This window comes from Vicia villosa, linkage group LG3, assembly GCF_029867415.1.
Source record: "Vicia villosa cultivar HV-30 ecotype Madison, WI linkage group LG3, Vvil1.0, whole genome shotgun sequence".
In the NCBI taxonomy this organism is placed as follows: domain Eukaryota; kingdom Viridiplantae; phylum Streptophyta; class Magnoliopsida; order Fabales; family Fabaceae; genus Vicia; species Vicia villosa.
In genome coordinates this window covers 64526948-64599036 of record NC_081182.1, presented here as the reverse complement: position 1 = coordinate 64599036, position 72089 = coordinate 64526948, and the positions used below count along the sequence as shown (strand labels likewise).

Sequence of the window (72089 nt, the reverse complement as noted above, 5' to 3'; positions counted from 1 at the left end):
ATTATCATCTTATTTTTCTTTTGATCGATGAAAGTCTTAATATCTTGAGAATTCTATGGATTCTTGATAAAGACTAGATCAATTTGTTTTCATTCTTATCTTTTTTCATCTTATTTTCTCTTGATCGATGAAAGTCTTGATATCTTGAGAATTCTATGGATTCTTGATAAAGGCTAGATCATTTCTTCTTCTCCTTCTTATTTCTTTTGATTGATGATCTTGATACATGGAGAGTTCTCCTACATTTGTCCCGACTCGATAAAAGATCAAATATGGAAGAGAATTGTATGCAGTTGATTTATGACTTATGGAAATTTATCGTGTAGTCGCTATGATTTTATCAAGCTTCTGATAAGTTTCTATTGACCTTAAATCCGAGTACATCATTCACTCACCATCGATCTTCATTACTAACTTTGATAACATACTTGACAAGTTTCAAGATGGTTATCTTTAACGTCTAACAACTAACTTTAATTTCCGCCATTTATTATACCGCTCTTTATATTTCTCGCTTTATCGCTTTATTTTATCATTTCATCATATTTACATTCCGTCATTTTCTCTTTGTCCATTTGGACGTTTATATTCCGCTATTTTCTCTTTGTCCACTTGGACATATGTTTATGCTTCCGCTATTTTTCTTTTGTCCACTTGGACCATACTTTACTTTTATGCTAAAACACTAATAAACAACCAAAATCTAAAAAACACATAAGGCTCTCTTTGGACTATTGGTTACTATCCCTAGCATTTCGGAGATTCGGACTTATGGACCTAGTGCCTCTGGACTCTTATTCTGTTATTACTCTACTATTATTCTGTCTGTCTGGCATTGGATTGTTGTCTGTTTGTATGTGCAGGTATTTCCTTGAAAGCCCTTGATGGTTAATTCCAAGGCATTGAGATAAGAATTTTACCCGAAAACAGCCGTTACTCTGCCCGATTTTTGTCAGAATTTTAATGTGCTTAATGCAAAGTGGTGCTAAGACAATAAGTTCATCTGGATCCCCCAAGTGTTAATGTGTTGGTATTGATAATTCCAAAGGATGGGAAATCTACCTTGACTCTTAATGTCAAGTGTTGGCTTCTTATTTCGGTTAGACCGTTCTTTTCCTTAGCTTTTATTTTACGCAATAGGATAGCCTCTTCATCTCCTCCCATTCTTAAATTTTCAAAATCTTCTCCCTTTTTCAAAATATTCTTATGTTTGCAAACCTTTTTCAAAACCTTTTCCTTAAAAAATATCTTTCGCCCTTAGTGGCTTTTCTTCAAAAGTTTAGACACCGTTAATTGTCGAAACGAGTGGTTATACCCCACGATGTTGAAATTGATTGATATAATGAGACCTTTTCCGCGTGAGAGAGCTAGTGGCATACTCGTCGATTTTATCCGAGTTGGAGCCCTTCTTTCATTTGCGATGCAAAGAACTCGTTTGTTCTCATGCTCAAGATCAATGGCTGAGTATTTCTCTCCGACGACGATAAAGTGTTTATTCGTTTTTAAAAATGTTTTCCCAAAAGCGGAACTACATTAGCTCTGACTTCTCCATTGCACCGAGGAGGTATGTAGGCCCAAAGCTTAACGCTTTGCCGAGCTTATTTTAAAAATAAAACAAACCCTTTTTTAGCACACACGACACAGATTTTCAAAAAGGTTCCTGTGGAGTACCACAGATATGAGGGGTGCTTAAAACCTTCCCCTTGTATAAGCAACACCCGTACCTAAGATCTCTTCTTTTTGTTTTTAAAAACAAACTTTGGTTTTTTTCGTTCTTTTCCCTTTTCCTTTGGAAACAATAAAGCGCGGTGGCGACTTTCACTGAAATATTGATTCGAGTCATCCTATGGCTTTGATATCAGATTTCCCCCGCTACAGAAAAATGGCGACTTCACTGGGGATCCAGTTTTTATGTGTGTTAAGCCTATTTTTGTTTATCTGTGTTTTTTATCTGTATATATTGTTGTGTGCTTTGTTTGTTTATTTTTTTTCTTTTTGGTGCTCGACGGTTCCTCTGTGATGAGATAAAGTCCTAACCCGGACTTTGGTGAGTAACTTGAGATAGGAGGTGGTAAGACCAATAGTCGCATGTCAGGAGCAATCCTTAGCATGAGCGTCATATGGTGGAACCCCAATCAGTGGAGGCCTCATGGAAGGTGGTAGATGTTGTTACGAACTATCGTAAGAACACTATTACTTTCAATAGTGAGTGTCCGTAGAAGCTGAATGACCTAGAACCCTTTTAACCCATCTAATCCTTTTTAGGATGTAGCGCAGAAACAAGATCAAGTATCAATTTGAGCTTGTTGTCATGCGATGCTACGCTCAGACGAGGTCTTTTTAGGCATATTATTGGCGCCCATGAGCAATTGTGCGTGCCGGTAATATCCGATAGAAGATTGAAAACTCTGGGAACCTTTGTAGAACCCGTTTGGCAGGTACAAAATTCCCTAGTACATACCTTTGTGGGTGGTTCTTAACCTTGACTCCATGCTCGTGACGTCAAACCTGTGAACTCTGTTTATGCGACCATGTGTGATCTTGATTGTGATTGATGCATAAACCATGCATCCATGCTTTCATTTGATTTCCAAGGAACTCATAGGTCTTTCTTTGTAAACATCATAAGTTTCATCAAACTCAATGGATCTTGGGTGTCGATAGGGTGAAAACCTTAATCCACCAAAATGGATGATTGATCTTGATGATAACTTGATCAAAGCTTTGATCCGATTTAGGATTTATTTCCTTTTTGTTTTGATGTTTACAGATTAATAACTTAAATTCCTAGAAAATCAAATAAAAAAACAAAAAACAAAAACAGCAATCGCATCATTTGCATACATACATCCAGGTTGTCCAGAAAACTTATCCTTGTCTGTCTCCATCTTCAGAGTTTGTCTGTCTACCGTCAAACTGATTCCTCCACACAAGTACGGAACTAGAGCCAACATCAGATTGAGAATGGAATACCAAGAGCAACACAATGCAGAGGTCAGAATGGAAATTGAAGAGTTGAAATCAGGCATGGCCAAGCTTACTGAGATGCTGCAAGTTTTGATTGCTAGAGGAGAACCACCTCAGAAGACTGTCATTGTTGAAGTCTCAAGTGCTGATGTTGACCCTCAACCTACTCAACAACCACCTTCTACATGGCCTGAGTTTGGTTTGCCACCTGGTTACACTCCTCCCTATGAGAAGACTCCTGGTATTGGTCAATCTTCACAACTTGTGATTGGTCAAGCTTCAAACCAAGTTTTTCATGCTCCTGTCTTCACTGAATCTCAGCCTATTGTGCACAATGTTGCTCAGCCTACTTATGTGAATCCTCTGTTTGAATATCAAGCTGCCCGTTCCCAGAATGGAAGTCAAGGAGATGCTGGAGACATTGAAGATGTCAAAGAGCAGTATCATACTTTAGAAAAACGCTTAAGAGCCATGGAAGGCAATGATTACTTTGGAATTGCTGCTGAGAATATGTGTTTGGTTTCCAACTTTGTCATGCCTGCAAAATTCAAGACTCCTGAGTTTGAGAAGTATAAGGGGAACACTTGCCCAAGAAGCCATTTGACCATGTACTATCGCAAAATGGCTGCTTATACCCAAAATGATAAATTGCTTATCCATTGCTTTCAGGATAGTTTGAGTGGAGCTTCACTGAAATGGTATATGGGACTTGAGAGTAATCACATTCATTGTTTCCAAGATCTGACTGATGCTTTCATGAAGCAGTATAAGTACAATCTGGACATGGCACCTGATCGCCGACAATTGCAAAACATGGCTCAGAAGGAAAAAGAATCTTTCAAGGAATACGCTCAACGCTGGAGAGAGCTAGCTTCCCAAGTTGAACCACCTCTGGCTGAGAAAGAATTGACTGGAATGTTCATGGATACTCTCTCCTCTTTCTACTGGGAGAAAATGATTGGAAGTGTGTCCTCAAACTTCACAGACTTGGTTACTATTGGCCAGAGACTCGAAGAAGGAATCAAAAATGGGAAAGTTGCTAATGTTGCTGAATCCGCTGGTGGATCAAAGAAACCTTATGGAAACTTCCACAAGAAGAAAGAGAATGAGACTAATGCTGTGTCGGATGACAGAAGGGGATCTCGTCGTAGACCTCAAAACGGTGATCAACCTTATGTAGCCGCTGTCGCTCCTGTGCAAGTTCAAGTTCCTCAATCTCAGATTGCTAATCAGAATCAGAATCGCGGTAGGACAACTTATGATCCCATTCCCATGACTTATACGGAACTGTATCCTGCTTTGGTCCAGAAAGGGTTGATTACAACAAGAGCCATGCCTCCTCCTCGAAACCCCCCTCAAGAGGATTTAGGCCTGATCTTCATTGTGAATTTCATCAGGGTGGTGCTGGCCATGATTTAGAAGGCTGCTATGCTTTGAAGGCCTTAGTGCAAGAGTTGGTTAGATCAAAGATGCTATCTTTCAGGGATATGGGTCCTAATGTTGTCACTAATCCTTTGCCAGATCAAAGTGGCTGAAGACAAGTGAAAGCCAGATGGTCTCCTAAAGCCAAGTGTTTCAGACAGGATAGCTCATCCTTGTTGCTGATTAGTCACTAGACCTTGTTTCTGTACTGTTTGTTTTTCCTTTATTGTACTGTTTACTTTTAGACTTTGTTTGTTTCTGAATGGTGATTTTAATGAAATGAGCATTGCATATTTTGAATTCATTTTCATCTACACTGTTTATGTTCATGCTTTCTTTTACAAAACTTTTTCTTCCATTTGCTTTCTCTATCAAATTTGTGTTTTATGCAAAGATTGGAGGGAGGATGATGACAACGAGATACCCAAGTTGTTGAACTGTATGCTTTCGAATAAAACTTTGCTGATGATGTACAGGCATTGTTTCAATTCCCAAACACTGGAGAAATAAGGAAGTTAATCCCTTGTCAACCCCTCTGAGCCTTCGAAGTAGGAGTTTCTTTCTGTACGAAAAAACCCGCATTTTAAACCTGGGGCAGGGCAGTTCTCAGTTAATTTGGCTGTGCATTCTATTTTAAGAGAATCATTCAGTACACCTTTCCACAAAGGTTTCAATCACAAGCGCTCCTCCGCATACATCAAAGAAATGTTGGAGATGTCAATCAAAAGCCAAAGATGGTTCATCTTAATCATTAAGCAAGGCAGTCACTATCTTTCAAAAAAAAATGTATCAAAGAAATGTATACAAAGAAAAGCCTGCTAAGTCAAAACCAAAAACGACTTAGGCAAAAATAAAGGCATCCCGCTGACTGTAAGTACAAAAATAAACAGTTCAGGCAAAAGTTAGGGATATATAAAAAGAAAAGATGAAAAAGAGAAGTCAATAAATTCCTGAACAACACAATGTTGTGACTACCAAAAGGAAGAAGTGACTGCCATCTCAAAAGTTCTCTTTGCTTGTGAACTATCATCATTACAAAGGTGTAATTCTAGAAGTCTCTTGGAACCTGAATGCATAAGTTGAATTAACTGAGTTTTAGGACTGGAGATAATCACGAAGATGGGGTGGGTACAATCAAATTTTGAGCCTTATATCCTTTGTTTCTGAAACCGTGAACCTGGCCACGTTACAACCTATGAAAGACCTAATTGAAGCAAGGTTTGCTTGAAAGCATACTACAACAAGGTTGCGTAAGCTGACTCCCATGAGATTTTCCAATCTTTTGTTTTGATACCATATCTTTGCTTTTTAATGTCTTAACCTTTATGTTTTGACCTGTGATTCCATTTGCTTTACATATATAACATCTTTCCAAAAATGATTTTGATTTCAAAAATATGCTTTGAGCATTGCATTAAAATTACCATTCTTGAATGAACATTTTATTTGCAAGTAAGCACTCATCTTTCAGGAAGTTCAAACAGTCGAGAAACTTGATCAGTGATCCAATCAGGGGACGGTTATTTCAAGATCCTATTATTCAGATGTTCAGTCAAGATTTTACTTTCAAGACTTATACTGGGGCAAGCCATCCCAGCATGCATTTCAAGAATTGAAGCCATGATCAGTTCATCCCCAGTACAGTTCAACTGAAGCCATGATCAGTTAATTTGCAACAATTAGTCAATCAGGGGCAATATTCTTCAGCAATCCCCAAGCAGTTTTATCAGCCTTTCTCAAAGGATCATCGTTTTGATACAGTTACCAGTGTAATAGAAGTGTGTTTTCTTCCCAAGCAGAGTTGGCAGAGTTCTCGTGTTGAGGAATCAGAGTTTTAATCTTGCCTCACAAAAGAGTCTCCCTCAGTTGTAACAACAATTGCATTACATTGATCATATATCATGCATAGAAAAATTCAACATCATGCAATGAAACAAAATTCATGCTCATTTACATTCTCCGAGGTCCTGTTGTTATCAACATTTTACCTTGAGATCTAAGTCCAACTTACTTGGCACATACCAAAGTAGATGTTCGTCTGCCTGTTTCTATTTTCGTCCAATGCTACTCTTGGATGTGTAAACTTTTCTCTCTGTCCAATGCTACTCTTGGACATGTCGTTTCTCACTTTTTATCCAAAGCCACTATTGGATGTCACAATCCCCATTAACATGTTTCTCACCTCCTTCAAAGCTACTATTGAATGACGTTCATGTCTTTGAGCTGGAATAACATTCTTTTTGTCCAATGCCACTATTGTATGTTTATTGAGTTTGTTTTCCATCCATTGCCACTCCTTAATGGTTGCTCAAATTTCCAAATTGGTTTCCCTTTTGTTCAAAGCTACTGTTGAACGTCTCTGATGTATTTCCGGGTTCAGGTTTCCATTTTGCATTCAAAGCCACTATTGAATCTCTTTGGTTTCCATTTTTGTCTAAAGCTACTATTGGATTGTTCCCGATGTTTTCCAGAGTTTGGATTCCTTTTGTTCAAAGCTACTGTTGAACGTCTCTGCCGTATCTTCGGGTTTGTAGGGCTCCTTTTGCATTCAAAGCCACTGTTGAATCTTGTTGGTCTCCTTCCATCCAAAACAACTATTGGATGTCTCCGATGTTTCCTCAGAGTTTGGACCTTTTTTTTCAGATTCATTCAATGCCACTCTTGAATGTCTCTGATGGTTGGTGTCGTCTAATGCCACTCTTAGACGTTTCTACCTAATATGTTTGTGTTCCAGAGTTCATTCAATGCCACTTTTGAATATCTCTGTTGATTTTCGTCGTCTAATGCCACTCTTAGACGTTCTTACTACACTTCTAACTTGGGTTTTATCTCTCCCTTTCCAAGTATTGCTGGATATTTCTTGTCACCCTGGCGGATAACCAGTAGTATCTTGTTTCCCCTGCCGCTCCTTTCATTCGAGTCTACTGCTCATTCCTTTTGTTCCTCCAGTGGCATTATATTCCCCTCTATTCCATAATCATACTTGATGCATCCACTAGCATCGCATTATACCTTAGGTTCAAAAATTGTGTGTTTTATATTTAAGTCTCTTCAATTACGTCGAGCTGAGGATTTTAACCCTCACATCTCCGGAAAGAAGAAACTTAAATAGGGGCATCTGTCATACTCCAATTTTTGACCCTAAGATCATACATCATTTGCATCTCAATCATTAATCAAGATCACAATCTTGAGATTTCATTTTTCGGTGTTATGTTTGCTTCGTCTTTGAGAGGGACCATCAAGCACCAATGATTGTTTATCTTGTATGCATATTATACTAACCCAAATACCAAAAACATTGCTTTGTTTCTTTGTAGGCTTTTGTTTTGTAGGTACCAAGCCAAGACATGCAATAAACAAGGCATTTTTCACATTTTTGACTGATGAAATCGATTTCCCTACTGGGTAAATCGATTTCCCTGCAGCAATCATCAACAAAATCAAATTCTGGACAGCATGAAATCGATTTCCCTCCTGGGTAAATCGATTTCCCTAGTGTATTTTGCGCCAAATTCTCTTCTGGAATAGAGTGAAATCGATTTCACTCCTGGGGAAATCGATTTCCTTAAGGCGAAATTCAAAAAAATATAAGGAGGGAAGCTTGACATCATTTTGACACCTTTTTATTTGATCATTTTACCAATTTTCCACCTCATCAAAATTAATCCTTTCATTAAACCCACTTAAACCTCATTTTACCATTTCTTACCATTTAAATACCACTTTAATCACCAATTAAACACAAGCTAATTACCAAATGCAAAAAGACCAAACTACCACTACTCTTGCTCTCATCCTATAAATAGAGGCCACTACTCTCTCATTTCTCAAGCTTGGAGAGCCAAAAAATTGCTTGCAAATTCATTTCTCACCCTTTCCAAAACCCTCACCCAAAGTTCATTTTCATAAGATTAGTGAGATTCACATTGAATCTTGCTAATTTTGAACTAAGCCTCCTACATTTCACATTTTCTTTGTTTGATCATCTCCAAATTTGAAGGATCTACACACCTTGTGCTTGCTCTTGAAGCTACTCCAAAATCTTTGTTCAAGAAGTGGTAATTTGCTAGATCCATGATGTAGATCTTTATTGCTTGTGTTCAATGCATCTTTGATGCTATATTGATGATATTTGCTGGTTTTGTGATGGAAATTTTGTGCTCAAGTTGATGTGTGATCATAAGGTGTTTGTATATTTGTTCAAATCAAGTTTCATGCCTTTAAATGCTGTTTTTGCTGAAATTTACACTGAGGAAATCGATTTCCTTAAGGCTGAAATCGATTTCCTGCTGAACGTAACTTGTTTTTTTTGAAAACTGCACTATGGAAATCGATTTCCCCTGCATGAAATCGATTTCCAGCAGGCAGAATGTGGTTTTTTTGCCTTTTTTGTGATTGTTTTGGCTTCTTTCTTCCTACACTTCATTAATATCATTGGATCTAGGGTGTTGATAGGTTTGAAATGGCCTAATCCACCAAAATGGATGAATGATATTAATGATAGTGTGAGTTGATTATCTTTTGTGTTTTCATCCTTATTATCATCTTATTTTTCTTTTGATCGATGAAAGTCTTAATATCTTGAGAATTCTATGGATTCTTGATAAAGACTAGATCAATTTGTTTTCATTCTTATCTTTTTTCATCTTATTTTCTCTTGATCGATGAAAGTCTTGATATCTTGAGAATTCTATGGATTCTTGATAAAGGCTAGATCATTTCTTCTTCTCCTTCTTATTTCTTTTGATTGATGATCTTGATACATGGAGAGTTCTCCTACATTTGTCCCGACTCGATAAAAGATCAAATATGGAAGAGAATTGTATGCGGTTGATTTATGACTTATGGAAATTTATCGTGTAGTCGCTATGATTTTATCAAGCTTCTGATAAGTTTCTATTGACCTTAAATCCGAGTACATCATTCACTCACCATCGATCTTCATTACTAACTTTGATAACATACTTGACAAGTTTCAAGATGGTTATCTTTAACGTCTAACAACTAACTTTAATTTCCGCCATTTATTATACCGCTCTTTATATTTCTCGCTTTATCGCTTTATTTTATCATTTCATCATATTTACATTCCGTCATTTTCTCTTTGTCCATTTGGACGTTTATATTCCGCTATTTTCTCTTTGTCCACTTGGACATATGTTTATGCTTCCGCTATTTTTCTTTTGTCCACTTGGACCATACTTTACTTTTATGCTAAAACACTAATAAACAACCAAAATCTAAAAAACACATAAGGCTCTCTTTGGACTATTGGTTACTATCCCTAGCATTTTGGAGATTCGGACTTATGGACCTAGTGCCTCTGGACTCTTATTCTGTTATTACTCTACTATTATTCTGTCTGTCTGGCATTGGATTGTTGTCTGTTTGTATGTGCAGGTATTTCCTTGAAAGCCCTTGATGGTTAATTCCAAGGCATTGAGATAAGGATTTTACCCGAAAACAGCCGTTACTCTGCCCGATTTTTGTCAGAATTTTAATGTGCTTAATGCAAAGTGGTACTAAGACAATAAGTTCATCTGGATCCCCCAAGTGTTAATGTGTTGGTATTGATAATTCCAAAGGATGGGAAATCTACCTTGACTCTTAATGTCAAGTGTTGGCTTCTTATTTCGGTTAGACCGTTCTTTTCCTTAGCTTTTATTTTACGCAATAGGATAGCCTCTTCATTTCCTCCCATTCTTAAATTTTCAAAATCTTCTCCCTTTTTCAAAATATTCTTATGTTTGTAAACCTTTTTCAAAACCTTTTCCTTAAAAAATATCTTTCGCCCTTAGTGGCTTTTCTTCAAAAGTTTAGACACCGTTAATTGTCGAAACGAGTGGTTATACCCCACGATGTTGAAATTGATTGATATAATGAGATCTTTTCCGCGTGAGAGAGCTAGTGGCATACTTGTCGATTTTATCCGAGTTGGAGCCCTTCTTTCATTTGCGATGCAAAGAACTCGTTTGTTCTCATGCTCAAGATCAATGGCTGAGTATTTCTCTCCGACGACGATAAAGTGTTTATTCGTTTTTAAAAATGTTTTCCCAAAAGCGGAACTACATTAGCTCTGACTTCTCCATTGCACCGAGGAGGTATGTAGGCCCAAAGCTTAACGCTTTGCCGAGCTTATTTTAAAAATAAAACAAACCCTTTTTTAGCACACACGACACAGATTTTCAAAAAGGTTCCTGTGGAGTACCACAAATATGAGGGGTGCTTAAAACCTTCCCCTTGTATAAGCAACACCCGTACCTAAGATCTCTTCTTTTTGTTTTTAAAAACAAACTTTGGTTTTTTCGTTCTTTTCCCTTTTCCTTTGGAAACAATAAAGCGCGGTGGCGACTTTCACTGAAATATTGATTCGAGTCATCCTATGGCTTTGATATCAGATTTCCCCCGCTACAGATACCATCAAGCGGAATAACATATGTGGTATGAGGTTTTTTTGGGAGGAGAAGATTTTCGGGAAGCAAAGGACAAATGAATCCGAGACTAATTCCGAAGACACATGAACCCGGAAATACGATCCCTCGCTAGCAAACAAAGTCTCTCCAATTGCAGGTCACGAAGGTCTAGCTTTCTCCATGCGAATGAAAGCATGTTGGGCTACTCTACTATGTCTCAGTGTTTCTTGGTTGTCATTTTTTATACACTCAAATAATAAAAATCATATCATAACTGAGTACAAAAAAAAATGAAGTTGAACCAACACAAAAACAAACAAATCCAAAAAAAGATAACAGGTAACTCCAGATTTTATTCTCTAGATTCCGATCTCCGTAAGGAATCTGAACATTGGAATCCGAAGTATTTTGAAGTTGTATGGTTCTTAGATTGAACATAGGTGTAATGTGTTGAGGCATGTCCGAAGTTCAATCTCAGTAACTTACTAGTACGAATTCTAAAGTATGATTTTTTTACCTTTAGCTTTGACGTGTTCCAGAAAGGACTTGTCATGTATTAAGTGTGTCAAGATTTTAAAATCAAAACTTAAAACTTATTATTATAATTTCACCAAAACATGTGAGTAACTCATGGGATGTTATTGAATAATCCTCTATTTTTAATACCTTATATTCCGTTCTGAAACCAAAAACAGAGTGAAATACAGAAGTTGCAATAAAGTAGAGCTTCCGATGCGGTGGAGCAGGAGTGTACTTACTAGCTTAGAACTCCAACGCTTAAGTCATTATATAAAAGAGTATAGAGTATTCAAATTATGGTTGAAACTTTTTACCTAAAATAGAGCCATTCCCTATATATAAGGAAAGAGGATAACATCTTTGCTATCTCTCTGCCATAGAATACAGGGGACCGTGATGCGTTTGAGGTGTATATCCCATGTAGTGAGGTACAAAATAGTCCAGTGGCTAGGAGAAGATTCTATAAGTGAGGCCCGATAGTAGGTTAATATATTTCAGTCTAAAGTGGCCTATCTCAGGGTGGTCAGATTGAGAGGGATATGGCCGACCCATAATAATTGCCACCCAAGCCTCATGATAGAATATTAAGGCGAGGGTTTGGAGAATTTTTTCCTTGGCTACAGATCACCCTTCTTTATGGCTATTATGTTTGGAATGTTAAAATTTTATTTAAAGGCATCATTATGATCCTTCTTGGAAATCGAAACACTTGAGTGTTACATGCAAGAGACGCAACCGTTAATAAGACACCTTTACTATTCGTGCTGCCAAAGCATACATATAGAAATAACTAGATCCATTCCTCTTTAGACCATTCTTTTATACTCTCTCTTACGCATTTACCTCTTTTCCTTTTGAAATTTTTGTCTTCCTATATTTGATAACGCCAATGCGATTAAATTTGTTTGGAAGAGTGTGAAAAGGAACCATAAGAATCCATCGTTTCCACGAGAAGGTTCCTTATATTCTTCTACTATGTCTGTTTTTACCAAAGGGGGGGGGGAACATGGATAAGGCTTTACTTGAAGAGGGGAATCGTAGCTTTGGGGTATCACTACCCCTAGTGAAGTTGACATAATATGCAGTGAGTATTGGTGCAAATATTTGAAAGAAAAACACCCACTCACAATGTTCTTTCACCTTTTTCATTGCCACCGAGGTACTCTAGTGTGACCAAGAGAACGTAAGATGATCTTCTTGGTGTCAACGATATAGATTTTCGAATACTTTCACGACTTTCCGCCCTTTGTGGACCAGTTCTTCTTGGTTACTCTCCTTCACCCATTGACTCATGCGACCATTTATGCTGATCGGTGAAGCATTTCCTCCTAGAGAAATTCACCTATATTCATTGAGAAGGAGAATATTCTGATGAGAATTCTTATTAAACAAAGATATTGCTAGATTTTGTTAACTGCATGGGTTATCGAAGGTGTAGTCCCCTCGGATGAAGCTGGTAAAAAACGTTTGAAGTGTATGATAGACGCCTTCTTGTTGAAAGGGGCTAGCTCACGTGAGGATCGTCGAGTTGCCTTTGTAAAGTTTGAAATTTCCTTTATCCTTTAGTCGTTGGTTTGCCTCCTATTTGAGTTTATATAGAGATAATAATTGTGTTTCTATGCACATGTAATGAAGGATGAAGCAAGGGTCTGGATCCTGAAACATGGAATACACCCACCCAATGTGGTTGTAGGATATTCCTTTAGAGCCTACTCAGAATGTTTCTCTTTTAACTGCCCATATAGGTTAGCAAACGGATCCTGGGACTCGTTTTGGTCCTTCTCATGACCTCCATGGTTCAATCTTTGATGATGATTGGGCATTTTTTTGTCAATCTCATCGAGCATGATCTAAAAGAGGATTTGGAAAAATCTGGCGCAGTATGCTAGGCGAGCTTTTGTTGCTTTAACTTTAGGCAGATCGCAGTTCTAGGAGACCCTTTGAACCTGAAGAGAATGAAGGAGAGGAAGACCAAGGATTTTGATTCTACTCATAAGGAGTTGGAGTTCCTTCATAGTAAAATTTCTTCTCATAACCGAAAATTGAAAGAACGTGCTTATGCAAGCCTTGAGGAGTTTAAAGATTCTTTTGAGAATAAGCTGCAACAGGTGGAGCATTTTCATATTCCACTAGTTATCTTGGAGGACCATATCCGATAGGGTTAGATACTCTGAGATGAAAGGGTTGTATCTATTCTGAATAAACAATGATTAGTTATATTGTTACCTTTCACATTCTTGTGCATTCAATTTCATATCGTGTTTCTTTTAATCGTAACTTTAACTGAACGAGAATCGAGGAGTGCTAGGGTTTGATTTTATTCATGCAATTGGTAGAGTTTGTTTGCTATGAATAATATTAAAAGAAATATTCTCTTAAAGTGTAAATAACCTTAAATCCTTTACAAAGCCATGTTTGGCTATTTTATTCACGAGCATGCAACATTGAGATGTATGCATTTTGTTAATAAGATGCCAGTCTAGATAGGTGCAACAATTTGTCTAATTCATAATTGTGAGGTATAGGACCGACTAGACGCGACCATGCCTTGAACCTGAATTTTCAATAACATGACACATGAAACCAGCTAGACTCGATCGTGTTTTGAAATATGCTCCACATCCCAGAGGATCATTCCCCGACCAATGGTAGAGGATCCCCGTCCCTTTGACAAAGGTAAATGCTTGGACCTAGGCGGAAGTGTCCAAGCTCCACCACCCACGTCCCTTGGATTGACTAGATCCAAAGGGGGGTGCGTCAACTATGCAAAAATGCGTGTATGTTCACTTGAATTTATTATAATTTTTATGGAAATGCTTGTTTCACCAACTTTTCAATAAACGTATTACATTTCAATCTGATGTTGAAAATAAAAATATGAAAATTGAGTTATATTAGAAAAACAACTTACACTAATTAATATTTTTCGAGCTTTCTACAACCCGTTATACATATCTCACTCTTTGATTGTTAAAATTTGGTTTGAAGCTTGTAGTTCTTTAATCAACACTTGCTAAATTTTTATCTGTTCATTGATTAATGTATGCTGTTTTAAACTTAATTTTTCATGTTATTAGTTCCTAATTCCATTTGAAAGGTTATATATTAAATGGGAGGTTGTTAAAACACTCAAACCACATACGATATAATAAATTAATCTTCTAGAACATGTTAGCTGAACAAAATGATAGCTGCAATGTACAATTAATAATATTATCAATATCATAAACAATAACATAAACATTAACATATCTACACAAACACATCATACAATAACACAAACAACACCATTTTTCAAATATACCTCAACAACAACATTATCAACATACCTAACAAAAACATCAACATTCTTCAACAAAAATATGCAAACTAAACCGTAAACTTATGAACGGAACAAAATCATTTATGAACAAACAACATTTATGAACAAAATCATAAACTAACCTTACATAATCAACAACTTACTTTAACAAAACAACCACATACCTCAGCAATAACTTAAACCATTTACTTATCTCAACAATGTAAACCTATAATCTCATTTTAACAACAATAAAATAATAAACTCTATGTTGGATAAAGACCAATGTTTGACGTAACTTTTGAACAATAAAAACAAGTTAAATAAGATTAATATTTTAAACAATAATATGATATCATAACTCATAAAATGATTCACATACATATATTTACATGAAAATATTCGTGGATAATAGACACAAAGATATGAACTAGCTACTTGTCACGTGACCCTTGATTCATATTAGTTTGAGAAGTTATGTTGGAGTTTAGTAAAGTTAGGATGGAGTTTTGAGAGAATGGAACAAAGTGAGAGAAGTAAGGGTTTCACTCTTACAATATAATCTGTTCTGAAGTGAATTAAGTTAGCTAATATAGATAACATATTTCATAACGGTTGTTAAAAGCAACCATTGTGATTTGTCCTGATATTTCACCACGGTTGTTAATCTAGACCATTGTGACAAGTTTTTAATTTTTATGTAAAATTAGAAATTAAAGAAACACCCCATTTTGCTGAAAAAAACACAAAAATGGAGGTGTTGGAGTTTTGTTCCGTGCCGACCAAAGTTCCAATAAGATAAAACTCACTTATCCTGCCCGCTCCTTTAAGCCCAAGGTATAAATATCTTCATAAGATATTTTTAGGTATACAATCTCTAATCTCCATTTTCACTACGATCATCTTGAACCCTAAACTGACTTGAGCGTTGGAGTGCTAACCATGATCCATCGTATCGAAGATTAGCAACGTCGGTTCAAGATCAATGTCTCTGATTCAAGTGGCATCATGATCACAACCTTCGATCCAAGGTGCCGCATCACTGAATCGCATAGGAAGCTTCGTTCTGTCGTAGTTTTCAGAATATTTTCTATTTCTGGTTCCACAACAAAACATTGACGCCGTCTGTGAACATAGACCTCAGATTCCTGTGATTTTCATGAGGTCAAGATCGCTTTGAAAGCACTGTAGAAAGAACATAGAAGTTTCAGATCCAGGTTCTAACGGTTCAAGATCCATTCCCGAAGCACCGTTTCGAAACCTTTTCAGGTTACCACATCAAGAAAGTGCGTGGTTTTTGACTTCAACGATCGCTGCAAATCGCGTTCGCTTTTTGGTTTCATCGATCACCACGCTTTCATATTTTTCGCTTTTAAATATTGGCATAAATTTAAAAGCAAATATATGACCACTACTCCTAACTAACCGCATAGGCAAGTAACTGTTTTTAGTTGACTTGTATTACAAGTAATTAACTTATAAGCCGGAAGTAAACTTCTCCTACTCATAAATTACACCCACAATGAAAATCACATTCAATGCAATTGTGGTCTTTGTAACCATTTTAGCCGCCACCAACTTGTGAGTGGAGGCTGCCACAAACACTAGATTTGTGGCTGCTTATAGCCGCCACAAATAACTTAAATTCTTGAATTGAATGCTCCATATTCTTCTTCTGTAGATAATCGAGCTGCCATGCTTTGTTTTTTGGTAATCTAAGTAACTCACATATTCCTTAACTTAAGTTATTAGACATAATGCCTCAAAAACCATAATGGACCAAGTCATAAGAATATGAAATAAAAATCTAATGAAAACTTATACATAAGAAACACACATACATATGAAGTTCATGGTGACAATAGTTACTACTTCAAAAAAGTTTATATATAACATAACATCAAAGTTTTAAAAGTCTATGCATTAAACTGCAATTGAAATCACATCAACTACATTTTCTTTTGTCATTTCCCTCACTGTAAAAGATTGCAAGGTAGATCACAAATTGGACAAGAACTTAAAACCTTGTCACTGAATAACTCCTAGGTTGACCCGTCATCGATTTTTTACTAGCAACCTTTGATTCGATTTTTCCACGCATGTAAAATGCCGGCTGTTGAGGTAGTGGTAGATCTATTGAATCACAGTTGAAATACAAAGCAATTGTTGCCATAGTTGGTCTTCGATCTGGATTTTCTTGCACACATAGTAGACCTATCTGAATGCACCTATTTACTTCTCTTTCTGAAAATGAGTAGATCAATGCAGAATCCAATAGTTCCAATTGCCTATTTTCCCACCATTTCTTCCAAGCCTGCAATAAAATCGCCAAATATATATGTTTAGTTACTCGTGTTCTTTTGCTTAACCGAAAAAACAACCAATTTTGTCTCTAACATTTTGTCACATCCGTCTAGTTAGTCTGTTAGGAACTAACGTACTAAATGTGACAAATCGTTAAAAGTAACTTGAATTGAAATCAAATAAGATACTCACATGGCTAACGAGGTCATCGATGGAATTTACTCCGTTATAATCAACATTTCTTTTTCCACTGATAATCTCAAGAATTATGACTCCAAAGCTGAATACATCTGATTTCTCAGAAAATTGGCCAAGCATTGCATATTCGGGAGACATGTAGCCACTAAAAATAAACAACAAATAGCAAAAAAGCTCATCATTAGACGAAATGTTAAACCGAAAACAAAAGTTTCATTTTATTTTAGGAAAAATTAGTATTAATATTAATACTTACTATGTCCCCGCAATTATACTAGTATTTCCTTGCATTTGATCAATTGCAACAATCCTCGCCAAGCCAAAATCCGATATCTTCGCATTCATTTTATCATCCAACAAAATATTGCTCGGTTTAAGATCACAATGTATGATTTTCAGATGAGAATCCTCATGTAGATAAAGAATACCTCGCGCAATCCCTCTTATAATCTTGTAACGCGCATGCCAAGTTAATTTCTTATGGTTTTCAGGACCTATAATATTCAAATAATCACAAGTTGCTTAACTCAAAGGAAAAAAAAAATACTTCAAGTAACTAAGGTTAGAAATACCATACTAAATAGATAGTAATCAAGGCTTTTGTTGTGCATATACTCATAAATGAGTATCTTCTCATTCCTTTGAATGCAAAATCCTAAAAGTCTCACAAGATTTCTGTGTTGAAGTTTCGCTATTAACAACACTTCATTCTTAAATTCCACAGCTCCTTGACTTGAATTTCTTATGAGCCTCTTCACTGCTATTTCAAATCCATTCGGAAACATTCCCTACATCGCAAAAACCATTACAAAATATTACATTGAACATTATAACAAAATTTCTTCACATAGTTTAAAACTATAAAATAGATTCATATATAACCTTGTAAACATCTCCAAAACCACCTTCTCCTATCTTGTTATCATCAGAGAACTTGTTTGTCGCTAGTCGAATCATATCAAAATCAAATTGCAGAGAGTGTACTTCTGATGAAATGTCTTCTCCAACTAAACCAAAAAATTCAAAAGTAAAGATAATAAGTATATACTATATTGAACTTCGTAAACATTAAAAAAAAAATTTAAATGAAAATTAGTTTTAGTTCCACATTACAATTTTCTCTGTGATACTTGAGATTCTTCCTCGCTCTTCGACATAGCACATAATATGTGAAAAAGAAAACCGTGACAGAGAAGATAGGAACAAGAACATGTAAAATTATGGAATATCGCGGTACTCGATTTACCTTTTCTTGTCCTGCAACATAAATTAGTGTTAATCTCAATTTACCTGAAATAAAAAAAATCACCACTACTCTGGTCATTATTATAAGCAACTATTTTTTTTAAGTTCATTGAATAACTGATCTATCTGGTTTATATATAGACAAGTTATAACAGTTACTCGGTATTTAGTTATAATAGTGACCAGAGAGACTGTATCTTATATGTACATCAAAATGTTGAAAAGTTCAAACCTCTAAGTAATGGAAAAAATGGATTAGGATCATATCTAACAACACAACTTGGATATAAAACACTTCCTCTAAGCTTTCCTCTAGCACATGAAGTTTGAAGATATTCAATAGCATCCTTCAAACACTTCATGCAATTATCATTCGAGAGACTCGGTATACACTGAGCAAGTCCATACAAGAATTTATCCTCGTAGTAAATCTCTTTCTTGAGAACAAGTTTGGTAAAATTTCGCTTAGAATCTCCGTTTGCTTGTGTCACAAGATCCACCATCAAAGAGCTTAGCATTTTGTTGAATCCGTCCAACGGACCTTGATAATCAATCGAGTCCTTCACACACCATGACGGAGATTCTTCCATGGTATCAAAGAAAGATCGATTGGAATAACGAACCAAACATTCGTCAGACCAAATAATACCCTCTTTAGAATCACACATTGAGGTAAGTGTTTTGGTTGAGTTTCTAACACATTCACCACAGTGATTAGTGTTTCCAATGCACATGAATGAACCATAGACAGTGTCTTCTGGTTCATCGATAGTACTAATTATACTAGTATTATAGTGACCATGGTTGAGTGTATCAGAAGCTTTAGATGAAAGTGTTGATAAGAGTGTGTTTAAGTTGATTTTGTAAGTGCTTTTGGGATTATATGTTTGAATATTTGTGCAATTGTAATGGCTGAATGTTGATGCAGTTTCTGTTGGTGAAAAGATTATGCAGAAGAGAAGAGTAATTGAGAAGAGTTTCTGTTTCACATTGTAAGCCATGATTAGATTAAAATTAAATCTCTGTCTTAATAATGTTAAGGTTGATATTTGAGTTTTTTTTTATTTTTTTTTTATTTTTATTAACTCTTGGAATTAAGCAAAGTTAAGTAGCCATTTGGTGTTATCAATGGTTAATTTATTTTTTTTACTTTATATTTTGTGCTAATTTGTTACCACTGGCCATTCAATTTTGTGTTTGATTAGAATCTTTCTTATATTTTTTTACCATGAAGAGTTACTTAATAATGATGGGTATATTTTTAATTGTTTTTAATTTTAAGGGTAATATAGTGTAGTGATTGTGATATGTACTTAAACTAAAAATCACAAATTATAGTTTTTGATATCTTTGGAATATTGATTAGTGCAACTAAGGCACAATTAATTAACCAACATGGTCTAACAAAATGGTGGTTTCTGGTTCATATAAGGTCTGTCTCGTATGCTATGAATATTTAATGTTTGAATGGTTTACTATTATGATTCATGTTTCTGTGTAAACTATTTTTACGCATAGTAATAGCGGTTGGAAATCCACAAGAATCTACGATGAATTTCTATCAATTTTGATGAACAAGATTGTTACCACCACACGATAACAATGAAAATAAGAAAGGAAATTTAAAGAAGAAAAGATATTAGGGTTTCTGCAGAGTAACTCTCTGCCCACAAATTGTGGAAAACTTTGTTATTCACTTGCAACTGCAAATTCTGTGAATACAATTCAATTGACTTAATTACAAAATAATGAGGGTTACTCCCTATTTATAGATTTAGGTTAGCTTTCTCCCTAAGCCAAAGCCCAAAACTATAATAGCCCAAAATACCTATTTTGAAACTAAATCAAATCTAATCTATTTTAAATCTAAATTAAATCTATCTAGATTTAAAATAAATCTGTGTGTAACAAACTGTTTTCACACAAACAAATCTTTTTGATACTCCATTGTCTCTGTCGAGCAACCTGCTTCGACACAAGGAATTACTTTCAACACACCACCTAATTCATTGTGTCTAAGCTATCTATATTCATCATAGCTCTTAGTCTTCTGAATATTTGACCTGCACTCCCTACATCATGATGTCTGCAATCTGATTCTCAGTTCTGCAATGTTCCAAATTCATCTTCGCTTTAGCTACCTGTTCTCGAAGATAATGGAACCTCATTTCGATGTGCTTACTTCGACCATGCACTATTGGACTCTTTGCTAGGTTGATAGCTGACATGCTGTCGATCTTCATGGTAATTGCTCCATGATCTTTACTTGTAATCTCTTCGACCAAGTTCACCATCCATGTTGCTTAACATGCACAAAGAGAAGCATATATGTACTCTGCTTTGCATGATGATAATGCCACTACTGGTTTCTTTCTCGAAATCCAAGCAATTGGTGCACCACCTAACATAAACACATAACCTGCTGTGGATCTTCGATCCTCAACATCACTACACCAACTTGAATCAGTGTACCAACTAAATTGCATTCTTTTCCTTTATAAGCTGCAGGAAATATAATGTCATAGTTGAGCGTTCCTTTTAGATACCTCAATATCCTCTTCACCGCTGCTAGGTGTGATACCTTTAGTTTCTGCATGAATCTACTTACCATACCTACACTGTATGCTAAGTCGGGCCTTGTGTGACAAAGGTATCTCAATGACCCAATAAGTCTTTTGTATTGGGTTGGATCGACATCATCTTCATCTGGGTTCTTCGAAAGTTGCAATCTTGTTTCAGCATGTGTCAAAGTCGAATTGCATTCTTCCATCTCAAATCTCTTGAGAATTTCACTTGCATATCTTTGTTGCTCCATCATCAAACCTTTACTACGCTTGTAAAATTCGATGCCAAGGAAATATGAAATGTCGCCCAGATCAGACATTTCGAACTCCTTGCTAAGATCTCCTTTGAAGTCTTCGATCTCTTTCTTGCAGCTACCTGTTATCAACTAGTCATCGACAAAGAGACATAGTATAAGCAATTCACTATTTCTTCGTCTTACATATACTCCATGTTCAGTTGTGCACTTCACAAAATCCTTCTCCCTTATGAAACCGCCGATCTTCTTATTCCAAGCTCTTGGAGCTTGCTTTAGTCCATATAGGGCTTTATGTAGCATGTATACCTTTCTCTCTTTGCCAAGTTTCGTAAACCCAACTGGTTGTGCAACATAGACTTCTTCGTCTAAGGGTCCATTTAGGAATGCACACTTTACGTCCATCTAACATATGTGCCAACTATTTATTTCTGCTAGACCAACAACCAACCTGATTATTTCGATTCTAGCAACAGGTGCAAAAACTTCATCAAAGTCAATTCCTTCTTTCTGAAGAAATCCTTTCGCCACAAGCCTTGCCTTGTGTCGACTCACTTCTCCTTTGGGATTACACTTCACTTTGTATATCCACTTCACATCAATTGCCTTCTTTCCTTGAGGCAATTCGACAAGTGACCAAGTATTGTTGTCTTCGATGGACTTCACTTCCTCATTCATAGCTTTCACCCACTTCGAATCCTTCAATGCCTCAGTTGCATTAAAGGGATCGACATCTGCGTAGAAAGCGTAATGTATCAGCTCACCTTTATTATTGACTACATCATCGGATGTAATCACACAATCTTGCAACCCTGCAGACACGTGTCTTGTCCTATGAGGTCTGCTTGTACTTTGTTGATCTCTAACCTCGTCTTGTCGAACTTCTCTTTCGACTTGAGTTTCTGGTTCTTCGAATAAGATTCCCACTGAATCTTTTTTGACATTTTCTGTTCAATCCCATTCTTTAAGTTCATCTATGATCACGTCTCTACTGATCACAACTTTCATATTCATTGGGTCGAACAACTTGTAACCTCCAGGCGAATGATATCCTATTAGGATCATCTGACTTGGCTTGTCATCAAGTTTTCTTCTCAAGTGATCTAGCACATGTCTATATGCTATAGATCCAAATACCTTTAGATGACTCAAGCTAGGCTTCACACTAGACTAACATTCTTTTGGAGTAATTCCTTCTAGCTTCTTCGTCGGACATCTATGATCACGTCTCTGCTGATCACAACTTTCATATTCACTGGGTCGAATAGCTTGTAACCTCCAGTCAAATGATATCCTATTAGGATCATCTGACTCGACTTGTCATCAAGTTTTCTTCTCAATTGGTCTGGCACATGTCTATATGCTATAGATCCAAATACCTTCAGATGACTCAAGCTAGGCTTCACACCAGACAACCATTCTTCTAGAGTAATTCCTTCTAGCTTCTTCGTCGGACATATGTTCATAATATATGTTGCGGTCGACACAACTTCACCCCAAAACTCTTTAGGTAAATTCTTGCCTTTCAACATACTTCTCATCATATTCATGATGGTTCGATTCTTTCTTTCTCTAGTTCCATTCTGCTGTGGAGTGTAGGGTGGCACCACCTCATGCACAATCCCTTCTTTCTCACATAACATGTCGAAGTCTTTCAACACATATTCTCCACCACCATCAGTTCTCAAAACTTTGAGCTTTCGACCACTTTGTCTTTCGACCATCGATTTAAACTTGATAAATACCTCGATCACTTCACTTTTCTTCTTGATCAGATAAGTCCATAGTTTTCGATTGAAATCATCTATGAATGTAACAAAGTATTTGTTACCTCCATTCAAATCAAGCTGGATAGGACAACATACATCAGAGTATATGATTTCGAGAATAGCCTTCGACTTACTTCCTGCATCCTTGCTGAAACTATTTTTGTGCTGCTTCACCTGCACACATTCCTCACATACCTCATTTGGAATGTCGATTTCTGGCAGTCCTGAAACCATATTCTTTCTTTTTCAAGTCTCTGATGTCTTTGAAGTTGAGATGACCTAGTTGATAGTGCCACATCCATTCATCTCTGCTAGCTGCAGTCGAAAGGCACTTGTGTTCCATCACATCGAGTTCGATCATGAAGGTTCTATTTTAAGACATAGGAGCCTTCAAGATTAACCTTCCACTTGCGTCGACGACTCTCATCATCTTGTATTTGATCGACACTTTGTAGTTCTTTTCGACCAACTGCCCAATGCTGAGCAAGTTACTCTTCATGCATGGTATGTACAACACATTGGAAATTACTGACCTCTTGCCATCTTTCCTTATAATTAGAACGTCTCCAATACCTTCAGCTGCTAGAGTATTGTCATTTGTGATTTCACCATGTTCTTCATTGAGGGCTTTATGTTGACAAATCAATATTTCCTTCCAGACACGTGTGATGAGCATCCTGAATCTAAGTACCATTGGTCCTTGAATTTATCTTCATCTTTTGTTGTGACCATCAGCATCATCTCTTGTTCTTCTTCTTGTTTTGCAAGCTTTGCATCACTTTCTTGATCCTTATTCTTTTCTGGACACTTTGTAGAATAATGACCATACTTCTGACAATTGAAACACTGAATGTGACTCTTGTCAGGCTTTCTACCACCACCTCTGTAGCGGTTAAAATGTGACTTGACGCGTTTTCGCGCGTTCGAAGTACAACAGAGTCGCCACCGAACTTTATATATTCCAAGAAGGAAAGGGAAAATATCGATAAAACCCACAAATAAAAAGAAATGGATAAGATGGTCATTCGTAACCAAATTTGGGTTCGGGAGTCGGTTAAGCAAGGGGAAGGTATTAGCACCCCTCACCTCCATCGTACTCGATGGGACCCGTTTAGTTAGTTTTGTGTTTGAGTGTTAGCGTAATGTTTGCGTTCTTTTACTTATTAATCGAAGAAAGATAAAAGAAAGATTTTTTAGGTTTTTTATTATTATGAGGAAAAAGAAAAGATTTTTTTATTATTATGCTCGCCAAGACGTTTGTATCTTGTGCCTACGTATTCCCTAGTGCAATGGGAAAGTCAGAGCAATCGTAGTTCGGGCGAAGAACCACGAAAGGTTTTGTTGGTTGATTTTAGCGAGAGGTACTCGATCGCTTTCAAATGGAAATACTACGCGCACATGGATATGAGATGACTACAAGAATGGATGACTAAATCAAGAGTAAGACGAGATTTTGGCCATCATCGCATTCGAGTGGAAGATATTCGATCTTCACATGTGGAAGTATGTTCGTATTGAAGATTGATTAAGTGTCACGTTTATGAAAAGCGTTTTAAAATGGTAAAGAGATTTTTGCGGACGTTTAGCAAAGGATTGAGCATAGGTGTTCATCTAGCGCGTCTTTACCCAAGGTATTCAACAGGAGCGAGCCCCATTGTCACTTGTTGTCCTTGTTAATTAATTTGTTTTGATTCAAAAGATCAAGGTATTCAAGAGGTGTTCACCCCTTGTCACTTAACCTCTTGGTTTGATTAATTTGTTTTGATTCAAAAGATCAAGGTATTCAAGAGGTGTTCACCCCTTGTCACTTAACCTCTTGGTTTGATTAAAGTGTTTTAATTCAAAAGATCAAGGTATTCAAGAGGTGTTCACCCCTTGTCACTCGATCTCTCGATTTGATTAATGTTTTGATTCAAAAGATCAAGGTATCCAAGAGGTGTTCACCCCTTGTCACTTAATCTCTTGATTTGGTTAATGTAAGGTTTTTTAAAAAAGGTGTTAATCCAAAAGAATCGAGGTATTCAAGAGGTGTTCACCCCTTGTCACACAATCTTTCGGTATGGTTAAGAAAAAGGTTTTCGAAAAGAAGAAGCTTGACGTTGGATTGAGAATTATTTGTAACGACTTGGCGTTGGACCAAGGTTTATTTACTTTTTGGAAGTTTTTGAGATCATTCTAATTTTTTTGGTATTTTAATAATAAAACTAAAATTTAGAAATAAAAGATATTTTTGGGTGTTTAATTACAATAAGAATAAAATCTAATGACAATTATACATTTTTTTTATATTTTTGAGAATTATAAGAAATTAAAACATTATTAAAAAAGGATGCAATAAGAACTATAAAAAAAACAAAATAAATGGGCTAGAATGAAAACATGGGGGTGCTGGTAGAGAAAGGCTGCTGGCCCAAACAGTTTCATAACTTAACAAAAAAAAAGGTTTGGTTTGGACCGGACCGGGTCGGGTCAAATGGAACCCGGATCCGGTTCCAACTCTAATAACAACAAAAACCTAAAACACAAAGAGGCAGCCGCGGCTCTGAGCTTTCTCCCTCACGACAAACTCTCTTCTTCCCTATTCACTCAACTCAACTCTCTCTCTGCGATACGGCCATGGATGCAGAGCCTTGGGCTCTCTGTTTCTCTCGCGTGAACAAACAAACAACATCACAACATACAGTACATCTCTCTTGATCTCTCACGGTTGTCTCTCCATTCTCAACTCAGTTTTGACCAACAATCAAAAGGGATTCACACACAACGAGCAAAAATCCAATATTTCAAGAACAACACAAATTCAGAATCCAGAATGCAAACAAGATTCAAATAATAATTCATACATTACAAGCTACAGTTCATGAAAATTTTAGAGGAATCAAAAACAAATACCAACTCCGAACGTTCTCAGAGGTGACGAATCTACTCAGGTACCGTGCCTCCGCTTCTCCTGCTTTGAAATTTAACCGAGAGCTTTTTGTCGAAGTTCGATTCGGTGCAGTGTTGCTGAGGTTGTTGAAGCTTCACGATTTTGTTGATGTGTGAGTCGCGGTTGATTCGGTGTTGTGTCTCGATGATGAAAGTTTGTGAATCTGATGTCGTTGCTGTGTGTATGAAGGTGAGTTTTATGAGTTATGCATTTGAGAGGTTGCTGAGTTGAAGAGTGGAGTTGTTGTGTGAGAATGTGAGTTTGAAGTTTTATGTTTGTGAGTTGAATAACTCTGTTTTGAGGGTTAGTTTGGCTGCTTGAAGGTTGAGTGGTTCAGTGAGGTGAGAAGTGGAGGATCGGTTTTGAGGTGTGTGAGGTTGAAGAATGTAGAAGAAGTTTGGGAGAGATTTTTGCAGAGCTTTTTTTTATCGATTTTTCTCTCCCTCTTTCATGAATGAAGTTGTCTTTATATAGAAGGAGCATTAGGTTTTGAATGAGAGTTTGAGATCAAAATTGGGGGGAAATTTGGAGAGGTTTTGAACAATTTTGTGAAGCTGTTTTATTTACTTTCAGGTGCAGGTTTTGTTTTGCCCATTTTGGTGAATTATTTGGCATGCTGTGTGCAGCAAGAGTGCAGAGTTTTTGGACCATTATGCAACAAGGAATGGGATAGGGACAATACAGTTGCAGGGTTTTGATGGTGATGGCACAGTGGCAGACGTGGGAGAGAGTTGAAGAGAAGACAAAATTTTGGCATATTTTGTTGTACTACTTTTTTTTGTTTAACTATTTTGTTTTGTTGTAATGGGCTCTAGTAAAAAAGAGAATGAGCCTAAATAATTAAAAAAGACTTTAAGTTTCTATATTTTTTTTATCTATTCACTCTTTTTTTATTAGTAACTCTAAACTTAACTAAATCTAAAAATAATAATAATAACAATAACAATAAAAATAAAAATAAAACTTATAATAATATTAAAAATAAAACTAATGACTAAAATGAAAAGGTAAACAAAATCGAGAAATATGCAAGAAATGCGACGATATAATGCAAATGAAATACGAATGCGATAATATCAAATGAATGAAATATGTGGGTCAAAAATTGGGGTGCGAAAACCTCTTCCTCTACCTGCAACACCACCTCTTTGGTTGCTTTGGTATGAGGATTTTTTTTGATTCGACCAGTTTCCTTCTTGCTGACTTCGACCAGTCAAATTGTTGTAGCCACCTCTTCCTTTATTTCCATTCCAACTTCCTTTGCCTTTGTTTGCCAACTGAGCCTGCAAAGCCACATCACTCTTCGACTTGCTTGCTGCTCTTTCAGCCATTCATTGTTCATGAGATTCAAGCGTCACTTGAAGCTCTTCCTTTGTCAATTTCGACAAATCCTTTGACTCTTCTATGGCTACCACCACGTGGTCGAACTTAGGGGCCAAAGACCTCAAGATCTTTGAAACAAAAACTCTTGTTGTTAACGTTTCTCCATATATCTTGATTTGATTCATTAGTTTCGTAACCCTAGTGAAGAAATCAGTTATGCTTTCACTATCTTCCATCTGAAGCAGTTCATACGTTCTTTTGTGAGTTTGTAACCTCACCTCTTTCACCTTCTCAGCGCCTCAAAAAGATTTTTCAAGAAACTCCCAAGCTTCTTTTGCAGATTCAGAGTCACTAACCTTTTCGAAGTTGTCTGGACTCAGACATTGATAGATTATAAAGAGTGATTTATAACTCTTCTTCTCTAATTCTTCGTGTTCTTCTATTTCTTCTGCTGAAGCGTCTTCTTCAAGTTCTTCTACTCCATCCTTTACAAGATCCCAAAGACCTTGACACCTGAATAAAACTTTCATTTGTTTGCACCAATTCTCATAGTTATCTACTTTCAGAATTGGTAGACTAGCTGGATAATTTCCATTCCCATATTTCACCACCATCGTGATTTTCTTCTTCTTCCCTTGATCGATAAACCGGAGCTCTTGATACTAGATGTTGGAAATCCACCAAAACCTATGATGAATTTCTATCAATCTTGATGAACAATATTGTTACCATCACACGATAACAATGAAAATAAGAAAGGAAATTTAAAGAAGAAAAGAGATTAGGGTTTCTGCAGAGTAACTCTCTGCCCACAAACTGTGGAAAACTTTGTCATTCACTTGCAATTGCAAATTCTGTGAATACAATTCAATTGACTTAATTAAAAAATAATTAGTGTTACTCCCTATTTATATATTTAGGTTAGCTTTCTCCCTAATCCAAAGCCGAAAACTATAATAGCCCAAAATACCTATTTTGAAACTAAATCAAATATAATCTATTTTAAATCTAAATTAAATCTATCTAGATCTAAAACAAATCTGTGTGTAACAAACTGTTCCCACACAAACAAATATTTTCGATACTCCCCTGTCTCTGTCGAGCAACCTGCTTCGACACAAGGAATTACTTTCAACAATAGCGTGGGCTGCGCCTCAAACATGTTAAAGAAGATTCATGCATAGTAAAAATACAAAGAAAAGTATAAAATGTGATGATTGGCTTAAGTGTCACTATCAAGTATTATAAATTATACTTTTTGTAACACCGTATTATTACGCCGTTTAATCAGCTGTAGTAATAACTCGTTTTTACGCATCTAAATTTATTTTTATTTTATTAAAAGACATTTCATCACGGACCATGATACCAACCGTGATGATAGATGGAATGTTACATACTTTGAATCTCAGCACCAACAATTTTTAATTTTTCGTTACAACAAGAGTTTGTCCTTATACTCTTATAAATATATTAAAATTAAAATACCTATCACCACGATTAGTATCAGAAACCGCTGTGAATAGTATTTACATTTTTTCACAGTTTTTGTAAACAACCGTGCTGATAATTATTATATATATATATAAGCGAAGTTATCGAGCTTAAGCAAAGAACAACCGTCTCTCTCAAAACAAAACCCAAACATCTCTTTCTTCCACATGCATCGAACTCGTCTTTCTTCTTCTTCCACCGAACTCGTCTTTCTTCTTCTTCTTCTTCTTCTTCTTCTTCTTCTTCTTCACTAAAAGATAATCAAGTTCAACACTGTTTCTTCTTTATCTTTCTTTTTCTTCTTCATAAACTTTCTTCCATGTTATTCATACACTTTCTTCTATTTTTCTTTGTATAGGTTCTAATATTAATCACTTTGAAGAACTTTTAAGGTACGATATTCTTCAATCTATTCATTCCATTTCGTGTTACAAAAGGTTTTCATTTGGCATGGTGTTTTTTTAATTTGTTTTTCACATGATTTTCGTGTTTTTTGGGTTGTCTCTACTTGGATCTCTATTTTTAAAATGGTTCATTCGTGTTTAACAGATCAAACGACAATATAAATGGGAAAGCAATTACCATATTTGTTCCATGTATGATTGTGTTTTTAATTTTTTTCCAAACTTTCCAAATATAATTTATGTTTTCATTTATGTTAACATGTTGTTTGTATAATTATAATGTCATGCTAATTTGTGTTTCTAAATCTGGTTAACATGTTTGTAGGATTGCAATGACATGCTAGTTTATGTTATCAAATATGATTAACATGCTGTTTGTAGGATTACAATGTCATGCTATTTTATGTTACCAAATTTGGTTAACACACAGTTTGTAGGATTACAATTTCATGCTAATACATTTTGACTTATAAGGAAGGTGAATGAAAAAAATTAACTCAAGAAAGCACATACTATATGTGTGGTTTACAAATTATTTGTGTTGCTATGAAGAAAAAATACAACGAGGATAAAGATAATTTGAAAGCTGCAAACTTGTGTGAAAGACCCAGAATGACATCCATTCAAATTTAACACAAGTTTGCAACTTCTGCTGAAAGCGCTGGGTCAAGTGCACTTTAAACACCGCTTTCTGTCAAAAGCACTAACTTAAGTGCATTTTAGGCAGCAATTTTTATTAAAAGTGTTGGCTTAAGTATACTTTAGACAACTCTTTTTATTAAAAACGCTGCCGTAAGTCCTCTTTAGGCAGCACTTTCCGATAAAAGTGCTGGCATAACCTCTCATTAGGTAATGCTTTCTGCTCAAAGCGTTGACGTACGTCATCATTAGGAAACACTTTATGATAAAAGCACCGACATAAATTATTACTAGACAAAACTTTCTACTAATAAGTACAATCTTATATATACTTTACACAATAATTTTATCAAGTCACGTTTAGGAAGAGCTTTTATTGATAAGTGTTGGCTTAGGCCATTTTTAGGAAGCACTTTTTTTTTTTTTGCGTTAAAGTCTGAGATAAATTTTCCTAAAATATATAATTATAAAACAACACAAATGAATCTTCATAATATTTTTTCAATATCAAATTTTTGTCTTCAATTCAAATATCATAAATTCTACAATCTATTATATATATTAAAACAGATCCCAACATCTTATGCCACATAGTTCTAATTTTTCCACATCATTAAAAATTATGCCACATCAAATATGTTCTTATGTGGCACCTCTACAAACTCATCTTCATTTTTCAAAAAAATTTACTCCCTCCGTCCCAAATTATAAGAGAAATTCCATTTTTAGATTCATTGAAAAATTAATGTATTTGGTCTATATATAGACTAGATACATTAAATATTCAATGAATGTAAAAAGTGAATTTCTCTTATAATTTGGGACAGAGGGAGTATTTCTCTATTAGATGTCACGGGTTCAATATAATTAACAACTAATTACTAATAACTTCAATATAAAATAATTTATAAACTTTAAAAATAGTTTATAAATTGTTCTTACAATCTTTTCATCTATTTCATCATTATTATTATATTCTTGAAAGATAAAACTAATTCTATCTGTTTACTAAATATAGATAAATTATTTAAATAAATATAATACAAATTTTATTTAGAAAAAAAATACAATTAACTATTTACAAAAACTTAGTTGATAGATGAACATATAAAGTAAGACAAAAAATAAAGTATCACCCTTAAAAGATTTACACAAAAATTTTACATTCGAACGACGCAGACTCTATGTAACCAATCATCACTGTTAAAATCAAGATCTAAGATAAACCTCTCTATTTTTCGAAAAATACACTTTTAATTTTGTATTTTATTACTCAAATCATTAAGTTACATCATAAAATTTTATTAAGATCGCATGAATAACCTTATTGAAATAGACGATCTTTTATCTTTTAATCTTTGGTGAATTTGTCTCTCATCCATAAAATGATGAAGATTTAACATTTTTAAAAATATTGGAGTTAAAAAAAGAAAAGGAAATATAAAAAAAATGTGGAAAATTTTGACTATGATGATTTGTTGTATAGAGTCTTAGTCGTTCGAATCTAGTTGTTTTTCCAGTTCATAAAATGATGAAGATTAAACATTTTTCAAAATATTGGAAAAAAAAGAAAGGAAATATGAAACAAGATTATTGAAAATTTTGACTGTGATGATTAGTTACATAGAGACCGAGTCATTCGAATGTAGAATTTATCTCATCTATAAAATGATAAAGATTTAACATTTAAAATATTGAAAAAAAGGAAATATAAAATACAATTATTTAAACTTTTTTTCATTTATTTGTCATTTTAAAATTTAATTAGCAGCATCTTACTTATCATTTCTAGCACCTTACTTATCATTTCTATAATTCAAACATATTTAATTCATTTAAAATTGTTCTCTCTTTTTTATTCTCTTCATCTTATCGTCTCAATTACAATTCTTATTATACTAATTAAATTTAAAATATACATATAATTCAATATTACTTAAAAAAATTCATTAATGTCCACGCGCACCGCGCGGGTGTCATTCTAGTTCTCATAATTATAGATCATTATTGTGTTGTGATCAATAAGAACCACAAGGAAACTAACTTGAATTTTCATAAATTTCATAATCTCTCTAATACAAATTCAAAAGTACGTATATGGAAAAATGATAACCTATATCTATTCAAAATTATATAATCTCCATGTTATATTCAAGTATAATTTCTTCTTTTTGATACCATGATATTTAATTACTTCAATAATGTCTTCTTTCAAATCTTTCATTTTTGTATACCCTGCACATAAAACATTTATGTGACCAATCAACTTATGTCACATATATCATATTTATTATATTTCAATCAATATTTTAGTGACCAATCATCATATGTGATAAAGAAATTTTGAAACTAGTGAGTATCATATTTGTATATGTACAAATCAAATATTTTGGTTCACTAAAATGCATATTTTTCAATGGTTGCACTTGAAATGATGGGATAAGCCATGTGAAAGTAAGTCAAAATGACACTCAGATATTATATAAGTATCATATTTTTTTAAAAACTATTAATTAATCATTAACTCCTAAGATGACAAATGATAACATACAAACTCCTCTAAGTAACTATTCTCTAACATATTTGTATTCACTCCAATTCTCCTTAATCTCATTCAATTTATCTTTCGAGTAAGTAAAAAATTTGAAGTCATCAAAGTACAACATAGTATGATTGAGTTAAAACTAATTAGATAAAAAAATCGTTAAGCATTAAAATAATAACTAAAATATAAATTCATACCATTTAAGAAAATGATACTCACTATGTACTCTGATTCATGAAATGTTATTTGATTTGGTCTTTGATACTCGAGCTTGCATTTGATAGCGTTCCAATGTTTTGTTTATACTGAAACATTTCCATTGACAAACAAAAACAAACATCAAATTAAAATTTCTTATTACTAAAGGTATCTAACAATTAAGAGAATCAGTATAACCCCTCTCTTGTCTCAAAATAAAGAAAATGCCACAATGCTTCCAGCATTCATTTTTTGAATTGGAGAAAACGAAATTTAGTTATTGAATTTGATCCAAAACCACAAATTTAATAGTCAATCATACAATACTACATATTTCTCTCATTATCCCCCTGCATGTTTCAATTCTTCCATACAATTCTTACTTTCACTTTATATAAGTAAATACAATTAAAAATCTTTTGTATATTTTGTTAACATGACTCAATCTAAACAATTATTACAAATTGATTTCTAGACAAATTATCTTTATTTGTAACCAAACATAAACTTCACTAAAAAAAAACACAAAATTAACAATATTTTAATGCAAGCACAAATAAAAAGAATAATTTTTTTTACAAACCTTAAAGAATAAAAGAAAGAAATATACAAAACCTACAAATGGAAAGGGAAGAAGTGACAAACCCTAAAAAGAATGAGATGAAAAAAAGAGAAATAACTGAATTGAAAAAGAAATAATTTTTTAAATAACCCTAAAACAATGTGTAGAGAACAAAAACTACAACAGTAATGGAGAACAACAAGAACAACAATATTGGAGAACAAGAACATACCGCAGAGCTCCTTGAAGAAGAAGTGTTCTTTCGTTGGATGAGCTCCTTGGAAAAGAAGTGTTATTTCGTTAGGGCTCGAAAATTGAATTTGATGGACATGGGAGTCTAAATTAGAAGAAACTTTATCTCGGTTATACTTAAAAAACCAATATAGATTAGCCGATGTAAAATATATAAAAAAATACGCCTTTTTGGGCGTCAAAAGAATAGAAAATTATGGAGTATTTGTCATACCCCAAAATTTGCCCATCACATTTTTACTTTCAAGATCATACAAGTATCAAAAGCTCAAGACTCGACTGAATGCAAACTCCCCTAATCAAAGGGTCCTCAAATTAGGGTTTTGGATTTGCTAAGGAGAAAAGATGTATCAAGGCATCAAGTAAGCTTCATATGATCTCTTAGGATTCAAATCATCTTCGTGACAAGTTTCAAGCCTCAGCTTACAAGATTGCTCAGTCAAATGCTCAAATGGTCAACAGTCGATCAATTTGACCTAAACGTCAACTATGGTCAAATCACAGTAAAAAATCTTGATTTTTGGTCAACATCAACATTTTGAAGTAACATTCATCATTTGATCAAGGGTTGATCATTATTCATCAAGGAAAGCTCAGAAACTAACAAAAGTCCAAGTTACTAAATTAGGGTTTCTAAGCAAAAGTCAACTAAACTTTGACTGGCCATAAGTCTCTCATGCTTTATCAGAAATTCCCTAACCAAAGCTCATTATCTATGAAATTCAATTCTCTAAAACTTTGATGTTGGGCCCAAGGTCAAGAAATGCTTCCGCCTAGGAGATATAAGTCAAAACATTACAGGTCCTTCTAAAAGTTCGCAAGAAACTATTTTTTGTCAGGAGCCATATCATCAAAATAAAATCTTAAAATGGAAAAAGTGTTCCTAAGCGGCTTAAAGAGGACATCTTGGGCTTTCCAAAAAGTCCTAGAACACCTTCATCGGGTTAAAATTGAGAAAGTTATGGATTGTTAAAGTTGGGCAATTTTGTGAGAATGCATGAAACGCAAAGTGGTGAATCTTGTTGTTTTGGACTCATGGGCCTAAAATTTGGTTTTGAATCATGACCCTAAGCATATCCACGACCTCTAACACCAACTACATGATTTCCTTTTATTTATTTTTTTATTGTTGGATTTAATTAATTTAAATTCAATTTTAGTTAAAATAAATAATGAAAAAATCAAAGATTTTGTGTTAAGCTTATTTTGTGATCAAATATTAAGAATATACTCATAATATTTGATTGAAGATTTGTGGAAAAAGGATTGAAAAATAGATTGGACCAAATTAGTAAGATTAACATCAAATTTCCAATCAAATTTTCTCCCATCAAAGATGTGATTTTGTCCAAAGTTTCAACCCTAAATTACTCTCTCTATATATATTACAAGACTCACAATATAATAGGGGACGAAAAATTGGGTGAAGAACAAGGGTTCCAAAGTTGTAAAAACTCAAGAACTAGGGCACGATGCAAAATTCTCTCCAGCAAGTTTCAGGGTGTTCCAAGAATTGTATCATCATTCTGAGGATACAAGGAACTCATTCCCATCCTTTGTAAAGCCCAGGACTGTCCAAATTGTCCTCCAAGAGACTACAACGTTGATAAGAGTTTCTAATTCCAAACTTTGTAATTTACGCAATATGAATCGGTTCTATGCATTCCTTCGTTCTCATAATTCTCTGTAGAACTGTTTTGAACCATCGCTTTTGTGTTTTAACATCGGGAATTGCAAGTGCCATTGTTAGGGTATTAACTCGGTGGAGCCTCTAACTGATGGTTACGAGCACTTTCAGGGCAAACTAACATCACCATTGAAATCGCAGACCTCAAATTAGGGGGGTAGAGTGGTTCTTGTTCTTTTATTCTCGCCGTTTTGCAGGTCCCAAAAAACACACCATCGGAGAAGATGGTGGTTTCCGCCCTTGGTGGTGGCGCTGACTGGCCTGTGCACAGCGTGGCAGAAAGGAGGCACGCGATTGGTCTATTCGAAATCTGGGGAATCCACGAACACGCACGCAGGAGTTGGATTGGTCAGTCAACGGTCTCAACCACTCTCTCTCTTCTTGATTGGAGAGTCAAACGGCACGTGGGCCCATGCGAAGTTTGGTTTGAAACAGCTCATGGAATTTCCTTTTTATTTATTATGTTTTTGGTTCCATCATTTAACAACTTAATAATATGGCACAGATGGCGTGGAACAATGTTTGATAATCTCAAAGACCTGGGTTCGATGGGTTCGAACCCAGGTATGCTGTAATATTTTTGTGTTTCTTTGTTGCTAGATCCGGTGCTCTGTGTTGCTTTGTTGCTAGATCCGGCGCTCTCACCCTAGGGGAGCTCACAATACACCCTCAATATCAATCATTTGATCCGCTTCCAGCTTGATCCAACGCTACTGGGAATGCGTCCTCACCATGAACCTTCAGGACCTCACCACATTAAATCCAGCACCCAGGTTTTTTTATTTATTTTTAGTTATATCATCTTTTTCTTGTTTCTTTTAATTAAGCCAATTTAGTTTTTGGGTTTATACTAGTAAATTAATTTAATTTAGGTTTTAGGTTATTTATTCTAATTTAGGGTTTTTTAATTAATAATTTAAAATTAGGTTTTTAAAATAGGTTAAATAATTAGGATTAATTTAATTAGGATTAGGTTTACTCTAATTAGTTTCGTTAATTGTTTTAATCGAATCAATCGATTACGATAATTAGCGACAAAAATTAACATTAATTTAATTTAGCTAGTTTAGATTAGGGTCAATTTATTAATTGTTTTGATCGAATTAATCGATTCCGATGATTAATAATAAATAATTTAATTTACAATTACCCTTAAACAATTCAAATAATCTAATATAAAAAAAACAAATTAATTTGCTAACGGTTGTAATCGAATCAATTGATTATGATAATTAGTAATAAAATCGATACCTGTTAATTTGTTAATTATGTTGATCAAATCAATTGATCAACGCGATTAGCAATACTAAGGTTTAAAATACTAAACGGGGTTGTATGCCACGTAATAATTCATTAACATCTCACAAACTACGAACTATGAAACTGCGATAATTGCATAACTACGAACTGCAATTTAAAACACACTTCAACATACAAATTTCAAATGCATACAACCTCTAAAAAACACCAATATATCCCGAACTACGTAGACTCTGATCCTCCATAAGAAGGTACGTAGGCACTTGGTAACAAGGCGAGTCCCCTTCCCCAAAACTTCAATGGGTTTAAGATTACCCTATTAACTTTCTGTCACCTTTCTTTATCAGCCATAAACCTTTACCTTAGACAAAACCTTAGGAAAGGGTTAAGGGTGCCTAACACCTTCCCTTGACTTGATTATAATAACTTATCCAGATCTCTAAACTTTGTAGGGTTTCCTATTCGCCCTGGTAGAATAGGTGGCAAGTCTAAAATCTAAATTTTTAGAGCAGGTTGCTACAGCTGGCGACTCTGCCGGGGAAGAGAAAAAACAAAAGGTGAATTATTATGCTCCTAGGTTTGGTTCCATATAAAATCTAGAAAACATATCTGATGTAAAATCTGGAAAACATAATGGTGCCTTTTTGGTTCCATACATAACATTAAATATCAGGAGCTGGGAATCGAACCTCAAACCCTTAACATATATTTATGTCTGATTTATAAATATCCGAGGTAAATTTTTTATTAATATTTATTTTTAAATAAAAAATTCGCTCTGTTCACATGTCCCGGCAGTTTTGTTTTTGTTTGTTGTGAAAGCTTCGTCATGAAAAGTGTTATTTGTTGTAGTAAAGAGCAGCTGAATACTTTAAAAAACGAATATGTTTGGACATTGGGAATGGAGAAAAATGAGATGTTTGGAAGGATAATTGGCTCCCTAATCAAGAAAGGTTTAAAGTCCTGACACAAAAACCTTAGATGCAAGAGTCTTTGGAGTTAGGGGCCTAATTGAAAGGGGAAACAATTTGTGGAACCAAACCCGTATCAGTGATACCTTTATCCCCATAGACAGAGAAGGTATATATAACATCCCTTCTCATTGCTTAAATTTATAAGATATTATTAGCTATATGAATACCCATAATGGTAACTACAATGTTAAGGTTGGTTACCAAAGTATAATATGCAAAATTTGTGAAAGAAAATTTGGAATAGTAAGGTCACTCGCATACAACAAATCTTCATATGGAGAATAATTCAAACTCTACAAAGGATAACATCAAAGAGTTAACCTCTCAATCTAATCAGACTCAAAACATAAAAGGGATTCATATAAACTCACCAAATCACCAAAACAAGGATATATACCACAACAATCATAAGAATAGGTATCACTCTGTCAATAACACCATGAACTATCAACCTTAGAATAAAAAAACAAGGAGGATCAAATTACTAATAAAAAGTTAACTAAAATTCATACAAGAATAATCTCAAGAATGGATCAAATAGCAATACTTACATCAACTACAATCATCACATCTCTTCACCCAGAAAGGCCAAGGATAAGACGTGCATCATAAACACGGAGAATCACTAACACCATGATAACAATGAAACTTCTAGAATTAGCCTAAGAGAAATCAAACATTTGATTAGAGATGATAAAAATAGCAAGGAGAAGAATTCTAACACTCACCACAAAAGCAACACAAATGTGATATAAGGTTATGGAAATTTGAAGTAAACAACTAAGCACAACAAAGATAAACCAAAAACTTACATAGAAGACACTAACTTCAGCAAAACAACCAAGGAGAATCACTTGAAAGGAAATATCAATAAAAGACACTAACTTCTAAAAATGGTTGGATTGAGTGATACTCAAATGCTAGCTTAGCATGCAAAGGTCAATGAGTCTTGGAGCAGTCTTTAAAAATGAAAAAAGCGAAGCTCTCACGATTAGCTCTCAAAGCTTAAAGGTATTAAAGAACATATTTATTATGGACTGGCCAAACAACTAGGCATGGCCCAATCCGCTTCTGCTTTTAGGACGACTCAATAGCATTGATCCAATCATCTAAGGGAAGTATGAATGTCATCTCCCATGCCCTACGGTCGGTCTCTCTCCCCCTTTATGCCGAGGACAGCGCATTTTGTTGTAATCGACCAGCTCGGCCTCCTCGCTAGCGACATGGCACATGCCCTTCTCCCTGCTGACCAGTCGAGCATCCCTGGCTTATTATTCCCTTCTGCCGACTAGGAACACCTCTCTGCTCGACCATCGACTAGTGTCAGGCAGCCTCCCAGAATTCCTCATCATGCTCTGAGATGAGAATCTTGGCAGTCACACGGTTTGGACCTAAATTCACGATCCATCCCAAAACATGGACCAATGGCCTAGCACTGAGGGACAATATAAAAAACCTCTCATTTGAGAGTCAGGTAACACAATTTCAAACCCTTGAAACTTTATCATGTATCTGTTCTCCTACTTACTTGTTCGTCAGAGTGTCTTACAGGTACACCCCTCCTACTCTTCATCAGCATCGTACAAACGTCTCTGGCCCACTTTCTGATTCCGATCACTCTCCAAATCAGTATTAATGGAGGGAAACTTTTTCCCTTTAAAAAGTCATGGAAATAGCCTCAGTTGTTTATGAAATGTGGAGTTTGAGCTTGATAACAAAACCATTGTTGACACTCTGAATAATAACCACTTACCAAGAACCTGATGAGGTAGATTTGCAGAAAGGTTATGGAAGAAAGGAAAAATTTCAGAAACACAATGTTCTCTCACACGATGAAAGGAGGAAACTAGGTATCTCACATCATAGCAAAAGCGACGTACCTAGAGCTGTCAATGAACCGAACCAACTCGAAAATATTTCGGAACTCGGTTCGACAATCAAATCATTGAACTATGTTCATGAACCAAATGTGCTGAATGTGAGGGAAAAACTAGGTTTGTTAACTAAATGAGCTGAACTTAAACTATACATAGTTTGACTCGTAAGGTTCATGAGTTAACTCGATTATATATGAGAAGAATTATATTGTCGTTAACCGTGGGTTTAAAAACTTACTCCAAATCTTAGCTCTATATTTTCTTTTAATCCAACGGTTTTAATTGATAATTTGTATTCTCAAGTGAAAAAAAATATTTCTAAAAATAATTATTTAAATAAAATCAACATCATATACATTATGTAGTTTTTAAATTAGTAGATTTTTGAGACAAAGTTAAATTCTTATCTGATAATTTTTTTATTTCAATATTTTTTTTATAAAAAATATTAATTTAAAATATCAAATATAAAAAAATAGATTTTAAAAAATGACTTTTAAGTCCGTGAAGCAAGCGACTTAAACCTAACGAGTTGAATTCACAAACTTATAACGAATCGAGCTTGAGCTTAAAAAACGTTTGTGTCGAACTCGAACCGAAATTTGAGCTGAACCAATTCTTAATGAGTCAAATCGAACTGAGGCGTGTTCGACTCGATTCGACTTTTTTTCCGGTCCTAGACTCACCAAAATGAAGTTAGGGTTTGGCTGGAAGACTTTTCGTATCATACAAAAGTCCAATTAGTCCTAGATAGAAACCATATTGATGTTAAAGCCCAATTTCCTTTAGGGCATAAAAATTCAATAAATAAATTCTGCTTTCTTCTTCAGGAAAAAAAACAACTATAGCTATAGAAAAACTAATTAATTATCAATATTTCAATGTAAATAAAAAATTACTTTCAACATTAGAATTTTTATATTGGAGATTCAATAACTTTTCGCAATAAGAAATAATTTCAATGGTTATAAATTTGAGTTATTTCTAAACTTACGCGTTGATATAAAGAACGAATATATTTATTACAAAAATAACTTTTAATTGAATTACATAAATAAAAAACAAAATATCTAATCTGATTGTCTTGTCCCCTTTACTTGGTAAAAGTGTAAATGCAAAAACAAATTTAAAAAAAAAAGAAAAAGAGAGATTTGATACTCCCTCCGGCAAGCAAATATTCTCTTTTTAAATTTATTGAATAATAAATATATCTTATTTATTATGTAGACTAAATACATTTATTAAAAACCATATCTGTACAGTAACTACTTAAATAATTTACGAAACAAAATTTACATAAAAATATATTAATTGCTAACTATATAAAGCCCTAGCACTAATGGATACAATGATTCACCTAAATATATTCACCTATATTTGTTCTCTCTCCTAAGTCTCTGTTTCATTTGTTTCACTTTCTTAACACACTATGGCAGCTCAAACACACAAAGAGCTTGAAGAAACACTTCTGATTCAAACTTGTTCTCTCGTGATTGACGACAAAAAAGAGGAAACCTACCACAATCATTCTCCCCCGCCACTGCCACTACATGAAGTGGAAGCAATTATTGAATACGAATTCAAGAATAAGCACTTATTGGAAGAGGCTTTTACGCACGAAACTTATGGTGCTGATAATGACTTATCTTATAACCGGTTAGAATATGTAGGTGATGCTGTTCTTAACTTATTGATCGTAAATGAACAATATTTCTCTTATCCAAATTTGGGACCGAGAGTTTTGACTCTAAACAAATCAAAGAATCTTGATACGAAAAAACTCGCACGTGTGGCCATTAAACATGGCTTAGAGCGGTACTTGAGACACAAACGACACAATCTTGAAGATAAAGTAAGTTCTATAAATTTTATTTTATGTTGAAACTTTTTATCCACTTTATCCTTTTGAACCTTATATAGGATCATTAACTAACCTCGGAAAATAAACTATCATTTAATTCATTTTTGAATTTAAACAATGAAATGTAGAAATAAAAATTTTAATTTTTCTTTTTTATAATTTGATACAGATTCAAAGATTTATAGAAGGACCCGACGACTATTCCTTATATTTAACTGGGCAGCTCTACGCACCTAAAGTTTTAGCCGATATTGTTGAATCAACCATCGGTGCTATTTTTATTGATTCTAACTTATCCCTTGATGTTGTGTGGAAGGTACTCTTTCATTTTTTGTCAAATAAAAAATATTTTTTTAATTCATACAAAAATTCTTCAGCTATACAATTTTATGTTTTTATATAGTTTAATATGATTTTTTTGAATTAAAATTTTATTTATTTACATTCATTAATTATGTTTTATTTTTTTTGAAAGGTGGCAAAAAAATTACTTGAACCTATAATTGAGCCAGAATATGTTAAAAAACATCCTGTCTCGCAACTTATTGAAGTTTGTCATAAGAAAAAATTCAAATTACAATTTGTAGATTTGTGGAAAGAATCTTCTAGTATTGAAGTCTTTATAAATGAGAAATTTGTTGCAAGAGGCATTTATGGCCCTAAGAAAGACATTGCACGTTATAGAGCGGCAAAAAATGCTTTGGATATTTTAGATATAAGCACATCTACAATGAAAGATGATATTACAGATTGATATTTATGATTATGGTTTATTTGGTTTTGTTTTTTTGTTTTTTTGTTTTTTTTTTTTTTTTGTGTTAAAGGTTGTAAGTTGTTGAGGTTGTGTATTCTTACACAAATATTCATTTTATCATTTTATAATCAATGTAATAGTTTAAATTTAAATGGATTGGATTGGATTGGATTATGGACAACCTAATAGTATTAATGATGGTGATTTAGTATAGTTATTTATTTTTATATAAGTGAAACTTCAACAAAATGAAAATTATATATTATTTCCAAAAAATATATATAAAAATTGAGATGTGTTATCAAGTTACCCAAACTTTCAATCCAAAGGGCAAGAAACTTTTTGAAACAAGTTAAAGGGCAATTATGCCAATCTACCTTTGATAAGCTGGAATTTTACTACACGCTCATGCCATGAGCGATTAATCGATTTGTGATCCTTTTATTCTTTAGTTAATAGTGTTTTGAGGGTGTGTTGCTCTTTACTTGAGTTTGTAGTTTGGTGGTTAGATTGATACTAGACGTTTTTGAGTGTCGTCATGCATAGTTTTTGAGAAATAGAATAATAAATGATGGGTAAGTCATTACATTCTATATATTTTTTCTCCAAATTTTTTAGAAATGGTTTCTTTCATTTCGTCACGACAATTCAACTCAATATATCACAACAAAGTATACTAAAATATATCGAATACTGTACTCCAGACATACCATCCGCATAATGTTATTCGAATAAATCATTTATAATAAAACAAAAAAAAATATAAAAGAAAAACAAATCAAATATGTTAAAAAAAACAAAGAACCGATATATAGAAGGGGACCAAACCTAAACCCTCAAGTTAACAAAAAAACGATAAGGACTTAATATTTCTTTTTGAGATCATTTTTACTATGGAAATCGCTTTCTCACTAGTGCAGAAAGTACTTTTTACATCGGACGAAAAATACTTTTGACATCGGTCCTAGGCCCGATGTAAAGCAAGACGATGTAATAAGTCTGATACATTTTACATCGGTCCAAGGTCCGTTGTGTAGGGATGGCAACGGGTGCCCGCGGGTGCGGGTTTCATACTACCCAAATCCGCACCCGAAATTACTACCCGAACCCGAACCCAAACCCAAAAGGTATTCGGGTGACAAAATAACACCCACGCCCACGCCCGTTGGGTTCGGGTTTTTTCACCCAAACCCGAACCCGCAACAAAATTCATAAAATATATTTTTCCTACAATTTTCCACAATATATATATATATATATATATATATATATATATATATATATATATATATATATATATATATATATATATTATACTACCTCCGTTCCTTTTTATAAGAGACAATTCATTTTTTAGGTTCATTCAATAACTAATGTATTTGGTCTATTTATAGACTAGATACATTGATTATTCAATGAACCTAACAAATGAATTGTCTCTTATAAAAAGGAACGGAGGTAGTATATATATATATTCGGGTGTGATTTCGGGTTTCGGGCGCGGGTTTCATATTACCCAAACCCGCACCCAAAATATCGGGTAGCACCCGAACCCAAACTCAGTCAACTCGGGTTTTCACCCGTTGACTCGGGTTCGGGTGCGGGTGGGCCCCGCGGGTTTGGGTCTGTTTGCCATCCCTGCCGTTGTGAAAAATTAACATACCACATCGGTTGAATCAGATGTCTGATGTGAAAAATAATGCAATTTTTTTATTAAAGAAATATGCGCCATATTTTATGTCGGTTTTCAACTACACCCGATGTAATAAATTGTTTTTACAATGGTTTTCAGCTTTGCCCGATGTCATAGACAGGCTTTTACATCGGTTTTAATAATGCCCGATGTAATATGTTTACTGCTTTTAAATATACAATGGCTGTTTTTCCTATTTTTTCCTATTTTAACCTGTAATTTATTTTGTACATAATTTTTCATATAAGATTTAAATACCACACAGACCAAAGTTAGGTCGCTATTTTGCATATTTTTTCCACAGCACACAGACCACATTTAATTGCACCAAATAGCTAATATATATATATATATATATATATATATATATATATATATATATATATATATATATATATATATATATATATATATATATATATATATAAAAGTATTAATCTAGGATACACAAGTGTACAAAATGATAAGAACGGTTTACACACGGTTTACTACTACAAAATAATAACACAACAAATATCCAACCATTTAAGTCCTTTCGCGCACTTGAAAAACCAACATGCATCCATGAAAAACATAAAGTTATTCTTTATATAACTCAAAGAAACATTTTGCCTAACAGAGTCGCAAATCATACAAATCTTCTGTTAGAACAAGATTGAGAATCTATGTTCAGAATCTGGTTTTGATGATAACAAGCATATATTTTGTGAGTAAAATTTTTATTACTAATGGTTTCACTTAGTGTGCAGATATTATGCTATAAGTCTTATACAGGATTCATCAGAAAAAGAGTACAATGACTACATCAAAATCCGGCTCAGATATGAAATCAAACATCCAGAAGATTGACAAAGCCATAACATCATTCATCAGATGTTCTGATTAAGAACATATCAAACAAGCCAAAGACAGCAGATCAGAAGCAACAATAAAAAAACAAGACCACTCAGAAGAACAAGGAATATCAACGCTCACATACAACAAGCACAAAATCAGGAAGTACATCAGATAAGCTTCAAGGAATTACAAAGAATTATCAGATACATGAAGTCTCGGTACAACAAGGATAGAAGATCAGAAGTTCTGATAGAATAACGCAGTGACATACAAAATGCAAACAACAAAAGAGTCACTTGTGAATCAATGAAGAATCTACAACTCAACATACAAATACAAAGCGTAGAATCAAATGGGAAGCCGTTAGAAACATCATCATAAGCAAAACGGTTACAACATTTAAAAGGAACAACTCCCAAGGTAGACTGAAGAAGCAAGCCACATGCAGCATGTTGGAAAGACAAAGCTAAATTAAGGAAACACGCTACCAACTGTCATCATCACGCTAAGGATAAGGTTCTTCCAAGAACAACACTTGTCATTCATGAGCCAATCGAGACGAAGGCATTCAAAGCAATATTCAAACAATTGCAACAACTAGATTCTTGTTTCGATTAGCTTTAGGACTTATCCCTTGTTTGTTAACCAAGCCACATTACAACTTTGAAAAACCCTTGTGATTCTTGCTTTTGTAGTTTCAATGTGATTTTTGGAAGAATGCATAATTTTGTCTATTGTTTGCAAGATTGTTGGATGAGTGAAAATCCCTCATTTTTGTGGGTTCTTCATCTATTGATGAATTTTTGCTAGGTGTGATTCTTGATTGAGCTTGTTTTATTTTAGAATGTTTTGCATGATTTTTATACTTAGAATTCATTTCATTGTTATGTGTCGTTGTAGTATAATGGTAAGCATTCTTTTGCATTCACATTGTTGAATTTTGAACCATACAATTGTTTCGTTTTCCAAACCTTGTTGATACATAATTCTTTGGTTGATTATTTTTGATTCTGTAAGTTCTGTACTTTTAGGATTGGCAATAGAATAAATAGAAGCATTGTAACCTAGAAGACAAGAAGGAAAAAATCAGACTCTTCAATCTGCTTGCTGCTAGGCAGAGAGAAGTTGAGCCAGAGGCACTTAAGGAAGCTGAAGAATCCAGGCTTCAAGCTGAAGAAAAGGCTAGAGCTGCTGAAGAAGCAGAAAGATAAAAAGAGGATGCCTTATTAATTTCATCCTATGATCCTGCTATCGTGCGTCTGGAGCAAGCAGTCAGTGTCATTAGAAAAGAACAACAGGTTTTCAGGGAAAGCATTGATCAACAGAGGGTTGTTAATGAATCTGTTCAAACTATGCTTCAACAGATTCTGACTAAGCTGTTAACGCCGTCATCATCTGGACCCTAGGCTCTTAGGATTTTTTTTTCCTTTTGCATATGAACCTTAGGATTATAATTGTTTTCCTTTGTTGTTTCTCTTTTCAGATTTATGTTTTCTTCTGAATTATCAATCAAATTCTTTATTTTGTTTCTTTTATCTCTTTTTCTTTTTTGTATTCTTATGTTTTCACACATAATTATCTTTTTGACTATGACAAAAAAAGGGAGTAATAACTGAAGTTAATATTTTGATTCTAATAGTCATATTTCTTGAAATGAACTACTTACATTCTAACCAATATAAACTTCTATTCCTGTTAGAATTGTTTTCTTTCTCAGGTATCATGAACTGAATCAGGATATGAAAGCGGTACACAAAGTCTTTGTGTATATATTTTGGAATCAAACTCTGAGAAGATTTTATCCATAATCAGGCTCAGAGTATTCAAGATCTTATCTGGCAATTAGGCTCTAAACCTTTTGGCAATAATGCTCTGAAAATTCAAGATCTTGCTTGGCATGATTGGTATCAAGAATCAAGACTCTCAAGATCTTAATATCTGATAAGATATTAGGATTTATGATCTTCACTGAGTCTTAGATTCAAAGGGAGTTTCTCATATAAAGGATAAGTATTCCTCACCTTTCTTTTCTGAAACTTTTTCTGATTATGTACAAATTGTGTCATCAACATACATAGTTTTGTCATCATAAAAAAGGGGGAGATTGTTAGAACAAGATTTGGTTCTGCAATATTACCTCTGAGTTTTGATGATAACGATGAGTATGTTTGTATGAACAATTTTTATACTCTAATGTTTGTTCTTGTGAGCTTTTAAAAAACAGGTTCTGAATCTGATGAAAGACGCTGTCCAACACATTAGAAGAAACCAAGTTTAGCTTCTGTGCTACACAAGTTCTTTTGAATAGTAGGAAACCACTTCAGAAGGCTCTGAAGTTGTGACTCTAATACGCTATCAAAGGAAACCAAGTTCTGAAGATCTGAAGATTTGAAGAGAAAGGTTCTGAGGAACAATCCAGATGCTGAAGACTTATGTTTCTAAAGACAAAGGGTACTGAAGACTCTGAAGACCGAAAGCTCTGATGACCCAAGGATTATTTTATGTCTTCTTACTCATGCTCATCAGAGCCTATGAAGTCCAAGAAGATTAAAATATAAAGTTACGTGGTACAAGGTACAAGGTAGAAGCAAATGTTTCGCTCCACTACCATGAAAGGAAAGACGCGTTGTACTATTTTGTCTCCCACGTTATCAAGCTGCCAAATTTTTGGAAATTCTAGAAATACCCTCCAACGGATATATTATTTTTGGGCTATAAATAGGCTTGAAGACTCAAAGAGAAGTCTGCTAATTCACACGTTCATTCAAACATTCTTGAAAGACTGTTCATAAGCTTTTTATTCTCTTTAGTCTAGAATTTGAATTTACTATTTACTACAACTTGTGTAGAAGCATAATATTGTAAACAAACATCTTTTCAAACTGTAGTTTGATTGTGCTTTAAGTGACCAGTTGGTCAAAATCCTTAAGAAGTCTAAGATTAAGGTGTCTTAGAGGTTATAAGTGATTCACTCGTGGTTATCTTGTGCTTTGTAATAATCTTGAGATTATTAGATTAAGAATTTGTTGATAAGGCGAAATTACCTTCACGGGTTAACTAGATTAGCTTGATAATTTTCAAGTGATTTAGTATAAACGTACCTTGTTCTTTTCTTCTTGCATATTTATCTTTATTATCAAGAAACTACTTCTTTTAAAGAGAATTTTTTTCGGCTTTAAAACTCTATTCAAACCCCCATTTCTAGTGTTTTTCCACACCTTTAATAACCTGTTACCAAAAGTTGCACACTATACATAAACGTTAGAGTAATAAATTATTCTCTAATATATCATCTAATTTTATCATCAAAACACCAGGTCATATGCAGAACCAAATTTTATTCTTCCCGATAACACACGTGGAAGTAGGGTGGTGACTAAGTGGGACAAGTGGCATAAGGGGCCACTTATCAACCACTGATAGGCTCAACATAAAGTATATAAAAAGAAAATGAATTTGAAAACTCAAACTCATAAACCTCTCTCTCCTTCTACGCATTATCTCTCCTCTATGAACATCTTCATCCACCTTCAACTCTTCTGGGAAAAAATGGTGGTCGTCGCCGCGCCGAAATTTGCTCCGGGGGCGATGGGCCTCCAAAACGCAAAGTTCAACAACCAAAATGCTCCTCCTCCTCCCTTCTATCCTAACCTCTCCTCTTAAATTCACAAAAACTCCTCAATCACCAATGATCTACCCAAACTCAAAACCCTAAATGATTTTTAAGGTTTGGAATGTTGGCTCGTGTTTCTGATTTGTGTTGATGTTTTGGAGAGGTTTTGAATTGATCAGAGGTGAGTTTAGTAGCGGAGAATTAGGAATGTACTATTTTTATTTTTCTTCTTTTGCAAGTTTTTGCCAATTTTTGTCTCTTGTGACTTGGTAAGTTTTGCTGATTTTTTCTGGTGTGCATCATTATTAAATGGGCCTGATTTCATGATGTTTCTTGCTGAAATGTTATGATGAATGAAAGTTTCATGTGTGTTGCACTTAGATTCATATAAAATCATGTTTTTTCCTTTGAAAATAAAATGCTTTCATATGGTAAATTCATGCTTTTGCTTCTGGTTTTGTTGATGCTCATGGTTGTTATGTTTGGATCAAAAGCTTGCAATATGGTATAGTAACTTTGCATATGTTAAGACAACTTTGATTCAAGTGAAAAATGGTTATGGTCTTTGTGAATTTTGTGTTTTGGACTTATGAATGATAACTCATGATTCATATTCTTTGTTTCTTTAATTCAAGGTTTATTGAAATGGAATATGATGGAAGGATGGTGATGCTTTGGTTTGAAGCTGAAGATCAAGAAGTGCTCATGGTGAAAATTCTCTTAAACCCAATTTTGGCTTAAAATTTTTAAGAGCTTTGTAACCTTGTTAGTTTTACTTTAGGCTTATAACTTTAGGAATCTTTAATCAAATTTTCTTTTGTACATTGACTTGTAAAATGAATAATCATCCTTGTAATCTTCACAAGATGAATGATCTTTTCTTTTTTGAACTTTTGATTGAAATTTGATTTTACCACTTTGAGAATTTTGAATAAGATTTGAATGGATCAAATGTAGACCCTTTGAAAGTTGAATGAATGGGAAAGACTTTGATCACTTGAATGCCACTATTGTAAACCTTGCAAATTAAAAATTGATTTTAGATTTCCAATGCAAAACAATGACTTAAACAAAACCAAAGGTCATGACAAAAAGATTCTTGAATAGATAATGAACCAAAACTTGATAAATGCTTCTTGTATGTTTCACGACTTATTTAGATTCTCCGCCACTCCTACATTTGCTTTCTTAAATCTTGTTTAGTCATCTTCCTTCATGTTAAACTCCATGTGTGTGAATAGGATTTTATTCTCCCTTGTTCCTCCAAATTTGGGTTTACTCTGGTTATTCCTTACCACTTCTGTGTAGGAACATATTCCTCTTGCGTTTTGTGTTGTCTATTTGTTTCACCCTGCTTTGTGGATGATTTCTTTAAGTCTTCTTCATATCTCATTGCTCTATTAGTGTGATTTTACGTTTTGATTGTCCCTCTTTGAATCCTTGCTAAGTTTGTATGGATCTTCCTACCCCTGTTGAAAATGTTGTCTAACTTTGTTGTCATCACCCTTTACTTTAGGGCTTGACAAATCCATATCTTTTACCTCTTCTATCTTTCTTTGATGATGTTATCACTTCATCAATCTCCTATAGTTTTGAATACTGAGTAGGGTGGCAAAATGAATAGTGGTCCGCCAGGCTGATTCGTGCACCCGTTGTGCCGACTCGCATGCCACGTCCCATTTTGCCATTCCTAATTAATACATATATTATTAGAATTATTTCATGATTTTTTTATCCCTGTGTTGAGATTTAATAAAAAGTAATTTAAACAATTCGTTTCTAACAATACCTTTTCAATATAATAATTTTCTCCCATTAAAATTGGACATGTGAAAAATGTCTCATGATGTACATTGAGTGATATAATTCATCATGAAAAAGCTTCTTAGTTTCGTTTCTTGCATTAATTTCAAAGTTCATAATGGTTTTAACACCCTTTTTTGGGAATCCATTTGGTTGGATGATTCCGCCTTAAAAGAGTGTTTTCCGGATTTGTACCAAGCTTCACTTTTAAAGAATGTGTTGGTGGCAGCTATGGGTGGTTGGATGGGGGGAGTGTGGCGTTGGAGTGATTTTGGGTTATCCGCGGCTTTAGTGGATATGGCGGATCATAGGGAGGAGTTCTTGGAATTGAAGAAAAGGGTGGAGGCTTTTAGAGATTGGAAGAGTGAAAAAGATTTGGTGTTTTGGTCCGGAAATGTGGATAGGAATTTTTCGGTAGCTTCTTGCTATGCTTTTTATGATAGGCTCCGTATTCCGTTTGGTCCTCCGGTTATTCATGCGGAGGTGTTTGACTTTTTGTGGAAAATGGAAATACCTTTCAAGATAAAAGCTTTCGGGTGGAGAATCTTCCATGAAAGACTTCCGACGAAAGATCTTTTGGCAATAAGAGGTATGTCTTTTTCTTCGGAGGATTCTAAGTGCATTTTTTGTGGATATTGTCCGGAAAGTAGTAATCATATATTTTTTGGTTGTTTGGTGGTTAAAAATATTTGGAGGGAGATAGCTTTTTGGGTGGGTAAAGGGGTTATTATAGAAGACGAGTGCCGGCCAAATTTTATGGAATGGTACCATTTTTTTCGTAGTCTAAAGGTAAAGGATAGAAAGTCGGGTAGTGTTTGGTTAGCCACTACATGGACTATATGGTTGATTAGAAACGGGTCGTGTTTCCGGAAGGAGCCTTGGAATGTGAACAACGCCGTTTGGAATATCAAGCTCTTGGTGTGGAAATTGTCGTTTTGTGGAAAAATTACACATCCCAATTATTCATTCTATGAGTTTAGTATGAATCCTTTGTATTATCTCTCGTGATTGTAATTGGTGTGTAATTTTCTTTTTTTGTCGGGTTTATCCCGTTTCTTTTGTAAGTGGGTTGGAGAACCCTTAGTTCTCCCTTTAATGATATATTGCTTACTAAAAAAAAAAGTTGTGTATAGTTTATGTTATATTAAAAAAGTTTGATTTTAGTACCGTCATTACAAAACGTAAAACAGAAGCCAGATCATAAATCTAACTGCAACCATGTGAACAAAGAAAAGCAGAACCTCCAAATGCCAAAGCCTCATATAGAATTTAGGAATAACTAGTTACAAAATTATAAGTTAATTTTAATCAATTACTAGAATACAAGAAGTGCAATTCTATGGTAGGAGTAAAAATATATACTAGACTCAGGTGTGAATGTTTATTAACATCTACTTAAACTGCTTTTCTTTGATAAGATTTATAAAAGATAATATAAAGAATAAGCGGGCAAGTTTATTAATTTATTTAAAAAATAAATAAATAAATAATAAACGGGCAAGTCCACCCCTCACTTATCCGTCACTTTAGTTGAATGGACTAAAATTTTCAAATCAATTTTACCACCCCTAATATATATCTAGTACATCTCTTTTGGTCAAAAATTATTAAATATTCATGTGAAGAAGAATGTTGCTACATTCTTGGTCTCCTCTACTCTTGTGCATCTCACTTATTCTTCTAATTTTCTCCAAACAGTCTGTATCTTGTTAATTTTTGTCATTCCATAGTTGCTGCTTGCTAAGTTTTTGATGGTTCTAGAAATTACTTTTTTCAAGTTTCTCTTATGATTTGTCTAGACAATGCTTATCTCATGGTATCTATGACTATTTATTTATATGTAAAAATGACAAACATAACTATTTTTTCCAAAATTTGAGATGGTGTCTTGTCTTGAATGATCTAGAATATTCCTATGGATTGACACTAACCTTGCCACCTTGGTAAAATGTTTAAAATGCAAAGAAATCTTTTTTTAAAAAAAAGGTAATGTGATATAATTGAAAAACAAATTGTTATAGTAACTACTTAAATATTTTACAAAAAAAATTTAAATGCAAATACATTAATTGCTAACCATATCAAGCCCTAGCACCTATGGATACGTTGATTCACTTAAATTTTGTAGAATATATATACCTAAAACCTAGCTTCATATTTTACTACAAACCACACTTATTCACTTTACATTTTGTTCTCTCCTCTAAGTCTCGTTTTCCTTTGTTTCGCTTTCTTTGCACACCATGGCAGCTCAAGCACACAAAGAGCTCGAAGAAACACTTATGATCCAAACTTGTTCCCTCGTGATTGACGACAAAGAGGAGGAAATCTCTCCAAAACAGCAAGAAGAAAAAGAAGAGACCTACGACAAAGATTCTCTTCCGCCACTGCCACTAGATGAAGTGGAAGCAATTATCGAATACGAGTTTAAAAATAAGCACTTATTGAAAGAGGCTTTTACGCACAAAACTTATGGTGCTGATAATGGCTTATCTTATAAGCGGTTAGAATATGTAGGAGATGTTGTTCTTAACTTGTTCATAGTGATAGAACAATATTTCTCTTATCCAAATTTGGGACCGGGAGTTTTGACTCCAAACAAATCAAAGAATGTTGACACGGAAAAACTTGCACGTGTGGCCATTAAACATGGCTTAGAGCGATACTTGAGACACAAACAGCCCAATCTTAAAGATGAAGTAAGTTCTCTAGAATTTATTGTGCACCCTTTTGTCTCTTATATATATCATCTTTAACTAACCCTTAAAAAAAGAACTATCATTGAATTTATTTTTTCTTTTTTATAATTTAATCCAGATTCAAAGATTTATAGAAAGAGTTGACGACTATTACTTACATTCAAATGGGCAGCTCTACGCACCTAAAGCGCTAGCTGATATTGTTGAATCAATTATTGGTGCCATTTTTATTGATTCTAACTTATCCCTTGATATTGTGTGGAAGGTACTCTATCATTATTTATCAAATAAAACATATTTTTTAATTTAATTTTTTTACATAAACTATACAATTTTATGTTTTTATATTATTTAATATGATTTTTTTTAATTAAGGTTATATTTATTTACATTCATTAATTATGTTTTTTTTTGTTTTTTTTTTAAGGTTGCGAGAAAATTACTTGAACCTATAATTGAGCCGGAATCTGTTAAAAAGCATCCTGTCTCACAACTAATTGAAATTTGTCAAGAGAAAAAATTCAAATTACAATTTGTAGATTTGTGGGAAGAATCTACTAGTGTTGAAATCTTTATAAATGATAAATTGGTTGGAAGAGGCAGTTATGGCTCTAAGAAAGCCATTGCACGTTATAGAGCTGCAAAAAATGCTTTGGATAATATAGACAATGTCTTGGAAGTAAGTACATTTACAATAAAAGATGCTATTGAAGGTTGATATTTATGATTTATAGTTTATTTGGTTTTGTCTCTTTTTTGTTTTGTGTTAAAGGTCTATATAAGTTGTTGAGTTTGTGTATCATACACAAATATTATTTTTATCATTGTATTTCAAAGAGTACAACCTACTAGTATTTTTGCCATTCCATAGTTGCTACTTGAAAAAAATTATATTACTAGAAATTGTTTCATTAACTTTGTTTTCAAGTTTATTTTAGGATTTGTCTGGACAATGCTTATCTCATGGTAACTATGATTATTTATATGTAAATGATAACATAACTAATTTCTCTAGAATTTGGGAATGGTAACACTAACCTTGCCACCATTACTTGGATTTTACTTGGTAAAATGTTTAAAATGCAAAGAAATCTTTTTAAAAAGGTTTAATTCGATATAGTTGTAAAATAAATCTTTAAAGTAACTACTTAAATATTTTACAGAGTAAAATTTAAAATAAAAATATATTAATTGTTCACCATATCAAGCCCTAGCACCAATAGATACGTTGACTCACTTAAATTTTATTCTCAATCATATGTCTCATTTTCATCTGTTTCGCTTTCTTATTAGCACATCATGGCAGCTCAACCACTCGGAGAGCAAGAGGAAACAATTCTGTTCCAAACAAGTGCCCACACCATTGAACGTCAGGAAAAGGAAATCTCTCTAGAACAGAAAGAAGAGACCTACAACAAAGATTATCTGTCACCACTGCCACTAGATGAAGTGGAAGCAATTATCAACTACGAATTCAAGAATAAGCACTTGTTAGAAGAGGCTTTTACGCACAAAACTTACGGTGCAGACAACAATTTATGTTATAAGCGGTTAGAATATGTAGGAGATGTTGTTCTTAACTTATTCATAGTGACAGAACAATATTTCTCTTATCCAAATTTGGGACCGGGAGTTTTGACTCCAAACAAATCAAAGAATGTTGATACTGATAAACTCGCACGTGTGGCTATTAAACATGAGTTACATCGGTATTTGAGACACAAACAACCCTATCTTGATGAAGAAGTAAGTTCTCTACATTTAATTTTATGTTTGAAACCTTGTATCCACGTATCCTTTTGACCCTTATATAACATCTTTAACTAACCCTTGAAAAAATAACAAAACATTGAATTTAGTTTTGAATTTAAGCAATGAATGTAGCAATAAATTTTTAATTTTTCTTCTTTTTACTATTTGATACAGATTCAAAGATTTATAGAAAGAGCGGACGAGTATTACTTACATTCTAATGGACAACTTTACGTACCCAAAGCTCTTGCTGATATTGTTGAGTCTACCATCGGTGCTATTTTTATTGATTCTGGTTTATCCCGTGAAGTTGTGGGGAAGGTAGCTTTCATTTTATATCAAATAAAATTTATTTTCTTAATTCATCAAAAATATAATTTATTAAATCATGCAATTTCATGTTTTTATATGATTTTTTAAATAAAATTTTTATTTATTTACATTCATTAACTATGTTTTTTTTTTTTTTAAAGGTTGCTAGAAAATTACTTGAACCTATAATTGAGCCGGATTCTGTTAAAAAGCATCCTGTCTCACAACTTATTGAAGTATGTCAAGAGAAAAAATTCAAATTACAATTCATAGATTTGTGGGAAGAATCTTCAAGTATTGAAGTCTTTATAAATGAGAAATTTGTTGGAAGAGGCATTTATGGCTCTAAGAAAGCCATTGCACGTTATAGAGCGGCGAAAAATGCTTTGGATAATATTGATAAGGTGTTGGATATAAGCACATCTACAACAAAAGATGCTATTGAAGATTGAAATCTATGACTGTGGTTGACTTAGTTTTGTCTTCTTTTGTGATATGTGCCTATATAAGTGGTTGAGTTCGTGTATCATACACAAATCTTTTTATCATTTTACAATCGATAATCGATGTAATAGTTTAAAATTGAGTTGGTGATTTACTATTAGTTATTTATATTTACATTAGTGAGACTTCAACAAAATGAAAAGTATATATTATTTCAAAAATATATATTAAATTTGAGATGTACCAAAACTCTCAACCCGTGGGACAAGAAAGTTTTTGAAACAAGGGGAGGACAATTCTGCCAATCCACCTTTGATAAGCTAGAATTCTACTACACGCTCATATCATGAACGATTAACCAATTTATGATCCTTTCACTACTACATTTTTGGCATATGGCCACGCTAAATTTTTCCACAACTCAAAAATTGTGGCCACATACAAGCTTTGGCCAGAATTTTCAAAAACGTGGCCCAAACTACAAAACTGTGGACTATACTTTAGGCCACGCCAACATATCCCACAGTTTAATTTTCGTGGCCAAACCGTGGCAAAAGCTTATAACCACAGTTATTTTGCATATTGCCGCGGTTTTCAGTCTGTGGCAGATGACTTTTTTTTTGTAGTGTTTTATCTTTGTGTACTCACTACCAAAAAAATGCTCTACAACGACGTGGAAGCCACGCCGCAACACTTAACATCACGTCACAATAAAAAAATAGCGACGTGGGCTCCTATGTCGCAGGAGCACGTGTGGCAATGCTATAGCTACGTAGAAAACACGTCAGAAGGTTGCGACGTGAATCCCACATCGCAATAAATTTACGTGGGGAACATGTCCCTGCATGCAGAGCAGGTGTGGCAGACTGAGAATTTGACTTTATTAGCGACGTTGGTCTCACGTCGCTACCTTTAATGTTTTTTTTTTCAAAATTTAATAACGCAAGTATAATTGTATTTATATATAATAAATTAATTAATTTATATAATAAAATTTATATAATAAAATTTATAAAATATAATTTATATAATAAAATTTATATAATAAAATTTATATAATAAAATTTTATAAAATAAATTCATATAATAAATTTTATATAATAAATTCAATTAGATAAAACTAATATTTTAATGAATTAAAATGTAAAATAAGTTGCATAAATATAAATTTAAAAACAAATGAAATACAAAATGTTTTTATGAGGCATCATCATTATTCGAAAAATAATTATCAGGATTAAAATCATCATCCACTCCGTCATCCTCCGGCTCTGGATCGGGAACATTATGATAATTTCCACCACCTTGCATAAATCGTCTCATCTCCTCCTCCATCTCAGATTGCTTCTTCAGAATGCCCTCTATCTGCCGCGCATGTTGTTGCTCCATATCAGATTGCGTCTTCCGCATCATCTCCATCTGCTGCTCTTGTTGCTGTCTCAGGGCCTCACTTTCGCGTCTCGCCTCACTTAACGCCAATTGCCTTATTGTTTCAGCTTGTTCCCGTGTCAGATTTGGTTGACGCGATCCACCCTCTCCATCTATAATTCTTTGAAACAGATTGGGATCACCAGCTCTATAGCTGGACGCCAAATTTCCAGCCCCAAAAAAGCAACCATTAGGCCCTTTTTCTTTGATAACCTCACACCAAATATAGTGATCAACATCAGCGTTTAGCGGCTCCCCCTCTGCTGGCATATATTGAGGATTATTTTCTAGAAAAATTGCAAGTAATCTATCATAATCATCCTGCACACATATTCAATAAAAAAATTTAAGTTAAATATTTACATGCATATTTAATTATACTAAATAAATATGTACATACTATACTAAATTAGAATATATTACAAAGTTGCCACGTGATTTTCACTCACGTGGCAATTTATCAGTTGCCACATGAAATTCACGCCACAATTTATAGGTTGTTGTCATACCCCAATTTTTGACCCTAAGATCATACATCATTTGCATCTCAGTCATTAATCAAGATCACAATCTTGAGGTATCATTTTTCCTTTAAGGGGAATCATCAAGCACTTTTAGCTTTTTATTTGTTTTATACTAACCCAAATACCAAAAACATTGCTTTGTTTCTTTGTAGGCTTTTGTTTTGTAGGTACCAAGCCAAGACATGCAATAAACAAGGCATTTTTCACATTTTTGACTGATGAAATCGATTTCCCTACTGGGTAAATCGATTTCCCTGCAGCAATCATCAACAAAATCACATTCTGAACAGCATGAAATCGATTTCCCTCCTGGGTAAATCGATTTCCCTAGTGTATTTTGCGCCAATTTCTCTTCTGGAACAGAGTGAAATCGATTTCACTCCTGGGGAAATCGATTTCCTTAAGGCGAAATTCAAAAAAATATAAGGAGGGAAGCTTGACATCATTTTGGCACCTTTTTATTTGATCATTTTACCAATTTTCCACCTCATCAAAATTAATCCCTTCATTAAACCCACTTAAACCTCATTTTACCATTTCTTACCATTTAAATGCCACTTTAATCACCAATTAAACACAAGCTAATTACAAAATGCAAAAAGACCAAACTACCACTACTCTTGATCTCATCCTATAAATAGAGCCCACTACTCTCTCATTTCTCAAGCTTTGAGAGCCAAAAAACCCCTTGCAATTTCTCTCCTCATCCCTACCAAATTCACCAAAGCTCTTTGTTCTTTCATAAAGTTTGTGAGTCACATCTTGAACCTCACAAACTTTGAGCTAAACCACCATCTATTTCACTCTTTTTTCTTCAATTGTTGAGAGATCAAGATTTGTGTTGGTGATTCTTGAAGTAGATCTAAGTTTTGTTCAAGATTTGGTAATTTTCTTCATCCTTTTTGTATATCACAATGTGATTCTTTGTTGTTTGTGTTCAATGCATCTTTGATGCTATATTGGTGCTATTTATTGGTGATTTGATGGAAAATTCGTGCTCCAATTGATGTGTGATCATAAGGTGTTTGTATATTTGTTCAAGTCAAATTTCATGCCTTTAAATGCTGTTTTTGCTGAAATTTACACTGAGGAAATCGATTTCCTTAAGGCTGAAATCGATTTCCTGCTGAACGTAACTTGTTTTTTTTGAAAACTGCACTATGGAAATCGATTTCCCCCTGCATGAAATCGATTTCCAGCAGGAAGAATGTGGTTTTTTGCCTTTTTTGTGTTTGTTTTGGCTTCCTTCTTCCTCCACTTCATTAATATCATTGGATCTAGGGTGTTGATAGGTTTGAAGTGACTTAATCCACCAAAATGGATGAATGATATTAATGATAGTGTGAGTTGATTATCTTTTATGTTTTCATTCTTATTTTCATCTTACTTTCTTTTGATCGATGAAAGTCTTGACATCTTGAGAATTCTATGGATTCTTAATGAAGACTAAATCAATTTGTTTTCATTTTTTTTTCATCTTATTTTCTCTTGATCGATGAAAGTCTTGATATCTTGAGAATTCTATGGATTCTTGATAAAAGCTAGATCATTTCTTCTTCTCCTTCTTATTTCTTTTGATTGATGATCTTGATACATGGAGAGTTCTCCTACATTTGTCCCGACTCGATAAAAGATCAAATATGGAAGAGAATTGTATGCGGTTGACTTATGACTTATGGAAATTTATCGTGTAGTTGCTATGATTTTATCAAGCTTCTGATAAGTTTCCATTGACCTTAAATCCGAGTACATCATTCACTCACCATCGATCTTCATTACTAACTTTGATAACATACTTGACAAGTTTCAAGATGGTTATCTTTAACATCTAACAACTAACTTTAATTTCCGCCATTTATTATACTTCTCTTTATATTTCTCGCTTTATCGCTTTATTTTATCATTTCATCATATTTACATTCCGCCATTTTCTCTTTGTCCATTTGGATGTTTATAATTCCGCTATTTTCTCTTTGTCCACTTGGACATATGTTTATGCTTCCGCTATTTTCCTTTTGTCCATTTGGACCATACTTTACTTTGATGCTAAAACACTAATAAACAACAAAAATCTAAAAAACACATAAGGCTCTCTTTTGGACTATTGGTTACTATCCCTAGCATTTTGGAGATTCGGACTTATGGACCTTGTGCCTCTGGACTCTTATTCTGTTATTACTCTGCTGTTATTCTGTCTGTCTGGCATTGGATTGTTGTCTGTTTGTATGTGCAGGTATTTCCTTGAAAGCCCTTGATGGTTAATTCCAAGGCATTGAGATAAGGATTTTACCCGAAAACAGCCGTTACTCTGCCCGATTTTCGTCAGAATCTTAATGTGCTTAATGAAAAGTGGTGCTAAGACAATAAGTTCATCTGGATCCCCCAAGTGTTAATGTGTTGGTATTGATAATTCCAAAGGATGGGAAATCTACCTTGACTCTTAATGTCAAGTGTTGGCTTCTTATTTCGGTTAGACCGTTCTTTTCCTTAGCTTTTATTTTACGCAATAGGATAGCCTCTTCATCTCCTCCCACTTCTTAAATTTTCAAAATCTTCTCCCTTTTTCAAAATATTCTTATGTTTGCAACCTTTTCAAAACCTTTTCTCAAAAAATATCTTTCGCCCTTAGTGGCTTTTCTTCAAAAGTTTAGACACCGTTAATTGTCGAAACGAGTGGTTATACCCCACGATTTTGAAATTGATTGATATAATGATATCTTTTCCGTGTGAGAGAGTTAGTGGCATACTCGTCGATTTTATCCGAGTTGGAGCCCTTCTTTCATTTGCGATGCAAAGAACTTGTTTGTTCTCATGCTCAAGATCAATGGCTGAGTATTTCTCTCTGACGACGATAAAGTGTTTATTCGTTTTAAAAAAAACGTTTTCCCTTTAAGCGGAACTACATTAGCTCTGACTTCTCCATTGCACCAAGGAGGTATGTAGGCCCAAAGCTTAACGCTTTGCCGAGCTTATTTTAAAAATAAAACAAACCCCTTTTTAGCACACACGACACAGATTTTCAAAAAGGTTCCTGTGGAGTACCACAGATATGAGGGGTGCTTAAAACCTTCCCCTTGTATAAGCAACACCCGTACCTAAGATCTCTTCTTTTTGTTTTTAAAAAAAAAAACAAACTTTGGGTTTTTTCGTTCTTTTCCCTTTTCCTTTGGAAACAATAAAGCGCGGTGGCGACTTTCACTAAAATATTGATTCGAGTCATCCTATGGCTTTGATATCAGATTTTCCCCGCTACAGGAAAAATGGCGACTTCACTGGGGATCCAGTTTTAAGTGTGTTAAGCCTATTTTTGTTTATCTGTGTTTTTATCTGTATATATTGTTGTGTGCTTTGTTTGTTTATTTTCTTTTTTTTTTCTTTTTGGTGCTCGATGGTTCCTCTGTGATGAGATAAAGTTCTAACCCGAACTTTGGTGAGTAACTTGAGATAGGAGGTGGTAAGACCAATAGTTGCATGTCAGGAGCAATCCTTAACATGAGCATCATATGGTGGAACCCCAATCAGTGGAGGCCTCATGGAAGGTAGTAGAGGTTGTTACGAACCATCGTGATAACGCTATTACTTTCAATAGTGAGTGTCCGTAGAAGCTGAATGACCTAGAACCCTTTTAACCCATCTAAGCCTTTTTAGGATGTAGTGCAGAAACAAGATCAAGTACCAATTTGAGCTTGTTGTCATGCGATGCTACGCTCAGACGAGGTCTTTTTAGGCATATTATTGGCGCCCATGAGCAATTGTGCGTGCCGGTAGTATCCGATAGAAGATTGAAAACTCTGGGAACCTTTGTAGAACCCGTTCGGCAGGTACAAAACTCCCTAGTACATACCTTTGTGGGTGGTTCTTAACTTTGACTCCATGCTCGTGACGTCGAACCTTTGAACCCTGTTTGTGCGACCGTGTGTGATCTTGATTGATGCATAAACCATGCATCCATGCATTCATTTGATTTCCAAGGAACTCATAGGTCTTTCTTTGTAAACATCATAAGTTTCATCAAACTCAATGGATCTTGGGTGTCGATAGGGTGAAAACCTTAATCCACCAAAATGGATGATTGATCTTGATGATAACTTGATCAAAGCTTTGATCCAATATAGGATTTACCTCCTTCATGTTTTGATGTTTACAAATTAATAACTTGAATTCCTCGAAAATCAAATAAAAAAAACAAAAATAGCAATCGCATCATTTGCATACATACATCCAGGTTGTCCAGAAAACTTATCCTTGTCTGTCTCCATCTTCAGAGTCTGTCTGTCTACCGTCAAGCTGATTCCTCCACACAAGTACGGAACTAGAGCCAACATCAGATTGAGAATGGAATACCAAGAGCAACACATGCAGAGGTCAGAATGGAAATCGAAGAGTTGAAATCAGGCATGACCAAGCTCACTGAGATGCTGCAAGTTTTGATTGCTAGAGGAGAACCACCTCAGAAGACTGTCATTGTTGAAGTCTCAAGTGCTGATGTTGACCCTCAACCTACTCAACAACCACCTTCTACATGGCCTGAGTTTGGTTTGCCACCTGGTTACACTCCTCCCTATGAGAAGACTCCTGGTATTGGTCAATCTTCACAACTTGTGATTGGTCAAACTTCAAACCAAGTTTTTCATGCTCCTGTCTTCACTGAATCTCAGCCTATTGTGCACACTGTTGCTCAGCCTACTTATGTGAATCCTCTGTTTGAATATCAAGCTGTCCGTTCCCAGAATGGAAGTCAAGGAGATGCTGGAGATATCGAAGATGTCAAAGAGCAGTATCATACTTTAGAAAAGCGCCTAAGAGCCATGGAAGGCAATGATTACTTTGGAATTGCTGCTGAGAATATGTGTTTGGTTTCCAACTTTGTCATGCCTGCAAAATTCAAGACTCCTGAGTTTGAGAAGTATAAGGGGAACACTTGCCCAAGAAGCCATTTGACCATGTACTATCGCAAAATGGCTGCTTATACCCAGAATGATAAATTGCTTATCCATTGCTTTTAGGATAGTTTGAGTGGAGCTTCACTGAAATGGTATATGGGACTTGAGAGTAATCACATTCATTGTTTCCAAGATCTGACTGATGCTTTCATGAAGCAGTATAAGTACAATCTGGACATGGCACCTGATCGCCGACAATTGCAAAACATGGCTCAGAAGGAAAAAGAATCTTTCAAGGAATACGCTCAACGCTGGAGAGAGCTAGCTTCTCAAGTTGAACCACCTCTGGCTGAGAAAGAATTGACTGGAATGTTCATGGATACTCTCTCCCCTTTCTACTGGGAGAAAATGATTGGAAGTGTGTCCTCAAACTTCACAGACTTGGTTACTATTGGCCAGAGACTCGAAGAAGGAATCAAGAATGGGAAAGTTGCTAATGTTGCTGAATCCTCTGGTGGATCAAAGAAACCTTATGGAAACTTCCACAAGAAGAAAGAGAATGAGACTAATGCTGTGTCGGATGACAGAAGGGGATCTCGTCGTAGACCTCAAAACGGTGATCAACCTTATGTAGCCGCTGTCGCTCCTGTGCAAGTTCAAGTTCCTCAATCTCAGGTTACTAATCAGAATCAGAATCGTGGTAGGACAACTTATGATCCTATTCCCATGACTTATACGGAACTGTATCCTGCTTTGGTCCAGAAAGGGTTGATTACAACAAGAGCCATGCCTCCTCCTCGAAACCCCCCCTCAAGAGGATTTCGGCCTGATCTTCATTGTGAATTTCATCAGGGTGGTGCTGGCCATGATTTAGAAGGCTGTTATGCTTTGAAGGCCTTAGTGCAAGAGTTGGTTAGATCAAAGATGCTCTCTTTCAGAGATATGGGTCCCAATGTTGTCACTAATCCTTTGCCAGATCAAAGTGGGTGAAGACAAGTGAAAGCCAGATAGTCTCCTAAAGCCAAGTGTTTCAGACAGGATAGCTCATCCTTGTTGCTGATGAGTCACTAGGCCTTGTTTCTGTACTGTTTGTTTTTCCTTTATTGTACTGTTTACTTTTAGACTTTGTTTGTTTCTGAATGGTGATTTTAATGAAATGAGCATTGCATATTTTGAATTCAATATCATCTACACTGTTTATGTTCATGCTTTCTTTTACAAAACTTTTTCTTCCATTTGCTTTCTCTATCAAACTCGTGTTTTATGCAAAGATTGGAGGGAGGATGATGACAACAAAATACCCAAGTTGTTGAACTGTATGCTTTCGAATAAAACTTTGCTGATGATGTACAGGCATTGTTTCAATTCCCAAATACTAGAGAAATAAGGAAGTTAATCCCTTGTCAACCCCTCTGAGCCTTCGAAGTAGGAGTTTCTTTCTGTACGAAAAAACCCACATTTTAAACCTGGGGCAGGATAGTTCTCAGTTAATTTGGTTGTGCATTCTATTTTAAGAGAATCATTCAGTACACCTTTCCACAAAGGTTTCAATCACAAGCGCTCCTCCGCATACATCAAAGAAATGTTGGAGATGTCAATCAAAAGCCAAAGATGGTTCATCTTAATCATTAAGCAAGGCAGTCACTATCTTTCAAAAAAAATGTATCAAAAAATGTATACAAAGAAAAGCCTGCTAAGTCAAAACCAAAAAACGACTTAGGCAAAAATCAAGGCATCCCGCTGACTGTAAGTACAAAAATAAACAGTTCAGGCAAAAGTTAGGGATATATAAAAAGAAAAGATGAAAAAAGAGAAGTCAATAAATTCCTGAACAACACAATGTTGTGACTACCAAAAGGAAGAAGTGACTGCCATCTCAAAAGTTCTCTTTGCTTGTGAACTATCATCATTATCAAAGGTGCAATTCCAAAAGTCTCTTGGAACCTGAATGCATAAGTTGAATTAACTGAGTTTTAGGACTGGAGATAATCACGAAGATGGGGTGGGTACAATCAAATTTTGAGCCTTATATCCTTTGTTTCTTAAACCGTGAACCTAGCCACGTTACAACCTATGAAAGACCTAATTGAAGCAAGGTTCGTTTGAAAACATACTACAACAAGGTTGCGTAAGCTGACTCCCATGAGATTTGCCAATCATTTGCTTTGATATCATATCTTTGCTTTATCTTTCACTTTGAACGTCTCAACCTTTATGTTTTGACCAGTGATTCCATTTGCTTTATATATATAACATCTTTCCAAAAATGATTTTGATTTCAAAAATATGCTTTGAGCATTGCATTAAAATTACCATTCTTGAATGAACATTTTTATTTGCAAGTAAGCACTCATCTTTCAGGAAGTTCAAACAGTCGAGAAACTTGATCAGTGATCCAATCAGGGGACGGTTATTTCAAGATCCTATTATTCAGATGTTCAGTCAAGATTTTACTTTCAAGAGTTATACTGGGGCAAGCCATCCCAACATGCATTTCAAGAATTGAAGCCATGATCAGTTCATCCCCAGTACATTTCAACTGAAGCCATGATCAGTTAGCTTGCAACAATTAGTCAATCAGGGGCAATAGTCTTCAGCAATCCCCAAGCAGTTTTATCAGCCTTTCTCAAAGGATCATCGTTTTGATACAGTTACCGGTGTAATAGAAGTGTGTTTTCTTCCCAAGCAGAGTTGGCAGAGTTCTCGTGTTGAGGAATCAGAGTTTTAATCTTGTCTCACAAAAGAGTCTCCCTCAGTTGTCACAAACAATTGCATTACATTGATCATATATCATGCATAGAAAAATTCAACATCATGCAATGAAACAAAATTCATGCTCATTTACATTTTCCGAGGTCCTGTTGTTATCAACATTTTACCTTGAGATCTAAGTCCAACTTACTTGGCACATATCAAAGTAGATGTTCGTCTGCCTGTTTCTATTTCCGTCCAATGCTACTCTTGGATGTGTAAACTTTTCTCTCTGTCCAATGCTACTCTTGGACATGTCGTTTCTCACTTTTTATCCAAAGCCACTATTGGATGTCACAATCCCCATTAACATGTTTCTCACCTCATTCAAAGCTACTATTGAATGACGTTCATGTCTTTGAGCTGGAATAACATTCTTTTTGTCCAATGCCACTATTGGATGTTTATTGAGTTTGTTTTCCATCCATTGCCACTCCTGAATGGTTGCTCAAATTTCCAAATTGGTTTCCCTTTTGTTCAAAGCTACTATTGAACGTCTCTGATGTATTTCCGGGTTCAGGTTTCCATTTTGCATTCAAAGCCACTATTGAATCTCTTTGGTTTCCATTTTTGTCTAAAGCTACTATTGGATTGTTCCCGATGTTTTCCAGAGATTGGATTCCTTTTGTTCAAAGCTACTGTTGAACGTCTCTGCCGTATCTTCGGATTTGTAGGTCTCCTTTTGCATTCAAAGCCACTGTTGAATCTTGTTGGTCTCCTTCCATCCAAAACAACTATTGGATGTCTCTGATGTTTCCTCAGAGTTTGGACCCTTTTTTCAGATTCATTCAATGCCACTCTTGAATGTCTCTGATGGTTGGTGTCGTCTAATGCCACGCTTAGACGTTTCTACCCAATATGTTTGTGTTCCAGAGTTCATTCAATGCCACTTTTGAATATCTCTGTTGATTTTTGTCGTCTAATGCCACTCTTAGACGTTCTTACTACACTTCTAACTTGGGTTTTATCTCTCCCTTTCCAAGTATTGCTGGATATTTCTTGTCACCCTGACGGATAACCAGTAGTATCTTGTTTCCCTAGCCGCTCCATTCATTCGAGTCTATCGCTCATTCCTTTTGTTCCCCCCAGTGGCATTATATTCCCCTCTATTTCATAATCATACTTGATGCATCCATTAGCATCGCATTATACCTTAGGTTCAAAAATTGTGTGTTTTATATTTAAGTCTCTTCAATTACGTCGAGCTGAGGATTTTAACCCTCACATCTCCGGAAAGAAGAAACTTAAATAGGGGCATCTGTCATACCCCAATTTTTGACCCTAAGATCATACATCATTTGCATCTCAATCATTAATCAAGATCACAATCTTGAGGTATCATTTTTCCTTTGAGGGGAATCATCAAGCACTTTTAGCTTTTTATTTGTTTTATACTAACCCAAATACCAAAAACATTGCTTTGTTTCTTTGTAGGCTTTTGTTTTGTAGGTACCAAGCCAAGACATGCAATAAACAAGGCATTTTTCACATTTTTGACTGATGAAATCGATTTCCCTACTGGGTAAATCGATTTCCCTGCAGCAATCATCAACAAAATCACATTCTGAACAGCATGAAATCGATTTCCCTCCTGGGTAAATCGATTTCCCTAGTGTATTTTGCGCCAATTTCTCTTCTGGAACAGAGTGAAATCGATTTCACTCCTGGGGAAATCGATTTCCTTAAGGCGAAATTCAAAAAAATATAAGGAGGGAAGCTTGACATCATTTTGGCACCTTTTTATTTGATCATTTTACCAATTTTCCACCTCATCAAAATTAATCCCTTCATTAAACCCACTTAAACCTCATTTTACCATTTCTTACCATTTAAATGCCACTTTAATCACCAATTAAACACAAGCTAATTACAAAATGCAAAAAGACCAAACTACCACTACTCTTGATCTCATCCTATAAATAGAGCCCACTACTCTCTCATTTCTCAAGCTTTGAGAGCCAAAAAACCCCTTGCAATTTCTCTCCTCATCCCTACCAAATTCACCAAAGCTCTTTGTTCTTTCATAAAGTTTGTGAGTCACATCTTGAACCTCACAAACTTTGAGCTAAACCACCATCTATTTCACTCTTTTTTCTTCAATTGTTGAGAGATCAAGATTTGTGTTGGTGATTCTTGAAGTAGATCTAAGTTTTGTTCAAGATTTGGTAATTTTCTTCATCCTTTTTGTATATCACAATGTGATTCTTTGTTGTTTGTGTTCAATGCATCTTTGATGCTATATTGGTGCTATTTATTGGTGATTTGATGGAAAATTCGTGCTCCAATTGATGTGTGATCATAAGGTGTTTGTATATTTGTTCAAGTCAAGTTTCATGCCTTTAAATGCTGTTTTTGCTGAAATTTACACTGAGGAAATCGATTTCCTTAAGGCTGAAATCGATTTCCTGCTGAACGTAACTTGTTTTTTTTGAAAACTGCACTATGGAAATCGATTTCCCCCTGCATGAAATCGATTTCCAGCAGGCAGAATGTGGTTTTTTTTGCCTTTTTTGTGTTTGTTTTGGCTTCCTTCTTCCTCCACTTCATTAATATCATTGGATCTAGGGTGTTGATAGGTTTGAAGTGACTTAATCCACCAAAATGGATGAATGATATTAATGATAGTGTGAGTTGATTATCTTTTATGTTTTCATTCTTATTTTCATCTTACTTTCTTTTGATCGATGAAAGTCTTGACATCTTGAGAATTCAATGGATTCTTAATGAAGACTAGATCAATTTGTTTTCATTCTTATTTTCATCTTATTTTCTTTTGATCGATGAAAGTCTTAATATCTTGAGAATTCTATGGATTCTTGATAAAGACTAGATCAATTTGTTTTCATTCTTATTTTTTTTTTCATCTTATTTTTTCTTGATCGATGAAAGTCTTGATATCTTGAGAATTCTATGGATTCTTGATAAAAGCTAGATCATTTCTTCTTCTCCTTCTTATTTCTTTTGATTGATGATCTTGATACATGGAGAATTCTCCTACATTTGTCCCGACTCGATAAAAGATCAAATATGGAAGAGAATTGTATGCGGTTGATTTATGACTTATGGAAATTTATCGTGTAGTTGCTATGATTTTATCAAGCTTCTGATAAGTTTCCATTGACCTTAAATCCAAGTACATCATTCACTCACCATCGATCTTCATTACTAACTTTGATAACATACTTGACAAGTTTCAAGATGGTTATCTTTAACATCTATCAACTAACTTTAATTTCCGCCATTTATTATACCGCTCTTTATATTTCTCGCTTTATCGCTTTATTTTATCATTTCATCATATTTACATTCCGCCATTTTCTCTTTGTCCATTTGGACGTTTATAATTCCGCTATTTTCTCTTTGTCCACTTGGACATATGTTTATGCTTCCGCTATTTTCCTTTTGTCCACTTGGACCATACTTTACTTTGATGCTAAAACACTAATAAACAACAAAAATCTAAAAAACACATAAGGCTCTCTTTTGGACTATTGGTTACTATCCCTAGCATTTTGGAGATTCGGACTTATGGACCTAGTGCCTCTGGACTCTTATTCTGTTATTACTCTGCTGTTATTCTGTCTGTCTAGCATTGGATTGTTGTCTGTTTGTATGTGCAGGTATTTCCTTGAAAGCCCTTGATGGTTAATTCCAAGGCATTGAGATAAGGATTTTACCCGAAAACAGCCGTTACTCTGCCCGATTTTCGTCAGAATCTTAATGTGCTTAATGAAAAGTGGTGCTAAGACAATAAGTTCATCTGGATCCCCCAAGTGTTAATGTGTTGGTATTGATAATTCCAAAGGATGGGAAATCTACCTTGACTCTTAATGTCAAGTGTTGGCTTCTTATTTCGGTTAGACCGTTCTTTTCCTTAACTTTTATTTTACGCAATAGGATAGCCTCTTCATCTCCTCCCACTTCTTAAATTTTCAAAATCTTCTCCCTTTTTCAAAATATTCTTATGTATGCAACCTTTTCAAAACCTTTTCTCAAAAAATATCTTTCGCCCTTAGTGGCTTTTCTTCAAAAGTTTAGACACCGTTAATTGTTGAAACGAGTGGTTATACCCCACGATTTTGAAATTGATTGATATAATGAGATCTTTTCCGTGTGAGAGAGCTAGTGGCATACTCGTCGATTTTATCCGAGTTGGAGCCCTTCTTTCATTTGCGATGCAAAGAACTTGTTTGTTCTCATGCTCAAGATCAATGGCTGAGTATTTCTCTCCGACGACGATAAAGTGTTTATTCGTTTTAAAAAAAACGTTTTCCCTTTAAGCGGAACTACATTAGCTCTGACTTCTCCATTGCACCAAGGAGGTATGTAGGCCCAAAGCTTAACGCTTTGCCGAGCTTATTTTAAAAATAAAACAAACCCCTTTTTAGCACACACGACACAGATTTTCAAAAAGGTTCCTGTGGAGTACCACAGATATGAGGGGTGCTTAAAACCTTCCCCTTGTATAAGCAACACCCGTACCTAAGATCTCTTCTTTTTGTTTTTAAAAAAAAAAACTTTGGGTTTTTTCGTTCTTTTCCCTTTTCCTTTGGAAACAATAAAGCGCGGTGGCGACTTTCATTGAAATATTGATTCGAGTCATCCTATGGCTTTGATATCAGATTTTCCCCGCTACAGTTGCCACGTGAAATGTTCTATCGTACATCCAACTACGATAATACTGATAATATTTCATACTGCACATTTATACAATCATTATCATTTTGAGTTAGAAATATTAATCAACTTAATATTATTCTTAGACGTATACTAGTTAATATTTACTATTCTTAAAAATATTATTTAATAACAATACTACTAATATTTTTAACTACACATGTTATATTGAACATATGTTAACCATAAAGTTACTATTTTTTAACTTCACATTTTAAACTACACATATTGGAAATATTATTTAATAAAAATACTACTATTAAATACATACTATTATTAAAAATATTATTTTTGATTCAACTACTAAACATGTACCATATAAATATCTATTACATATTAAAAAGTACTACTTATTTTTAATTAAATATCTATTAAATATCTATTACATATCATGTTAAAGATTTTTATTAAATATATAATATATTCTACTTTTAAAATGTATATTTAATAGTATACTATTAAATATATAATATACTACTATTAAATATATAATATATTCTAATATATTCTACTATTAAATATCTATTACATATCATGTAAACATAACTTCTACAAGCATTAAGATTATTTAATATGTATATTATTTTTATTAATAATTTTTATTTTTAAAAAAATAATATATATTACATAGTAAAACATATTTCATTAGAATTTTTTTAATAAAATTATTTTTATAAAATATATACAAAAATAATATATTTTTAATTATAGTTTGTTTATATTTCTATTTCTCAAAAAAAAAATAACTGACTTTATATAAACATAAAAATCCATTTTCATTGTATAAAAATATTCTGTTTTTAAAAAAATGTAATATAATTATAAAAAAATAATTTTCTATGTATAAAAATATTCTCTTTTAAATATTTGTATTTCATAATTCATAATATAAAAATTATCTTTTTATTATAAACATAAAAAATTTATTTTCTATATAGGCAAAAATAATTCTGTTTTTGATTTATATATTTATACATTTTCGTTTTTTATTATTTTTAATATATTTTATATTCTGTTTTCTTCGCAATAAAAATAACAACTAAATCTCCTTCTTTACTAAAAGAAGTTGTTAATTTTCTTCGCAATAAAACCTAACTAACAACTAAATAAATCACAATAAAAAAAATTAAAAAAAGTTACTAAAATACCTCTTCTTAAAATCTCCTTCAATCTTCTAGTACCAATATAATTTTCTTCACAATTCTTCAATCTATAATTCTTCGACAAAAAAACCCTAAATTAAATTCAGAAATTTAAAAATTCTTAAAAAACGAAATTATACAAATAAAATATAAATTTAGTTACCTGTTAGGAGAAATAATAGAAATTGATTGAATTAATTTGGTATTTGAGAGAGCACTTGAGAGAGCAACAATGGAAGAACAGGGGCTCTACGAGGGAGAAGAGAGCAAGCAGAAGAGAAGAAAATGAATGTTCAATCTGAAACGTAAATGTTTTGGTTTTCTGAATTGATATATAAGGAAATCAACAACGTGGTCTTCACGTCGCAACTTTGCCACGTGGGTTGCACGTCGCTACCCTCAAACGGTCATAATAATAATTACACACTCTACCGCATCTATAAAAGTGGCAGAGTTATTTTCCCAGTAAAATATTGCGACGTGGGGGTAACGTCACAACTCAAATTCAAAAAATTTCAAAACTTCCTCCAACTACAACGTTAAAGTTTTTATTTTTTAATTTTTTAATTTTTATGTAGCGTCGTGACACCCACGTCACAAATATTTTAAAAAAAACAACCTCTGACTTCTCTGATTATAACGTTGGATTGATTTTTTAATATAAAAGTTTGTTGTGACGTGGGAATCACGTCGCAACTACTCACGTGATTGCCACGTCGCTAATTTATGTCACAGGAGACCACCTTTCTTATAGTGACTACTCTCATGCTAATATGACATTATTTGTTATTATTTATTTGTTATTCTTTAAAATGCAACAGATATAATATAATACAATAAAACCAAATGACTAAGTTAAGAGTGTGTCAAAAACAAAAAGTTAAGAAAAATAGGAAACAAGAGAAAATAAAAGTGGGTAATAACTCAACAACAGTGATCATATAAGGAAGAAGAATCCAATTGTGCGTCTTCTAAGAGTGGCTAACTGAATTATTACTATTTTAAGTTAATAATAGGGTGTTCACGGTTTGGTTTGGATCGGTTTTGAGACAAAAAGTAATCCGATCCAAAGATTCAAAGAGTATGCGGTTTGGTTCGGTTTGAATCGGTTTTAAGACAAAAAGTAATCTGATCCAAAGATTCAAAGAGCATGCGGTTTGGTTCGGTTTTTGGATGACAAAAAAAGTCCAATCCAATCTGATGCAATTTATACTGTTTACTTCGGTTCGGTTGATTCGGTTTTTAAACAACCACTACTAACAAACTTAAAGTAATTTAAATTTTAAATATTTAAAAAGAATCCATACGAGTAACATTTTAGTGTACCCAACTATTTTATTTGGTACTCAACTATTCTAGTTACCACTTACCAATACCATTTTAGTGCATATATGAATCAATATGAATCAACATCCAATTGCATAGTTAAGCAAAGTTCATAAATCAAAAATTTAGAATAAACACTTTAATTCTTTATCCATTGAAAGCAAACAGTAACTTCACACTTTAATTCTTTGCATATCTGCAACGTGAGTATAATTACATTCAATTGGATTGTTTGTAATCATATCCAGTTGAAAATAAATACTTTAATTCTTGTATATCTGTAACTTTAAGTATAATTTTGTCAAATAATTTTGGAATCAAAGAATCATGTTCAACAAAAACCAGGCCAGGCTGGTATTAACAACACTCAGCATTGTCAAAAACATAAAATTTAACAAAAATGCAGCAGAATTAATAGAATATCATCAATAGAACAACAGTAGAATTGCAGGAAAGCATAATTTCAACAATCATTTCAAAATAATTT

At 34.2% G+C, this 72089-nt stretch overlaps 4 protein-coding genes across 4 annotated transcripts; 3 read left to right on the top strand and 1 right to left on the bottom strand.

The window, feature by feature from the left end:
* Positions 1–16463: 16463 nt before the first annotated feature.
* Positions 16464–19402, bottom strand: LOC131655972 (cysteine-rich receptor-like protein kinase 44). Its single transcript, XM_058925769.1, has 7 exons — positions 18605–19402; positions 18241–18384; positions 18010–18134; positions 17705–17915; positions 17384–17621; positions 17122–17272; positions 16464–16939 (listed from the first exon to the last, which is right to left on the bottom strand). Exons 1-7 carry the CDS (start codon positions 19371–19373, stop codon positions 16643–16645), a joined length of 1935 nt encoding a protein of 644 aa, XP_058781752.1. The 5' UTR covers positions 19374–19402; the 3' UTR covers positions 16464–16642.
* A 21043-nt stretch (positions 19403–40445) lies between these two features.
* Positions 40446–41909, top strand: LOC131655971 (ribonuclease 3-like protein 3). Its single transcript, XM_058925768.1, has 3 exons — positions 40446–40955; positions 41134–41280; positions 41440–41909. Exons 1-3 carry the CDS (start codon positions 40533–40535, stop codon positions 41716–41718), a joined length of 849 nt encoding a protein of 282 aa, XP_058781751.1. The 5' UTR covers positions 40446–40532; the 3' UTR covers positions 41719–41909.
* Positions 41910–49733: 7824 nt separating this feature from the next.
* On the top strand, positions 49734–53081 carry LOC131658225 (ribonuclease 3-like protein 3). Its single transcript, XM_058927545.1, has 4 exons — positions 49734–50253; positions 51873–52363; positions 52482–52628; positions 52791–53081. The coding sequence occupies exons 1-4, from the start codon at positions 49734–49736 to the stop codon at positions 53079–53081; spliced, it is 1449 nt and encodes a 482-aa protein (XP_058783528.1).
* Positions 53082–53662: 581 nt separating this feature from the next.
* On the top strand, positions 53663–54879 carry LOC131658222 (ribonuclease 3-like protein 3). Its single transcript, XM_058927544.1, has 3 exons — positions 53663–54109; positions 54290–54436; positions 54589–54879. The coding sequence occupies exons 1-3, from the start codon at positions 53663–53665 to the stop codon at positions 54877–54879; spliced, it is 885 nt and encodes a 294-aa protein (XP_058783527.1).
* The last annotated feature ends 17210 nt before the right edge of the window (positions 54880–72089 follow it).

What these genes read in the sequence shown, in the direction of transcription:
- LOC131658222 (XM_058927544.1), top strand. Translation starts at nt 53,663, where the DNA reads ATGGCAGCTCAACCACTCGGAGAGCAAGAGGAAACAATTCTGTTCCAA. An exon ending in AACCCTATCTTGATGAAGAA is followed by an intron (nt 54,110 to 54,289) that starts GTAAGTTCTCTA and finishes TATTTGATACAG; the next exon opens with ATTCAAAGATTTATAGAAAG. An exon ending in CCCGTGAAGTTGTGGGGAAG is followed by an intron (nt 54,437 to 54,588) that starts GTAGCTTTCATT and finishes TTTTTTTTAAAG; the next exon opens with GTTGCTAGAAAATTACTTGA.
- LOC131655972 (XM_058925769.1), bottom strand. Translation starts at nt 19,373, where the DNA reads ATGGCTTACAATGTGAAACAGAAACTCTTCTCAATTACTCTTCTCTTC. An exon ending in CAAGTATCACAGAGAAAATT is followed by an intron (nt 18,135 to 18,240) that starts GTAATGTGGAAC and finishes TTTTTGGTTTAG; the next exon opens with TTGGAGAAGACATTTCATCA. An exon ending in CCTTGATTACTATCTATTTA is followed by an intron (nt 17,622 to 17,704) that starts GTATGGTATTTC and finishes TGAATATTATAG; the next exon opens with GTCCTGAAAACCATAAGAAA.
- LOC131658225 (XM_058927545.1), top strand. Translation starts at nt 49,734, where the DNA reads ATGAAAAAGCTTCTTAGTTTCGTTTCTTGCATTAATTTCAAAGTTCAT. An exon ending in AGCCCAATCTTAAAGATGAA is followed by an intron (nt 52,364 to 52,481) that starts GTAAGTTCTCTA and finishes AATTTAATCCAG; the next exon opens with ATTCAAAGATTTATAGAAAG. An exon ending in CCCTTGATATTGTGTGGAAG is followed by an intron (nt 52,629 to 52,790) that starts GTACTCTATCAT and finishes TTTTTTTTTAAG; the next exon opens with GTTGCGAGAAAATTACTTGA.
- LOC131655971 (XM_058925768.1), top strand. Translation starts at nt 40,533, where the DNA reads ATGGCAGCTCAAACACACAAAGAGCTTGAAGAAACACTTCTGATTCAA. An exon ending in GACACAATCTTGAAGATAAA is followed by an intron (nt 40,956 to 41,133) that starts GTAAGTTCTATA and finishes AATTTGATACAG; the next exon opens with ATTCAAAGATTTATAGAAGG. An exon ending in CCCTTGATGTTGTGTGGAAG is followed by an intron (nt 41,281 to 41,439) that starts GTACTCTTTCAT and finishes TTTTTTTGAAAG; the next exon opens with GTGGCAAAAAAATTACTTGA.